Source organism: Diceros bicornis, chromosome 32 (assembly GCF_020826845.1).
Source record: "Diceros bicornis minor isolate mBicDic1 chromosome 32, mDicBic1.mat.cur, whole genome shotgun sequence".
NCBI lineage: Eukaryota > Metazoa > Chordata > Mammalia > Perissodactyla > Rhinocerotidae > Diceros > Diceros bicornis.
This window is the reverse complement of record NC_080771.1, coordinates 10,399,118-10,469,048: the sequence shown is the minus strand read 5'-3', so window position 1 is coordinate 10,469,048 and position 69,931 is coordinate 10,399,118. Positions and strand designations below refer to the sequence as shown.

At 52.0% G+C, this 69,931-nt stretch overlaps 2 protein-coding genes across 4 annotated transcripts; both read right to left on the bottom strand.

Moving 5' to 3' along the window:
* Positions 1-4,309: 4,309 nt before the first annotated feature.
* HERPUD1 (homocysteine inducible ER protein with ubiquitin like domain 1) lies at positions 4,310-15,256 on the bottom strand. Of its 3 annotated transcripts, none has more exons than XM_058527866.1 (8): positions 15,014-15,256; positions 12,022-12,099; positions 11,859-11,933; positions 10,747-10,877; positions 8,508-8,630; positions 7,606-7,956; positions 6,172-6,277; positions 4,310-5,070 (listed from the first exon to the last, which is right to left on the bottom strand). In XM_058527866.1, the coding sequence occupies exons 1-8, from the start codon at positions 15,158-15,160 to the stop codon at positions 4,906-4,908; spliced, it is 1,176 nt and encodes a 391-aa protein (XP_058383849.1). In that variant the 5' UTR covers positions 15,161-15,256; the 3' UTR covers positions 4,310-4,905. The 3 variants fall into 3 exon arrangements, with proteins under 3 accessions (XP_058383849.1, XP_058383850.1, XP_058383851.1); XM_058527867.1 differs by having other exon boundaries at positions 11,859-11,930; XM_058527868.1 differs by lacking the exon at positions 4,310-5,070 and having other exon boundaries at positions 6,198-6,277; positions 7,763-7,956.
* A 15,783-nt stretch (positions 15,257-31,039) lies between these two features.
* Positions 31,040-68,291, bottom strand: SLC12A3 (solute carrier family 12 member 3). The gene is made up of 26 exons (XM_058527865.1): positions 67,985-68,291; positions 67,422-67,565; positions 65,978-66,053; positions 65,202-65,297; positions 64,761-64,900; positions 64,407-64,517; positions 63,278-63,389; positions 62,945-63,075; positions 58,334-58,418; positions 56,656-56,810; positions 56,267-56,374; positions 55,667-55,790; positions 53,807-53,908; positions 52,753-52,908; positions 51,975-52,074; positions 50,873-50,981; positions 50,344-50,487; positions 48,920-49,026; positions 47,366-47,448; positions 46,159-46,236; positions 45,363-45,464; positions 44,360-44,471; positions 41,939-42,025; positions 38,547-38,682; positions 36,653-36,720; positions 31,040-32,111 (listed from the first exon to the last, which is right to left on the bottom strand). Exons 1-26 carry the CDS (start codon positions 68,255-68,257, stop codon positions 31,970-31,972), a joined length of 3,081 nt encoding a protein of 1,026 aa, XP_058383848.1. The 5' UTR covers positions 68,258-68,291; the 3' UTR covers positions 31,040-31,969.
* Between the last annotated feature and the right edge of the window lie 1,640 nt (positions 68,292-69,931).

The window sequence follows — 69,931 nt, the reverse complement described above, 5'->3', positions numbered from 1 at the left end:
TGATGAAAGGGAAAGGTCATCAAGGTCCCTGCAGACCAAATCATAATGGCACACGGCTGGGGAGACAATCCACCCCTGAGGCTGGACGGTGAGGGTGCGTGCTGGCCTCGCTGGCTGAAAGCAACTGCTTCTGGTGCTCTCTGCTAACAGTTATCAAGAAGAGCATTTGCCAGATCGGAGCCGCGTGCTGGGTCCAGGGGGTGCGCTGTGTTGCTCAAGCAGCGGCAGCACATCTGGAACAGCAGCTGCGGTGGGAGTCGCCACCTGGTTAGGTTGATGGCGATCCACCGTCGTTCTCCAGGACCCGCCTGCCTTCCGCACAGGCCTCGGAAGAGAGCTGAACAGAGATGCGGGCATCGCCACCCCTGCGTCTTTCGAGTCCTTCGTGGTGGCGCTCATCTCTGCAGTCCCTCCAGGGACGCGGGATGGCTTTCGGTTTACTGTTCTCCTGCTTAGAGGCAGTTTTAGTGGGTTCTGCTTGGCTTTTCCTCCCATAATAAATAGCTCTCCCTCCACAGGCGAGGGAACCAACGTGGGGATTCTGCCAGTTGCGGAGCACGTCTATTCCAATTATACATTCTGGAACTGGGGGCAACCCACAGGGTGGCTTCGAGGACCCACTGGATCCACTGTGAGATGGACCTGAGCTAAAGCTCCACTGAGCACCCGACCTCCATCAGTTTCTCCTCTGATTGGTGGACCACAGTCATGTTTTGGGTCTCCTAGAATTAATGTCAATTTAGAGCCATTGTCCAGTAATGCCCGAAAAGTCTGATTATTTCCTTTTTCCCAAGGCACAGTCATCCTGGTAAAAAGTTGTAGGTTCCTTTGGGGGAAGGCTGGGAGAAATATTAACAGTATAAATTGTTTCATGGTGCTGCAGGGTCTTTCCTCAAGGGTATCCAGCCCCCTGCATTCAAGGGATTCGGGGTCTGTAAACGGGCTCAAGTCTGGGAATTGATTGAGGAGCCGTAATTCTCTGTTTTGGTGATTCAACTGAGACGTCTGTTCACTTGACCTGGGACTCATCTGCTTATAGAGGTCAAGTAAGAATTTCGTAGACTGTCTATTTCTTTCTTTCCAAGGGATACCATGATCAACTAGCCAACACCATAGGTCTCTGCAAGTCAAAGTACCCTGATTTCTGCTTTGACTCTGCTGTCCACTATGGTAACCACAGCTACCTCATGTTTGGTGATTAAGCGCTGCCCCTTGGGCCCTGCCACCCTGAGACCCAGTGATCCCCATTGTACTTAGGGATATCAGTTCAGTGGCACCACTTCCCATGGGAATTTCTGACCTACAGAGATGAGTGACCGACCCAGAGCTCTCAGTGATGCTGGACTCCCCTCACAAATTTACTTCTCATAGTCAGGGTCAAAGTCGTGTCCTCTGGATCCTCCCAGGGTGGGTGAGAAGGTCCTACATGATAAACCCACTCTCACATTCCAGTCTCCCTGAGCCTTTGAATATCATCCTCTACAGTATACTGGGCAGTTCTGGCATGTCAACTTCATTTAGCGTAGGCCACCTTTTAGTCTGTATTTCAGCCAATCAGCCAACCAAATTGTTAGAGACATACTAAGACAATAAATCCAGAAGCTCTGCTTAGGGCCCAGATAACTAAATTCAGCCTGATCCAACTTTATGTTCCTTCCGCCATTATCCACACCCTTAATATCCATTGCCACACATGCCCCCAGATTTCTGTCTGTATAAATTGGAACAATCATGCTGTTCTCACAGTGCACCTCCTCGAGGATCACCCTTTGAGGCCTGCTGGGACTCAAGTCCAGTTACAGGTCTAGGAGCAAAGAGGGGTGGGCTGGGAGTAGGTCCTGAGAAGAATCAACAGTGTCCTTCAAGGTAACTTACCTTGGGGTAGGCCTTTACGGTTCCTTCAGGCAGAGGGTTAACTTCCTCAGGAATGGTGCAAGAGCTGCTGCTCTGGTGAAGACAACCTGGAACTTTTCCCTTGTCGGTCAGACTGTAGACAGGTATAGCTCCGCATCTCCCTCCTGGCTATATAGAGAATATTTATCTCCAGCGTTTATTATGCAAAATGTCACCTCTAACCAAGTATCTGTTTGCTACTTAGAATGCCAAATGAGGTGCTGATGAATATTAACTTAACTGCATTTCCCAACACTCGGCACACCGTTCAGTCCCAGGCATGTTCACAGGAAGGGAGAGGCTGCAGACCACGTGCCCCCACCTTCAGGCACATCAGCCTATTAAAGGCTCCAGAAGTCCCACAGCGAAGAAACCTAAGAACTTGGATCAACCTGAGGTTTCCAAATTTACTTGGCCAGGAACTCGTTTTTTGGAGTGTTTCTTCTATAGGACTAGGATTCAAAAAAACACACCTTGGAAAATGCAAACTTAAAAAGCCGCTAAAGCCTGAGCTGAAATTCGGGAAGGTTTTTTTTTTTTTTTTTCGTGAGGAAGATCAGCCCTAAGCTAACATCCATGCCAATCCTCCTTTTTTTTTGCTGAGGAAGACCGGCCCCGGGCTAACATCCGTGCCCATCTTCCTCCACTTTTTTATGTGGGACGCCGCCACAGCATGGTCAGACAAGTGGTGCGTCCGTGTGTGCCCGGGATCAAACCTGGGCCACCAGCAGCGGAGCGCGCACACTTAACTGTTACGCCACGGGGCCAGCCCCAGAAGTTTCTTGTTTTTAGCTATTTAATTGCTACTTAATAATGGAGATCCAGCCCAATATTTTGGAGATCCAGTCCAATAATTCCTAAATACTACAGTGGTACATAGTACTTTACTATATTTAGTAACTGTTGTGGCAGCATTGACGTGTCTGCCACTGCCCCCGCCTGTCAGCCCTCCTAAGCCTTATCTGTTGTCTGAAGGCCCCCCCTTTGCCCTAGTGGGGCTGGGGCCAACCCGAACACTTGTCAGCTGTCCTCAGGAGCCTCTTCCTGGAGCTATTTTGGGCCCATGGAATCTGGAATTGAGTCGTCACAACCCGACACCACGGGGAGAGCAGCCTCACTCCTTTAGAAACTGGAGACGGGCACCGCCAGCTGCTGGGGGCTCCACGCCCCTCGCCAAATGGTGATGGCCCCTCCTCTGAAAAGCAGTAAGCTTTTCCACCCAAGCCTTTAAACAGGCCTTAGTGTGAACACTGAATGGCCACTTTCATAAATCACCAAGGGCGCCCAGGATCCAGCTGTGGGCGGGAGGGGCAAGTCTCATCTCACCACTTCTGGTTTGGCTGTGACCTCTCTCTCCAGCTCCTCAGACCTACCACCACGTCAGACCCATGTCCTCACTTGCAAAACCTCCAGTCTCAAGTCATTTCTCCCTTCAAGCAAATATTGCCTTCGTAGCTTGTCAGTAACCACTGCCTTCTGATAGATCTTTTGTTCTGGAGATGTTTATTTGAAATTTTATGCATTTAACTCCCTATATAATTATCTTAGTTGGCTTTTTCTTTGGTGAGGAAGATTAGCCCTGAGCTAACATCCGTTGCCAATCCTCCTCTTTTTGCTGAGGAAGATTGGCCCTGGGCCAACATCTGTGCCCACCTTCCTTTACTTTATATGGGACGCTGCCACAGCATGCCTTGATACGTGGTGCATAGGTCCGTGCCTGGGATCCAAACTTGTGAACCCCGGGCCGCTGAAGCAGAGCACGCGAACTTAACCACTACACCACCAGGCCGGCCCCTAGTTGGCTTTTTAAAGCACAACTATACATAAAATACTGTTGTATCTACCCAGCATCTTGATATGAATTGTTCAATGAATGTTTGATATAAACAATGTTTCCTATAATGGATAATTTAAATGATCACAACTGCAATACAAGAAGCTGATTTACTTTGCCAAAAACAACACGCCCAGGCCTTTAGCATTCTACCTATAAGATTCTTCATGTGAAAAATACACAGAACTTTGCCTTTAAGATTAGTCTCAAAATTAATACTTAGAGGACTGAAACCACAAAAGCAACCTCATCTTACAAACCTGTCATTTGAGCAGGTAAAACTACTGTAGAATTGTCAAGGTGGAAGGTCCTTAATGCCACTAACTTTAAATTGGGGGAATTTAACTTTGATGTGTTACTACACAAGCCAGCACTGTTTAAATCAGGGAATGGGGACAAACACAAGTATATTCTTAGTAAATGAAAACTTTCATGGCCTTACCTTATCATTCATCATTAGCAGAGTTCTTTTATAAAAAGAAGCCAACATTCAGGTTACTCAAAAATCAGCAACTCAACTGTTGACCATCCAGTGACAGTGGACACAGAGTAAACTGCTAAGATGACACGAGTCTCTGCCAGCATCATTCATAGTAAAACTTTATTGAACAGAAAACCCAGCAAAGGTGTCCACCTGTGCAAAGTTCCCCTTGGTTTAAAGTAAAGCACTGCATTTAAAAAGCAATTATACATAAGTCTTTCCTAGAAAAGTCCTGCTAAAACACGTCTAGCAATTTCATTGATTATGTAAAGTAGTACACTTAGTGTAATTTAAACATTCCAACAGGAATCAGATCAAACCAGCAGAACCACTTCTGCATCTATGACATCTATGTACAAACACACATGCAGACACACACATCTGGAAAGTTCCTCAGGCATCAACATGCGACACTAATGCCTTCTACTTACAATGCCTATGAAACTACATACAGTATGTGTTAAAGCTCTTCAGAATCAAGACATGGGAAGCCTTGGCCGTCTTTTGTTCATCAATTTGTATCATGGCTTCCTGTCTTACTTTCTGCTTTTGCTTCGTCACAAAAGCATCTCATCCTCCTTGTTGGTTCTTTTACTAATTCTGTGCCATTGCCATGTCCAGGTGAGGAAGTCGAGCTGGAGTCAGGTGATCCAGTCCACGCCAGGAAAAGCCTCTAGCAGCCAGAGAGCAAACGCCATCAGTTTGCTATGGCTGGGGGCCCTTCTGGAAGAAGAGAGGCAAAGAAAGTCTTGAAGACGAGCCAGGCTGTGCTCATAAATGAAGGGCTGGTCTGCTCGCCATCCACAACGTCCCTGTCTGGAGGAAGGTGATTGGGATCTTCAATTTCAGGATCAGGGCCTTCCTACAGTTAATGAAACACAATGAGAAAACGATTAGGACCATGATAAACACTAAATAATGTTAGGAGAGGGCAGAGTAAATCCCCGGCCCCTTGCCCCGTACACGAAGCAGCCAGGCTGGCAGGATCCCCGGGAGTGACGTCCTAGGCTGGAGGAGCTCTTTCTCAGGCCTCTGTAACACAACCGTGCGGGCGACCCTCTCATAGTTTTGACTATTCCAGGCAGCAAGTACCAGAACAAATGAAGCAACCAAATCTTCAACTATTATTAAACTAGTAATTAAGTTAACCACTTCATTAAAGGTGGATCTTCTTCTAATTTTGGCAGTGTTCTGAGTTAAAAAAAACTAAAAATGGAAACCCAGAGGTTTTTTTTTGTGTGTATGTGAGGAAGATTAGCCCTGAGCTAACATCCAACGCCAATCCTCCTCTTTTTGCTGAGGAAGATTGGCCCTGGGCTAACATCCGTGCCCACCTTCCTCTGCTTTACATGGGACGCCGCCACAGCACGGCTTGACAAGCGGTGCGTTGGTCCTCGCCCAGGATCCGAACCTGCGAACCCCAGGCTGCCGAAGCGGAGCGTGCGAACTCAACCGCTACGCCACCAGGCCAGCCCCAAAACCCAGGGTCCTAAAAACAGATACTAGGATGACACTTTATATAATAAAGAATATCCTTTAGGATTATCCATTAAACTGACTTATAAAAATTCTATTTCTGTGTTATTTTCCAAGAAAATCTCCATTCTGTGAGACATGCTTATGTTCCTAATCCTTAATTAGAATAACTATCCATTAGCAGTCTCCAGGCTGTAACACATTGTTACAGGCCACTGAATGCTCAAAATAGTGAGCTTAAAAAAAACACTATTTATATATGCCAAAATGCAAACTGCCACAGGACAAAAATACCTGATGGATCTTACGGCACAATGTTTTAAAAAGAGCTATTGCTCTAAGAATAAATTTGAAAAAATCTCACAATACTTAGTCTAGTAAAATGGCTGGATATATAGGTATCTACGAGGCTGGATAACTAAAGGTTAAGGAGTTGAGAGCCTGGCATTTCACATCAGCTCGCCAGGCTCCATCGAAAGCTCCATACCTGTAAGTTATTGTTGGGGTCCTGATTCACAGCTTCATAAGGAGGCCCGCCATTCGGGAAGTTCTGAACCGGCCTCTGTCTAAATGGAAACCACCCAACGTGATGCCTTCAAAGGAAGCACACACAAGTCCGTCTTAGCTGACACCACAGTGAGATTTACCCAAGACTCAAGGGTCTTCTCGATTAGATGAGGCCCCACTCGCTCCCCTCCTCTAAGCAGAGCAGCACTCTGATCAGAAGCCCACAGCAAGGCCCACCTGCATTCACTCCATCACACCATCTCCCAGACTTCCCCACCAGCCCGGCAGGGTCTTGAAGGTCACTATGGGGACTACGTTTTATTCACCACTGTATACCCAGCAGCATAAACAGCACCTGGCACACAGCAGGTGCTCAATAAACATTTGCGAATCTGAACTAAACCTTGCACTTGACACCTGAACGGGGGAGGGAAGAAAACACACACACACACACACACACACACACACACACACACACACACAGAGCTGTGATTATAAGATTTGTAATAACATATAATAATAAGACGTAAATTTGGTCACCTACATATGCCATTCTAGATACAGGATTTAAAGAATTGACTAAAAGTTTCATTTGGAAAATCCAATAAAATCCAAATCTTGAAGCAAATATGACAAAATATTAGCAATGATTAATACTGGATATGTATTTGTTTTATTATTCTAAATCTTACTCTAAGATTTTTAAAAATGAAAACAAAAATCCATTTTTACTATAGAGGAAAAATTTCTTCTGTCAGTTTTAACCACAAACAAGGACATGTCCCTCCAGGCCAAGGTTTCTCACTCGACTTCGACACTGTTGACATACGGGCTGGACATGTACTGTGGGGGCTCTCCTGTGCACTGCAGGATGTTCAGCAGCAACTCTGGCTTCTACCAACTAGAGGCCAGTAGGGCCACCCCCTAGCTGTGACAGTGACAACGTCTCCCAACATTGCCAAATATCCTGGGGGCAGAGATGTGCAAAATGATCCCAGCTGAGAACCACTGCTCTGAGCCATGGATAAAGCCTGACCTTTATCCTGGAAGGCAGCTAGCTGGAGCCTGATCAAGATAAATATTTTCTCACTCTTAGGAAAACAAATGCAATTTTCCTCTCCATGCCTCAGAATGGCTGTATTATTATGGTTCACGAGCCTGGCATGTGCCTTATCTAGAGGGAAAGACGAGAATGTTCTTGCAGTAACACATGATTAACTGTATGCCTGGCAACGCACAACCACGCCATCCATTCCTTGAATCTAAAATGCCAGAATGACATACTATTTAAATAGGCCTCCTTAAATAATGATCAAGACTGCTCAAAAAAGAGCAAAATCTGTATTTGGTCTGAGTCACTGTGGAGTGTAATTTGTAGTAAAGGAAAAAAAGGAAAGCGAAATCGTTTGCTTACAGGTACATAACCATGGTGGCTCCCATGACCATGAGGAATCTGCTCAGGGAGGAGTAGAAGTAGAGGATACTGAGAAAAACAGAAAACGTAGCTGCTGAATAGGTCCAATCCAACCAATCTCGGTTTATCTCATCATCTTCCTCTACGATAGGGCCACCTTGTGCATTCATCCGCAAATTTTGATTGGCCCCAGGATTAACCACCACTTGAGGAGCAGCATTCTGATTGGCTGGCTGGTTTTCCGCTGGAAACTGGTTGTGAATGGGAGCTGGAGCAGGTGCAGAGACCACAGGTATCTCTTGCGCACTTGGCGGGGGAACAAAAGCCCCGGATGCAGCAGTGGCCGCTAAACTAGAAGACAAACGACAGAGGCAGATCCTGTTGAGAGCAAAGCACCGTGAAGATTGGGCTTCTCACAACCTTATTCACGCAGGGGTCTTTTCCTATTAAGAATTATAATACCTACAGACTTGATTTTTCTTAAACTTAGTGAAGAACTTCTTTACCAACAGGCATACCTATAAATGCCTCTTCTGCTCCTAAGAGAGGCCCATCGGCAAATTTCATCTGGAATTAAACATCAAGGCCACCATAAAAGTACGGTGCAGCAGCAAATTAAAATTTCCACAAAGCTCTCAAGATACCACAAATTGAAAAGGAAGTGACATATTCTCAATAAAGTCATCGAGCTGCGTGTCAGACACAAGCAGCCCTGCATCGACAGACGAGTCAGGTGCAGTTATCAGTTACACGCGGCTCCACTCTCAGACCCAGACAGCGCCGTTTCTGCAGAAACTGATGCAACACCCCCATCCCTCCTTTCCTAACCTGACAGGCAACAGGGGCGGGAGTTCCCTCAACCCCGGGAGCCTGGCCACGCCCAGCACGCAGGGAGGACTCACTACTGCATGTAGTACTGCCGCGCGTACATCTGCTGGAACCAGGAGAGCTGCAGCCACCCGTACGTCGTGTAGCCTGAGAAACCAGGCCCCAGGCCTTGGAACGCCAGCTGGGCAGCTTCAGGCCTACGAAGAGTTGAAAAAAATGCTCATTTGAGTCGGTTTAGTATGAATAAACGAAAACTAAGTTGAAATTACAATCAGGAATTCATACCAAAGAGACAGAAGAATGGGCCTTATCACGGCCACACGTAGATTACCGTGTGATACACCCGTGTGACACAAGCACAGAACGCGCTGACTGACAAAGCCCTCCAACCACGGTCTGGACTCCCCGGGAAAACAAGAGCCCTCGCCCAGCACTGGGCGCTCACCCTGCCACCACTGTACAAACCAGCTGGACCTCTTCAGGCTGAGTGGATTCCCCACTCCCAGTTTTGTCTCACTGCAGGTCTGAAGCCACTGTTCATGTTTTAGAGAGCAGCTCTAAAAAGCCACACTCTTCTCAAAGCCTTTCCTACAGGAAACTCCCCCCTCCCCCAGTACCCATTTCTCCCTCACCCTAGATCTGAACTTTACAGGAGGCAGAGTTGTGTGTGGCATCACCCACGCACGCTTACTGACCACCCGTGCCCTGTACAGGCTGCTGAGCTGTTATCTCACTGGATCCCAACAACCTTGAGGGGATGGAGCTCTCCCCCATCCTGCCATTTTACAGAGGGAGCCCGAGAGCAGCTCAGGGAAGACAAGGGATGCGTACAGGTCCCTGAGCTAGTAAGTAGCAGGGCTGGATTTGAGACCTGTTCTTTTGACACCAAACTCATGTTTCTTCTATCATGCAACATAGCCTGGGGCAGGGCGTGCAGGAGTCATCTTTGGCTTTGTGAGCCTCACACAACGATATCCTTTGGCGGCACTTCACAAAATTGAAGCTAATAGAATCATAGATCAGGAGTTGGCTAAGTGGTCATCTCTGCTGGTCAACTCATACCCTTAAAGTTATATGCACTGGCTGTTCAGTAAATATTTGCTGAATGAAATCAACAAGTCTTATTATGGCGAAATTTGCATAGTCAGAGAGGGGCCTCAATTCTCAAGTTGTATAGCCAGAATAAGGGAAGCCGTTTTAAGTGTTTCTATCCAATAATGAATCTAATCATCCAATTTATATGCTGACAGTCTTTTAACCAAATTCCACATCCAGAGTATTTCTAAAATACTATTCCAACACAAGTAGGTCTTGGCATGATACTGTTCATGATGATTTAAAAAAATTAAGGTGCATGGAAATGAGAGGATAACCAAGTGCTTTTGTTGGCTCTGATGGTGACGGCACTGCAGATGTGCAGGATAAGTAAAAGGCGTTTACAGGTATATCCTCAAGTATGTAGGGGTGAACTGACATGCTGTCTGGGAATTACTTTTAAACACTTCAGGAAAAAAAGGGAAGGGGGAATAGATGAAACAAGTAAGGCAAAACTTACATCATTATTGGGCCTGGGTGATGGTTATGTGAGATTCATTAAACACTTCCCTCTACTTGTGTATATTTGAAATTTCCATTAAGGAAAAAAACTCATTCCTCAAACACCTGACTTTATCAACAATCAAGTATTAAAAACTACTAGGAAAAGAGAGGCAGAGGAATTGGGGAGTCACAGAATTTCAACTCGTAGCATAACTTATTTTTCCCATAGGAAATTTCATAATAAGCTGTTCCAAGAGCTATGAAACCCAAATGTCTGAGCATTTGGTCACTTCTGGCTTTTGCTCTAAAGAAAAGCTCTGACTGCTCCAAAGAGACGGGCTTTTTTCCTAGCACCACCAACACAGGCCTTGGCAGAGCATTTCTTAAACAGCCTCTTCACCTTTGTCACCCATTGTTACGACGGACAAAGCACAAAGCCACTCGGCAAAACAGCTGCACGATGCTTACAGCAGCTGTTTTCTCTGCGGCAGCACTAACGCCCCATCATGAGGTCAGCACAATCAGGAGCACACCCCTGTAGGAGGGAAATGCCTTCGTTTTCAATGCGCGCATCTCCACTTTTTTATATGTTCCTAAAAGGTGGTGTATTAAGTTGAACGCATGACAGATCTTTAAAGTGAAGCCCTTATAAAGCAAAACTTTGTACATTTCGAAGTTCTACGACTATACAGTACAAACACACCGTATTCTTAAATTGATGCAAACGATGCTCATTCGTGCTGTATGAACCTGGTTCTTTATTGTAACACTCACCTCGAGATGTTCTCCCATCCAGAGGGAGAAGGGTTCCGAAGAACCTCCCTTTGCCTTAAACCATCACTTGAGGAATCCCCAGGATACTGTCCCTGATTAAGACCAGCGGGCTGCTCTGTGGATGCAGCAACCTACACAAGTGTAATACGAACATGAGAACAAAGGGTCTGATGCAATCACCTGAAATCAAGCTAAAACGTTATTTTGCTGTGAATGGCTTATGTTGCCCACCCCAACCTCTGAACTTGACAAAATTAAATGATGCAATGTTACGTAAAAAATATTCTGAAATTTGTTCAACACAATTTCAATATATAGACACCAAAAAAAATTCATATTTTTTCCTAGAGTAACTATGCTATAATTTCACTAAAGTCTTCCAATGTAGTTATCACTAGTGAGAAAGCTTCCTGATAATGTTCTATACATCTTATGGTATCAAATTTACTGAATCAAGAAATTAAATTTGACCTACAAGACTTATACATACAACCCGGCCAGCAACCTAAAGGAAAGAATTTCCTATGCTATGCTTAGATGTTTCAGGAAATAGTTGTAATGCAAATTTACAGAGCATCATCACATGAGAATTAACAGTGCACAATCGAATCAATGCTGTAAAGTGAAAAATAAATGATTTTGACTGTCAAACATAAATAAGTCTTTAGAGATTACCTGATAAAGACTGTGGCCTTTTCCTAACCAACTAAATAAATAATCACAATGAAAATTTCCAAAGGAAATACATTCACTTTTTTACTCTTTATAAAAATTAATGGTTCCTTAGAAGAAACTTATTACGTGCCAAATTCAAGAGTGCCAGGCTAGTTCAGGGATCTGGACACACAGCTACGGCAGGTCAAATCATATCCCAGAAGTAGTGTCCCAGAGAACTCTGTTTTCCCACTCCACTATTGCAAGTCTCCTACTATTATAGTAAATCCCCATTGCATCGATAACAGTTTCTAATGCCTGATTCTCACGGGGGAAGAAACAAAATACTACATGATAAAAAGGCTATAAAATCTTAAGAGTTGTATCCAACTTCCTTTATTTCTACCTTGAGGCTCTCAATGACACAGATTGTTACAATCATGAAAAAGCAGACAGACCTTTGTGCTGGTTTCTGGCGTCTTTGAAGGACTCTTCACACTGCACACCAGATGCAAAACATGCCGTTTTTCCTGCTAAAAGTGATAAGGAGGGACTGTAGGACCTGAATTAAACTTGGTAAGTGCTTCAAAACACTCAAAAGTTAATATGTAAGTGATGTACCTTGGGAAGCAAGTCCCCGAGACACTGGTGATCCAACAGCAGCTTCCCAGAGTGAATTAACCTCTGGTCCTCTGGGCACTGATGGAAAGAAAGAGGGGCAGAGGTAAGCATTCAGCCCCCACAGGTTCCCAAACAGAGGAAATTGCTTTAGACAAATAATTTGAATATGTGTGGTTTTTTCCAGCATCACAGGAAAACATTTTTTCAAAGGCCCCACAGACAACACTTTTATTTAGAAAGTGCTTAACTTTAAACTGATCTCTAACACGCAAATAAATTTAGGATGCAAATCATCTCCAGTCCACAGAACCTATGGCAACCTTGACTTCTTAACGCTCAGGGAAATTGCTTTCTGCCACTAAAAACACAGATTTTATTTGGGGCTCTTATAGTGACTAACTTCAAAACCTTGTATGGTCTCAGAGAAAACTCAAAGTCCTCCCAAGGTCAGCTTTCACCAAAACCACCCCGCACTGTCCCAAGACAACACGAAGCAATTCTAAACTTAAGGCCTCAAAGAGACTTTTCCTGACAAAGAAATGCAGTTAGAGAGGAAATGGCGTGTGGGTGACATTTCACACAACAACCCTGGGAGATTTCGTGTCCTTATTTTAAGGGGGGAAAGTCTGAAACTGACTTGTGCAAGGTCACCTGCTGCTAAGAGTCAAGATTCCAAGCCCTCTTCTCCCTCCGGTGATTTAACACCACAGGGGCACCACACGCCTTTATACAAATCTCACTTTTCAAATCCATTTATTTATTTATTTTGTGTGCGTGAGGAAGATTAGCCCTGAGCTAATCTTTTTGCGGAGGAAGATTGGCCCTGGGCTAACATCTGTGCCCATCTTCCTCTACTTTATACGGAATGCCACCACAGCATGGCTTGACAAGTGGTGTGTTGGTCTGAGCCCAGGATCTGAACCTGCGAACCCCGGGCCACAGAAGAGGAGTGTGTGAACTTAACCACTACACCACCAGGCCAGCCCCCTAAAATCTATTTTTAATTCCTTAAAAACTGTACTTAAAAATAATGGCCTCAAAGTCAGTGCACAAGAGATCACCACCAAGTTGTCAACCCACTCTTGCCAGAATAACCAATTCTGCAAAATTTAGAATAAAGCTGCTCCTTCCAAATAGCTTAAGTTTATAAAGAAAGCTATTTAAAAGAAACAAAACAATAACTGTGTCTATTTATCTGCATAAACCAGGATTTTTTGACACTGTGCAACTACAACAAACTACAGAAACATATTAGGTGCTGTGTTCAGCATTGTTCTCACTGACTTTATAGGTAAAGGGTCTACACATGAATTTGTGCATTGCTATTGCAGAGCTGGGGTCCTGCATGACATTCAAGATTCCATACCAGGAAAGGTTGGAAAACCACAGCTGCCTGTGATTTCAACTGTTTTCCCTGTTAAAGGCCTGAATTGACACTGTGTCTTTACCCACGGGGCTGATTTGAAAAAAATTAAGCATGTTAAGCAAACTACTATTATAAAGTAAGGCTTGTCACATCAGAAAACAAATGATGAGTGCGCTCCAGTCCTAACTTTCACACAAATTTACCTGACAGACCTTTTATTACAACTGTGAGTCTTCAGACCTAATAGGAGTGATGCTTCTCACCCAAGGAAGCCCTTAAGGAAAGCTCTCCTCCAAAACACTGCCTTTTACCAAATGATGCAACCAGACTACACCCGCCAACTTGTGTACCTAACAGCCATTCTCACCGCAACACGGCCACCTGGTTTCTTGGAAGCTGCTATGGTGAAACTGCAAATAACGCCCAGGAGAATGCTCAAGGAATGGAAGCTTATTAAATAAATAAGCAAATTTCCAAAGAACAACTCAGAAGGAAAACTGGCTTCTACACTCTTGACAGTATGGGAAAAAAACCCTGACCCATGAGCTACCACAAATAGCAACTCTTCAGATAAGAAGGGACAGTTTCACAATCTTTTCCTGCCCTGATGCCCTCTCCTGTTTGATGGAGAGAGACCCACACTTGCGGGCAGTAAAGAACACTGCTGACACTTACATAATATTAGAGTAGAAAGTAAATACAGGAAGGTCCAGCTCAGGCCTCCATCACGTGGTGGGGAGAGGGCGGTGCTAAGGGAGATGTTGACAGATGTGTCAACCAAAACAAAGCCAGGAGTCTCCGCAATTGAGGGAGCCAAGTCTTCAAGCCAGACTCAAGAAGACTCCTTCCGCCGGTTTCCCTTCTAAATCCGTCTTCACCAGAAAGTGCACCAGACTCTTCCCTGGGACTAAGCAAAGGCTGCGGAGTCCAGCGCGACGGGGAGGGGCCCAGGGCGGAAGGTGGACACGGAGGGGAAGAGCCACGTCTCGCTCCTGGGTGTGGGACCTTAAGTACACACTGCCTGGGCGTTCATCATGTTTCTCTAGCCACTGGCCCGGGGCTGGCACCTGCCCTCCCCTCTCCGCACTGAGACGCTACATTCGGAAAACTCATTTCACAGCATGCATGTTTTCTTAGCTCTGCCCACGGGATGCGATCCTAATGAGGAACACCCAGTCGCCCTGTCGTTTTGGGGAAACTGAGGCTTGGAAGGTGAAATGACTCACCCAAGGGCAAACTGCTGTTTCAGCGGCTGGGCTAAGGCTGGGAGCCAGATCGAGGGGACAGGCAGGGGTTTGGGGGAGGTGGGCAGGGGTGTGACAGCCCTAGGGGTTTGGCGACACGGGAGGCGAGGTGACAGGGGAAGGCAGCCCATCAGGAAGGCGCGGCGATGGCAGCCTAGGATGAGGAAGTGACAGCCCCTGGGCCAAGAGAGGAGGCGCCTAGGGCTGTAAGGCAGGAAGGCGATGACCACAGCCCTGGGGGAGGTGACCTGGGAAGTACCAGCGGTCGGGGGAAGGCCGGCGAAGGCAGAGGCTATAGGGTCTGGGAGGCGGACGCTGCATCCCTAGGGGAACGCGAGGAGGGCTGGAGGGATGACAGCGGGGCTCGGGGGGTCCCTCTCACCGGGCGCTCGGGGTAGACGCGGCTCAGATGAGCCTTGAGGCGGCCCACGCTCCAGCTGCGGTCGCCGCTCAGCTCCAAGTCGCGGTGGCGCTGGTTGGGGCTCTTGACCAGGAGCGTGACTGGCTCGGGCTCGGGCTCCAGCTCCATGTCTGCTGCGCTGTGCGCTCGGCTGCGCTCCCAGATGCCAGGCAGGCAGGCAGGCGGCGTCCCAGGCGCCAAAACCCCCACAACGACAGTTCACGTCTCTTGGGCGCGCACCCCCGCCTCGGGAGCCCTTTATAGGCACCCCGCGCCCGCCCCCTGAGGAGCGAACGCTCTGTGGCTGCCGCCCATTGGCTGAGGCTCAGGCCACTTCCCCAACGTGGCCCAATCGGCGCCCGGATCCGTGGGCGGAGGGGCGGGGCGAGCACGTGGGCGCGGGCTGATGCAACCCGCCGCCGGTGCGTCACCCGGGGTCGCGGCTGGTGCCCGGGAGCCCGGGTTCGGTAGCCATGTTGGGGTGTTCTGCGGCCCGCGCCGGAGGAAGGGGATCGCTTCCGACCTCGGCTTGCTCAAGGCGCCTTAGGGAAGGCCAGCTTGGCCCACTGCCTGTTTGGCAGCCTCTGAAAATTGTTTCCTCACAAAGCAGCACCCCCGCCCCTTTTGATCCCAGGCACCGAGGCCCACTTCCCCTTTCCCTCCCCCGGTGGCCCGGACGGCAGGGCCCACAGCCTGCCCTACAGGGGAGGCCTCCCCACGCTACCCCAGCTTCGGCTCACAGAATGGTTGGGCAGACCTCATTTGCAAGTCCACCTGGAAGGGCGTCCACGGTGCGCCTTGGAAGGGCCAAGAAGAAGCAGGGAGGCTTCTTCCGGGGCTGAGGACGGAGGCATCCGAACCACTGTTGCCAACATTTACGGCCTCGGACTTGAACGTCACATCCTCAAGTGTGAGACATCACCCTTGTGAATGGCGAGCACGCCACAGTCCGGCCTACTCTGGGAGACACTTGAAAAGAGCCTCACTGTGGGACACTGACAGGGATCCTTTACATTGGGGCTGAGACTGGGAGAGCAGGGTTCTCCGTGTTCTAAAATGTGACCACAAAGGCCTCTCTGATGTTGACACTCCCTTCCTCTCCTCTCTAGGAAGAAACTCTTGAAAAACAAAACTGCGTTGCGCCGGCCCCATCCTTGTTCCAGTCCCGTTGGGACATCTGCTTCTCCAGGTGTGTCGGCAGCTTGGCCAGGGCAGGAGGGTAACAGCAGGAGCGTGGTCTGGTTGGTGGGTGTATTAGTGTGCTAGGGCTGCCGTAACAGAGTGCCACAAACTGGGTGACTTAAAAGACAGAAATTTGTCTCCCAGTTCTAGACACTGGAAGTCTGAGATCAAAGTGTTGGGCGGGGTTGGTTCCTTCTGAGGGCTGTAAAGGCGAATCTGTTCCATGCCTCTCTCCCAGCTTCTGGTGGTTTGCTGGCAATCTTCGGCATTCCTTGGTGTGTAGCTGTATCACACCATCCTTGCCTTCATGGTCACGTGGCGTTCTCCCGGTGTTAGTGCCTTCACATCGTTTTCCCTCTATGCATGTCTGTCTCCGTGTCCCAATTTCCCCCCTTTTTATAAGGACACCAGTCATTTTGGATTAGGATCCACTCTAATGACCTCATCTTAGTTTCATCATCTGCAAAGACCCCACTTCCAAATAATGGTCACGTTCATAGACGCTGGGAGGTTAGGACTTCAGCAACATCTTTTTGGAGGACACATTTCAATCCATAACCGTCGGCCTTAACGTAACATAGAACATGGGGTGGTTTCCTTTTCAGCTGGCTTTATACTAAGAAAGGAGGTAGAAGGCTTTGCAGATAAATTGTCTCTGTGCTCAGCTTTCTGTGGTTGGTTTTTGTCTGCTGAGGAAGGCTCTGTCGCTTTTCATCAGGGTGGCTTCATGGGTGTGGGACCTGGGCAGTCACAGGGGGTCCCACTCTTGGTTTAATGCTCTGCTGTTACCGTCTGAAAATTCTTAGTAAATTTTGAACAAGAATCCTTGCATTTTCATTTTGAACTGGGTCCCACAAATTGTGTAGCTGGTCCTGCTTTTCATACACCAGGATGGAAGAAAATGACTGATTATGATCTGGTAGCCTTGCTACTAGCTAGAAGCTGATCAGTGGAGCCAGGCCAGATAAAAGCAGCAGAGGCCTTAGGGAGGCAGCCAGGCAGGAGATAACACCTTCACTGGGGAATTAAGTACGCCACATAGCATAGTTTTCTCCAGCCTGCAGTGACAAGCATTAGCGCCCTTTAAGACAGCACATCCATTTCCACTCAGTAGGAAGAAAGTATAGGGGTGTGGTTTTTTTTCCCTAGGGAAAAGGCAATCCCATTTCTGTGATTCCCTCTTGAGTTATTTCCCAATGAAATAGCTCTTTTTAAAAAAAAAAAAAAACAGATATGCATATATTTCAGAGTGGAATTCAACCTTCACATACATTTTTAAATCTCTATTGAGGTAACATGCATACAGATAAATACATATATCATAAGGGTACAGTTCAATGACTTTTAACTGAATACATCCATGGAACCAGCACCCAGATCAAGAAACAGAACATTACCAGGGGGTGGGGGCAAAAGGGGTAAAGGGGCACATACGTATGGTGATGGGTGAAAACTAGACTATTGGTGGTGATCTACACAGAAACTGAAATTTAATGATGTACTCTTGAAATTTACACAATGTTATAAGCCAATATGTTCTCAATAAAGTAATTAAAAAACAAAAAACAAAAAAACCAGAACATTACCAACATCCCAGAAGCCACTCTTGTGCCTTTTCCAGATGCTACCCTCCAAGGGTAACCAATATCCCTATATTTAACTTTATATAAATGAGTTATACTATGTGTTTATTGTCTGGCTTCTTTTGCTCAACATTATGTTTGTGAGATCCATCCATATTGTTGCATGTCGTTGAAGGTCGTTCATTCTTGTTGCTGTATGGTACCCCATTGTGTCAGATAGCTCCTTTTAAACGACTTTGGTGATTCTGCTTACAGCACATTTAGAAAAATTAAATGCAAGTCAACAACATGCCAGAAATAGAAAGATAAACACGGAGTGACCCTGCTTTCAGTGACCTTACAAATATAACGGGGGTGATAAGACAGCACAAAAATACAGAAATAAAAGACAACCCAACAGTCTCACACATTTCTGAAGGACTTCTGATTACACTGAGGGTTTACATAGAGGCAGGAGGAGAAGTGGGGGAGAGACAGAGAAAAGTTGATGGAAGAGGTGAATTTGAGCTGAACTTTGAAGGGTGGGTGGGATTTGAGTAAAAAGAGTAATGGCAGTAATTATGTATTAAGCCCAATAGGGCATCTGTACGCAGAATTTGCATGGGCAAGCATAGCTATGTGGTTGAACTCATGGGCCCAGAGCAAGACTGTGTTTCCAAACCCAGCTTTTGCAGCTTATGACCTGTGTGACCTGAGGCAAGTGACTTAACCTCTCTGTCTCTGATTTTCCTCATCTGTAAAAAAGGAATAATAGTAATAGTAGCTATTTGATAGGGTGGTTGTGAGGCTTAAATAACATAACATTGCTAATGGTCTTGGGACAGGCCCGGATACTTAATAAGTGCTAAATAAATTTTAGCCATTAATATTTAAGGAACTGCAATGAATCCCCTCCAGTGGTTTCCTAACCCGCCTGTGAAACAGAATCACCCAAGGAACTCTTTTATTTTTTAAAGTGAAGGTTCCTATGACACCAAGTATTGGTGAAGACATGGAGCAATTGGAACTCTCATATGTGGCTGGTAGGAGTGTAAAATGGTACAGCCCCTGTGAAAATCAGTCTGGCATTTTCTCATAAAGTTAAACACACATCTATCCTACAAGCCAGCCATTGTACTCTTAGAGATTTACCCAAAAGACATGAAAGACTTGCACAAGAATGTTCATGGCAGCTTTACTCATGATAGCGGCAAACACTGGGAACAGTCCAGGTGTCCATCACAAGAAGACTAGATAAACAAACGATAGTGTATCTGCACAATGGAATACTACTCAGTAATAAAAAGGAATGAACTACCGATACGCACAGCAACATGAATGCACCTCAGACACATGCTGAGTGAAAAAAAATCAGACAAAAGAAGTACATATTATATGATTCCATTCATATGAAACTCTAGAGTACACAAAACAAATCTATGCCTGTGGATGAAGGGCGCCTGACTTGAAAGAGGCATGGCAACGGTGTGCGGAAGTCAGCTGGTACTGGTTCACAGAACTGGTTGTGAGTTTCTCTTCCCAACTCTGCTATCAGTGACATCACATTGATAGCTTGAAACTGGCCATGGTGGGAACAATTACACCACAGAGATCAGCAAATGCTATAAAGCAGAGCTTTTTTCCTCCAGGAAGTCAGTAGTTAAATTTTTACCAACACACCACTGGGCATGAAGGAAATTTCTGGGGTGGTGAAGTGTTCTCTGTCTTGGTAGGATGTAGGTTACACAGGCATAGGCATTGTCAAAATGGATCAAGCAGTACACTTAAGATTTGTGCATTTCACTGCGTATAGATTATACCTCAACTAAATATGTAAAAAAAAATAGGATGGGTGTCTGGGTCCCGTTTCAGGCCTACTAAATGGCCTGATGCATCGAAGTGGGGACTAGTTCAAGGGTCCGGTCTGGGAACCACTGGCAAAATGTGACAGTAAGTACAGGGTTTATTTTTAAATAATAATGATAAGTGAGCAAGAGGTAAGATGGGAAAGAATTTTGGGGACCACCTGAGGAAGGACTTGGAGTGGTTACCCTTGGGAGTTTGTGAGCAGTGGAGGATTTTGAGCAGTAGAAGAGACATGATCCGCGTCAGTATGGATCCACATCGTTGTGGAGGCAGGTTTGATGGGGAGAAACTTGGAGCCAGGAGGCCCGACTGGTTCATTCAAGGGGAAATGTGGATTAGCACTAGGATGGGCCAAAAAAAGAAAAGTGAAAAAAAAAGGAAAAAAAAAAACACACTGCAGAAAGACAGCAGGAGGGAAAGGAGTTTCGTAACAAAGATTGTTCATGAATAGAGATAATGGCTAACACTGTGGGGTGCTTTCCACAGGCCAGCCACACAGCTTTAAGAACCTTCATGACTTTATTCATTTAATCCTCACAGCAACCTTATGAAGTAGAATGCTATTATTATTTCCATCTTACAGCTGGGGAAACTAAGGCACAGAGCGTTAAGTAACTTGCACCAGTCAAAGAGCTAGTAACTCTTTGAAATCATTATTTTTTAATTAACTGGTACTGAGGTTTAATTTACATACAGTAACATACATGGATCTCAAGTGTACAGTTCAAAGAGTTTTGGCAGGTAGCTTCGCCTGTGTAACGCACACCCCTAATAAGATGAAGAACATTCCCATCACCCCAAAAGGCTTCCTGGTGCCCCTTCCCAGTCAACCCGCATGCTCCCACCACTCCTGGTCCCAGGCGTTTCTGATCTGCTTTCTGTCACTCCAATTTGGTTGTGCCTGTTCTAGGAGTTCTTATGAATGAAATCATATAGTACATATTTTTTTGTGTCTCACAAAGATAGACATTCAAGCAGATCAGGGAAAGAAATATAGTGAGCTGAAGGGAAATCCATATTCTTAAGTGAGATTTCTGGAAATGTGGAAAGAACTAGGGAAATTTTTAGACCTGATGGTAGCAGCACCTCTGTGGTGCTATGTCTCTTTGTGACCTCATTCACATTTAAACTCTGAGACGGGGGAACGGAAGAAAAGCCAAGACCTGTCTTATTTTACAGTCGGGTTATGAGGGTCTGGAAGGGACCTTCGCAGAACCTGAAAAGGCAAAAGGTCACTGACAGGGCATATGCTTTATTTTAAACAACCTAGTGTCTTAGGCCCTGTTGAACTTACATACTTTGTTGTTGGAGCTCTTGTTTTTGTTGGGTTTCTAGAGATTCCTCCACATGATTTAAGCTCCAACCAGAAACCTTGCCTTTTGTGGTCATTTCTGAAGCTCTAATTTGGCCACACACGGGAGCCATCTTCTTCAGCCCAGGAAATGGACATCCTGTTCCGTATTCATGAAATCTGTCCCATGGTGACTCTCGTGCCCTGCTAACCAGAAGCAGCTTTCTTTCCTCACCAGAAGTAGCCCCCAAGGCAAATCCTCCTGTACAACGTGGCCAGTGATGGGAAGTGTTTCAGTTTGATAACAGAAGAGGGTATCTCAGACTGTGGTTCCCAACATTTGAGGACTGTGACATCCACTTCCCTGTTATTTCCTGACTCTGCTGCCGGTCTTTTTTTTGTTGTTTATTACAGTAACACTGGTTTATAACATTGTATAAATTTCAGGTGTACATCATTGTACTTCTATTTCTGCATAGATTACATCACGTTCACCACCCAAAGACTAGTTACAATCCATCACCACACACAAGTGCCTGATCATCCCTTTCGCCCTCCTCCCTCCCCCCTTCCCCTCTGGTAACCACCAATCCAATCTCTGTCTTTATGTGTTAGTTTGTTGTTGTTATTATCTACTACTTAATGAGTGAGATCATACGGTATTTGACCTTCTCCCTCTGACTTATTTCACTTAGTGTAATACCCTCAAGGTCCACCCATATTGCCACAAATGACTGGATTTCATCGTTTCTTATGGCTGAGTAGTATTCCATTGTGTGTATATACCACATCTTCTTCATCCATTCATCTCTTGATGGGTGCTTAGGTTGCTTCCAAGTCTTGGCTATTGTGAATCACACTGCAATGAACACAGGGGTGCATGTATCTTTACGCATTGGTGTTTTCATGTTCTTTGGACAAACACCCAGCAGTGGAATAGCTGGATTGTATGGTAGTTCTATCCTTAATTTTTTTTTTTTGTGAGGAAGATCGGCCCTGAGCTAACATCTGCCAATCCTCCTCTTTTTTGCTGAGGAAGACTGGCCCTGGGCTAACATCCATGCTCATCTTCCTCTACTTTATATGGGACGCCGCCACAGCATGGCTCGACAAGCGGTGCGTCGGTGCGCGCCCGGGATCCGAACCAGCGAACCCCGGGCTGCTGAGCGGAGCGCGCACACTTAACCGCTTGCGCCACCGGGCCGGCCCCCTTAATTTTTTAAGGAATCTCCGTACTGTTTTCCATAGTGGCTGCACCAGGTTGCACTCCCACCAGCAGTGTGTGAGAGCTCCCTTCTCTCCACATCCTCTCCAGCACTTGTTGTTTCCTGTCTTGTTAATTATCTGCTGCCAGTCTTAAAAGTGCTTGTTACATACATTTTTTTAATCAAAGAAAATTAAAACTGAGCTGGTTTTTAGAACCCAAATGTCTCTTAAAAGGAGACGTCAGGGGTATGGCCAGTCCATTGGAGGCAACAATGAGCCTGATGGTAAATTGCATGGTGCGTTTCTAAACTCAGCCATTACAAGATTTAAAAATGTACCCAGGGTTCATTTACTCAATAGGTTAAACATAGAGTTACCATATGACCCAGCAATTCCACTCTTAGGTATATGTCCAAAAGAATTGAAAATAGGAGTTTCCATGAATATTTATCCATGAATATTCATGGCAGCACTATTCACAATAACCAAAAGGTAGAAATAACTCAGATGTCCATCAACTGATGAATAGATAAACAAAATGTGGTATATTCATGCAATGGAATATTATTCAGCCATAAAAAGGAAGGAAGTACTGATACATACTATGACATGGATGAACCTTGAAAACATTATGCTAAGTGTAAGAAGGCACACACAAAATGCCACATCTGGTATGATTCCATTTACATGAAATGTCTAGAAAGACAAATCCATAGAAGCAGAACATAGATCAGTAGTTGCCTGGGGTTAGTGGGGAGTGACTGCTTAAAGAGTCTGGGATTTGCTTTTGGGATGATGAAAATGTTTTGGAGCCAGATAGTGGTGTTGGTCACACAACATTGTGAATGTATTAAATGTCACTGAATGATATAGTTTAAAATAGTTAAAATGGTGAATTTATGTTATGTATTTTACCACAATTGAAAAAAAAAAATGGACCTACTTGGTTGCCTCTGTTGAATGCTCTTTCCCAGACTTTCCTCCAATGGAGAGAAGAACTCAAAATAACCACTACCACACAACGAAAATCCTTCTGATTACCCCAAAAGGGGCTTAGACCCTGGACAGGGTATGTGGGTGGGTGGTGTCTACCTGATTTAATCTCTCTCACAGAGTAAATGCTTGACTTTGCTCTAGACTGCGGGTGCGGCCAGCTCCAGGTTTGTGGCTCTCCCTGGCTGCCTGGGTTTGGCTCCAGGGCAAACACGACTCAGGTGGGCCTTGCCCTCCAGGCCTGTGTCCTGAGCAGGGTCATGGCTGAACTCTGAGGCCCAGGTAACCTCAGAAGCCCACACTTCCCCATCATAGCCACCTGTCCTTCTAAATATTCTTCTAAATATTCTGATTGCAGTTCAGCATTTCACTTTAAAGAGAAAAGGAAAAAAAAAACATATTTATTTAAATTTTACAGTACCTTTTCGTGAACACAGAAACTTTCCTGTATTCAAGTGGAATTTTGATTGCTCGCTAGTTTCTTTTTTCTCTAGCAAAAACCCCAGCTTCCCCAAGCTGGTTTCAGATTAGACCTAGCACTTAGGCAAAGATGCATAAGGCTACAGAAATAGCTTATAGCAACATTCTTTTTAAAATGGTGGGATTTTGTAATCCACTCCATGAATTTAATCCTGCCTGCTCAACCCTTCCGTTCACCTCTGGGCTTTTGCTCCTGTCTTCACCAGCCTATGCCAAACACCTCCACCCATCTCTCTAACCCTCTTATAATCTCTGACCTGGTTGGGTCAGCCTTTCTCCCAGCAATCACTCAGGTCTGCAGGAATTCACCCCAGGTCTGGTTCTCTGTGAACAGCATCCAGCCCCTTCCCCCTGCACTTTGCCCTAATTCCCAAAACCTCAAGTGAGTCAACCCCACTTTCTCCAGGACAGGACCCGGGAACATGTCCCACTGAAGACAGGTCTTCCTCCCCTCTCCCCTCCCCACTGCTGCTTCTAGGCCAGTGTTGTGCATCTTAGCAGCGTGGGGGATCAGAATCGGCCACCCTAAAAGGTGTCTCCTTGGCTTGCTTATTTTTAAGGACAAAAGTCTCTGAAAGAAACTTTGACCTTCTCCCTAACTGCCTATAAGAATTTAAGATAGAAGGGCCAAGCCATCACCGTAAATAATTCCGGGTATGACAAACTGGGAGGATCCTTGCTGAGCCCGTTTTTATTAGAGTTCTCTCTCGGGTCACATTGTCTATAGACGGCCCAGCAAACATTTTCTTATGAAACTTTTGCTTTTCCGTCTCCATGTAAATTGTCTTCCTTCCCTTTGAAGGCCCGAACCACTAACCCCAACATCCTCCTTTGTCTTTAGCTAAAGATGGTATTTAAGGTGGTGGCTTCCACCATTTTGATGAGTTACTCAGTTTTCCTGGGTTTCTCCCATGAATACATGTTATTAAATTTTGTTTGATTTTCTCCTGTTATTCTGTCTCCTGTCAATTTAATTCTTAGACCACCAGAAGGACCTAGAGGATAGAGGAATAGTTCTTCATCCCCTACAGCAGCCTTTTCTGGCTGCAGGTACAATCTCTTGACCTCTAGGGCTCTCTCCCAAGATCTCAGCACCTTCGACAACTCACTCACAAGCTTCCTTTCCACACTTTGCCCATCCTAACGATTTCAGCCTCCAGCTCACACTCACTCAGCCCCATTTCCCTTCATCTCATCTCTGCTTTGCTCCCACTGCCCACTGGTATGATCCATTCCTTTGTCATTCATTCATTCGTTCATTCAACCAACATTTACTGAGTGCCTACTCTGTGCTAAGCCCTGTGCTGGGTGCTGGGGTGCAAAAATGTGTCAGTTGTGGTCACCATCAGGGTGCAGTCATTCAGCCATTTCAATAGTTAAGATATTGAAGTACCCCCGTGCCAGTTGGTAAACACCCACTGCCCTGTGTACCATCCTGCTGCCCAGCCCTGAGACTTCTAGGGCTCCCTACATCCAATAAGCAAGAGATTCAGCCAATTTACCACCTTAATGGAGCTCATGGTCAAATAGTGGATACTCTAGATTTTGCTCAAAAATCCTGCAGAATCTCAAACTTTGAAATACACACACACACTGACCACAAACTACCCTGTCTTCTTCTCCACCTGTCTCTCTCCCGCTCCCACTGAATGTCCTGTTTGTCCTCATGCTACAGCCCAAGTCTTCTCAACACTGCAGCTCACTTCCAGCCTCTCCATTCACCTGGGAGCTCATGGTCAGCCATTTCCAGGGACTTTAGTCATTCTCCTTGAATCCCTCGTGATTTGGCCTTCCATCCTTCTTGCTTGGCCAGCTCCGTCGCTGGAGAACATGTCACCTGCATTTTCTACATTTGCTTTCTGCCCTGCCAGGGACAGTCACAAGAGCAGGTGTCTTAAGAGTTTTGCACTCTTGAGCTCCCAGGCATCAGCTACACTTCCCTGCTGCTTGGCAAAATTTCCCCTACATTTTGTTGATTCACCGTTATTACCTCTTCGTCCGTTATTCTCTTCCTTGCCTCTTAAATCTCTCCCCTCTGACCTATAAATTCACTCAGGTCTCTATTACTCAGGCCCACTCTGTGACAGAGACATTTATTGCTCAATGAGTATTCATATGTTGCCCCCAATTTTCCAGCACTCTTGCAGTTAGGTGAAGCCATCTGACTTATTTGGCTAACGGGCTTCAAGAGGAAGTAACATGTCCCTTCTGAGCTGAAGCATTTGAAAACCAGTGCGTGACCCTTGAGGTCTCTTTTCTCTTCCTCAGTGATCTGGAAGCTACTGGCTGAGGTGGCAGCCTTACAAGATGGGAGCAGTTTTGATCACTGAGTCTTTTTTTTTTTTTTATAATTTTTTAAATTTATTTATTTTTCCCCCAAAGCCCCAGTAGATAGTTGTATGTCATAGTTGCACATCCTTCTAGTTACTGTATGTGGGACATGGCCTCAGCACGGCCGGAGAAGCGGTGCGTCGGTGCGCGCCTGGGATCCAATCCCGGGCCGCCAGCAGCGGAGCGCGCGCACTTAACCACTAAGCCACTGGGCCGGCCCTGATCACTGAGTCTTGATGTGGGGAAGGGCCTGAAGCGTGGCCTTACCAGCATAGGAATATTTGTAAAAGAAAAATGAGTCTTTGTCACGTAAGCCGCTAACATTTGAGGGTAACTTGTTACTGCAGCATAGCCTAGCATTACCCCGACGGATACGCCCCTAAGATATCAACAGTCAGAACACCTTCCCTGGGGTCTGCTGCTCCCTCGAGTTTCTATCTTATTTTTCCTCGCCTTATTTTTTCTCCCTTGCTGGGTTACTCAAATGTAAGGTCTACATGCATGTCTGCTATTTTCCTCTCCTCTCCACAAATTCATTCCTCAAGCCCTGGTCCCTGACCCACCACTTCACCAAATTATTCTCTGCAAGGCTCCCAGCGATGCTCAAATTCAGCAGTGCTCTCAGTGGCTTCAGCTCCCCTGCCGACATCTGCCAGGAGGGTTTACTCTGCTTCTTCGACCTCCTTCTCTGGTGCCTTCTGAGGCCCTTGTTTACCTCGTTTTTTTCCTGCCCTGCCAATGCTCTTTTTCAAGCTGCTTTGCTGGCTACCTCTTCTTCCTGCTGCCCGCTAAAGATAGCCCTGCCCAAGGCCTAGCCTCCAGCCCTCTCCTTCTCCACGCTTCCTCTCTTGGTGATCTCAACCAAGCTCTGGCTTCGACTTCCCTGTCCATGAGTGTGACTCCATGATCTACTTATGGTCTCTGCTCTCAGAGTGACAGGCTAACGGCGGATACCCTGAGCTTTTCCCGAGCTCCAGGACCACAGTTCTGATTGCCTGGACGCCCTCACACTTAATCTCTTCTCCCCTCCAGTAGTAAGGCTGTTACCTTGCCCTCCATATTACAGGGTTTCTTCATTCTTACAGCTGCCCAGGCTCAACTGCTGTAGCCCTATTTCCACCCACATACACATGCAGGAAATTCCCAGGTCTGGAAGATACTATTTCTTCATCCCCTCCTCTATCTCTTCCGTGGCCTTTTTCTCTGCCACTCTAAAGTATTGAGCCTTGCTGACTTGCCTTTGCAAGTCTGCACAGCCTCCTCCCTGGGCGCCCTGCCTTTCCTCTTCCAGCCTCCTCCATCTCCTGTCCAGCCAAGCTTCCTAAGGCTTGGATCTGCCCCTCACCTTCAGGGGCTCCCCAGTGCCTCTGAGTCAGTGATGAGCTCCCCAGCCTCATAGTTGGGGCCTTCCACATTACAACTTTCCCAATCTTATCTTCCCACATCCACGATCCTCGTACTCCAGGAAAACTGGTTTATTTCCTGTTCCCCAAACATACCTAGGAAGCTGTCTTTACTCTGGTACTTGCTCAAGCTCTCCTGCCATCTGGAAAACCTCCTCCCAACCCCAGCCCCCATTTCTGTCTGTAGAATCCTACCAATCGTTCAAACCTATTTCAAATACCGTTTTCTCTAGAGAGACTTGCTTAACTCCCTTGACCTGTGTGTTTGCTCTCTCTTCTGCTTCCTTAGAGCGCTTTATTTTGTGACTCTCTTATGAGCCGGAATGAAAAGCACTCGTCCTTCCTTGCTATGGTCTTTCGTCTGTATGACATTCTGACATTCTGCCGTCTGGCCTCTCAGCCAGGTGGTTCTTCTCGAGGCTCTATCCACGGGGTATTTTTAGAAACCGAGTTTGTTGTGGCTCCGTTTCAGGAAGGGGCATTCGTGTCATGCTTGTGCCGTCAGTCATACGATTAGCCCTCACTTCCAGTGGGGAAGTACCAGCCTAGCCAGTGGCTGGGCTTTCCCGAGCCCCGTTTCTGTGAACACTTTTGAAGTTAGCAGCATTTTTTTCTGACATCTTGAGCTATACACAGCTACAAGCGAAACCTGGCTGCTTTGCATGTGCTTGGGGGCCTCCCAGCCAGGTGGTTCTTCTGGAACATTCCAGCTGGTCTCCTCGCTGTGAAACCCACCTCTCCCTCGCCACACCAGAGAGGCCAGGCAGACGTGTAAAAGGGAATCCAGTCGAAACAGGCCTCTCCAGGCACTAATGAGGCCCACAGCTTTCTGCCTGGGAGGTGGAGCTCAACGAGCCTATTGGGTGAAAATCGGGCTATACTGTACTTCCTTCAAAGCCACAACAAGTCTGGACAGGAACTGAAGGAGGAGATGGAATCTGGAGGCTGAAATGCCAAGGGGAAAATTGGGAGCTAACTGGATAGTGGATCCCGGGGGAGATAAGGGAGGAATTCCTGCTGCCGTGGCCGCTGTGGCCGCTGGCTGGGCCCTGCCCTGCTGACCCACCTCTCTGTGGGTCAGGTGCTCCATGCACAGCACAAAGGAGGACTACAGGGAAAATACTCGCACCACTGAGAGTCATGAACGTGGAGCATTTTATCATCCAAAGGCAGAGAGAGAGACACACTGTGGACTGGCATCTCCCACCCTCCCAGTGTCCAATAGGCCCAACAATGGCTTGGAGGGCCTTCTAGAGCTCCTGATCACACAGCAGGGCAATAGGAAGTGGTCAGCCAAGGGGCGGCGGTGCTGAAGTGAAGTGTTTCCCCACCCCACCCCCAGCACCCACAATTTTGATCAACCACGCGTGAGCCAAACCACAGTCATCGGCAGACCAGCTGCCTAGGGACACCTGTTCTGGTCTAGTTCTCTCATTTCACAGACTGAAGCCCAGGGTAAGGGCCTCAGGGTAAGAGGGTAAGGGCCGCATCTGAGATCACACAGCCAGTTTTGTGAGGGAGACAGAAATTCAAATCCAGGTCTTCTGGTGGCCACGCTGTGGCCTCCCACTCAACCTCTCCACCTCTCGGCTTTCAGCGAGATTGAAAATACTGGGACACTTTTACAAGGACTCAAGAAAATGGGTTCCCCGTGAGTCTGCAAACACATGTAAGAGAAGCAAAGGGAAAATAAGTGGCTCCTGTAAACGTTCATGTGGAAAGCTGGCAAGGTGACCTACAGAACCAGTGGAAGCTTGAGAAAGTTCAATTCAGGGTTGAGAAAACAAAACAGTTAATTTTTTTGAAACACTCAGCAGAGTTAAAAAACAATATGTTCCAAAACAAATTCTGTTGACCGAGTGAACGTATTTTTTATTCATTCATTGTTTCTGACCTCACTATTAACTCAAGGCCTTTTTTTTTTTTTTAAAAAACAAAGCTATGGGCCGGCCCTGTGGCTTGGTGGTTAAGTGTGCGCGCTCTGGTACTGGCTGCCCGCGTTCGGATCCCAGGCACACACCGACGCACCGCTTCTCCGGCCATGCTGAGGCTGTGTCCCACATACAGCAACTAGAAGGATGTGCAACTATGACGTACAACTATCTACTGGGGCTTTGGGGAAAAAAAAAGGAGGAGGATTGGCAATGGATGTTAGCTCAGAGCCGGTCTTCCTCAGCAAAAAGAGGAGGATTAGCGCGGATGTTAGCTCAGGGCTGATCTTACTCACCAAAAAAAAAAAAAACAAAGCTATTATCATTGTTCAAAATTTGATTTCCAACATAGTGAAAATTCTTTTTTGGTTTTTTTAAATGCCCGAAGCCAAAGCATTCTCTGTTCTTGAATTATGGTCTGTTTGAAGTCTGAAGGAGCACCCATCTGCCAGGAAATGGTTTTCCGTGTGGCTCTAGGAAGGCAAGACTTCCCTGATTAAGGCTTTGCCTTATATGGAGTTGGGAGTTGGTCCCAGGTCCACTGAATGGCTCAGAGGCAGGCCCCCTCTCCGGTCCCTCAGGAGCAGAGGAGCCGTCCCTAATGAGCTCAGCCTGGTGCTCGGTCTCTCTCAACAAGCCCTGACTCAGGAAAGAACAGTGGGGCTTGAAACAGCCTGGGAGCCCAGAGCCTTAGGTCTCTGCAGCGGGATGACCTGAGAAACGCTCAAGTCCTCTGGGCTCTAACTGTGAAAGATGACATGAGTGGAGCCATATTAAAACAGAGCCAGAGCAGCCATTTCAGAGGAATTGCCTTGTATGTCTTGTTTTCTTTATCTTCCAGACTGGACCAAACCGCCAACATTCCAAGATGTCAGGATAAGAACATCCTGTCTGTGAGGACTGAGGGAAATGGACTTTGCTGATGACGAATCTCAACCAGTCAGTGGAGGACAAGTCTAGCCTGACCTCATCCAGCACCAGTGTACTCTAATTCAGCTCACCTCATCCTCCCTTTTTCCATAAAAACCCTAAGTCCCTCTCATGTAATCAGGACACGGACACTATTTGGGTTTCTACCTGAATCTGTGATCCACGAATTGCAATTCTTTGATCCCAAATAAACGCTTTGCCTCTTAAACTGGCTTCTGTTTTTACAGGTTGTCATAACCCAAGAACGAGATTTTGCCTTCAGGACTAAACGGGCACTACAGTGGGCCTGGAGGGGGCCGACCAAACCCAAAGATGCCTCGTTCCTTCAGCCACCCCAGTGCTACTGGAAGAAGGCCCAGCCCGTCGTATCCCCGACAACTCACCTTTATGCTGCTCGGGGGTGTGTCTAGCGCTGAAACGCGCTTTTAGGGAGCCTCACCCACCAGCTGGGACATCTCAACGTAATTCTGCCCTTGCATCCTCTTGGTTGGTGCAAACACTCTGGACTATTCAATCCATAGTAACCGGAACACCCTTACCCGAGTAGGGTTCATCCTCCCCAGGTTCTCTCTCATCTCTGACCCCCACCTTGCATTCCCCCACCGCAGTCCCCTCTGCCACTTGCTCTGTTTCCGTCTCTTTCCAGCAGCTCCTCCTCCCCTGTGCTGTCACCTGGCCTTGGGCTGGGTTTGGACCTTTCCGATCCTTTGCCCAATCTTGCCATCTTTACATCCCCACTTCCCCTTCGCCACCCGTGACCCACCAAACCTGCATCCCTGACCAACCTCCATCCTCCATCCCCAATCAAACCTGAAAGTTAATGCCCTCCCAGAGACTCTCTAAATCTTGCCCCTCCTCTGAAGCTCTTTCTTGACACGTCCACCCTCAATACCCTGCTCATGTGTTTTGTCAGTTCCCTTCCCTTCCCTGTGGGATGAGCAGGGGAAATGGCAGTGATGCTTAATATGGCCTTTCTCCAAATCAGCCAGGCTTTTCAAATCGTGGGTCACCTCCCCTTAGTGCGTCCCAGACTCATTTTAGTGGATTGCAACCAACGTTAAAACGAGAAAGAGAACTAGAACAGAAAATATCAGAGTGCATCACCCTTAGTAAGGATAAGTATTGTTTTGTGACACTTTCGTTTCACTGTGTGTCTGTTCCAAGGCTCAATGTAAAATATATTTCTGACTGTGGGTTGCAGCCCCCAAAAGTTTGAAAGTCCCTGGTCTACCAAAGAACCAACCAAAACACTGAAGACACATTATTATTGAAAGTGAAGGTAGTGAGAGGGGGTTAAAGAAATTTGCATTCTCATGGAGGCTCAAAGAGCCGTGCAGTCCTCCTGAAGGGCTACAGGTGGGCACCCATTCCCCTGACTGTGGAAGAGGGGGACATGGTTAGGGAGTCCCCCAGGGAAGGTCAGTAGGAACTGCCAGGACTCACACGCGGCACTCTGACTCAAACTTGTATATAAATCAAAGACTGAAATCTGATTAGTTGTAATTAAGATCAAAATAAAGCTTAAAAGGAATATGGATCCACCAAAATATTTTCCACGCAACTCCATCTGCTACTTCTCCAGCCAAAGCCCAGAGGACAAGTCCAATGGGAGGAGGGTCCGGCCAAAGTTTGGAATCTACCAGCTTCTTCAGTGGGATCATCAGACGCTACCGTTTAAAGTGCAACAGAACGTGAGTCTTGTCTCCGAGGAGAGGTAGACGTCCTGTGCCCTTGGCTTCAGGCAGGCAAGGCCAAGCATGGAGTTACTGGCAGTAAAAGGTGAGTACGTTCTCCTGGTTTCCTCGGATCAAGATGACCGGAGGTCTGAGGTCCTGGGACAGCGTCTCCAGCCAGGCCATGTACAGCGAGCTCGGGCACTTCCCCTTCCTCCCTATGGGCAAGGTGCTGCAAGGCAGGAAGAAGCGGCAGACGAGGAATTACCAAGGGGCCTTCCCCGCACAGCCCGTGGTTTGCTTTCTGAACAGCAGCTCTGTTTATTGACCCCTGCAGAGCTCTTCTTCCCAGCCACCCTAAGAACAACCTCCCACTCTCCTTAAAAGCATGACTTGAAATGTACCTTCAGCCATGAAGCATTTCTATATAAAGCCACGGCCTGTAAGGCCCCATGATCTGGTCCCCACCAGCATCCACAACCTCATTTCCTACCACCCTCAGCCTCGCTCACCTGCCTACAGACACAGTGGCTTTCTTTCCATTCTAGAAAGAAATGGCAAGCTTACTCCTGCCCCAGGGCCTTTGCACAAGATGTTGAAGGCAGTGCTCCCAGCTCATCACCTGGTTGGCTCCTTTGTATCACTCAGGTCTTAGCTCAAGTGGACCTCCGTCTCTGATCACCCCCTCCAAAGCCAGCCTCCCATCTCTATCATATCACCCTGTTTCATTGTCTTCTTAGCGCCTCACACTCTCAAGATCCTCTTTTCATTTATTTGTTTGTTGTCTATCTCCCCCACTAGACTGTATGTTCAGACCGGGTCTGTCTTGTTCACCATGCTTTCCCCTGTACCCAGAACACAGTCTGATACAGTGGGGCTGTTGTGGGTGATCCTGCCTCATCAGGACATGCGAATCCTGCCAGCCACACACCTGCCTGTGGCCACAGCAGTGTGATATGGTCACACCCTTCAGCTGAATGTCCTTGTCCTGCCGCCTGCTGTGTGGGTAAGGCCCTGGGGGCAGGACTCCGCCATTGCCTTTGGAGGGCCCCTTGTCGAACCGCAATGCTGTGCAAATTACCAGAAGCCATGGAATGCTGTTCCACCATATTTCCATGGCTATTTCAGGAAGGGACTTTTCCACCATCCTGAGATTCCAAAAATGCATTGGGAGGGCTGCAGCTGCCCTGCTCTTGGCTCTTGGAGAAGGCGGCATCTGCAGACCCAGCTGGTGTGACACGAAGTCGGGGATTCACCACCTTACGTGGGACTGCACTTTCTTTGTTTTCCCAAAGTACATCCACGGGTGTTATTTCATCAGAACTTCAAAACAACCCTGGGGAAAGGGCGGGGCTGGCCCCGCCCTCTCTCCCAGCGAAGGGAACCTCGGCAGACGGGAGGATGCTGTGCCAGGCCGCTGGGCTCAGAGCAGGGCTCTGGTGTCAGGGGAACTATGAGTCCCGGCTTTGCCACTCCTCAGCCACGTGGCGCCTGAGCCCGTTTTCTCTTCCCTAACGTGAGGACACACAAATCTCCCTCGGGGGGTGTTTGCGAGAGCTAAAGACGATGAAACACACGAAGGCGTCGCACGACGCCTGGCACAGAGCACGCCCTCCCAACGTCAGCAGCTCCTGTCATCACGTATCATTATTTACCAGCACGAGCTGACCCAGCGGGTGACCACGCTGAGCCGGGCTTGAACCAGGTCGTGGGCTCTCCCCGCCCCAGCTGCCTCTGCTCACTGCACGCCCCCCTCCGCTGCGAAGGCAAACTGGTGTCCCCAGACAGTGCCCCTTATTTAAAATTCCATCCTCAAAGCTTCACTTGGGACAACCACTCCCCTCCTTTATAAAGCAAGGTCCCCAGGATGGGGGAAGACAGGTGGGAACAGGACATTTCATTCAGCTAGTGTCACCTTTGTTAGAATGTGTTTGTGTTTGTCTGGTGACTTTCCGGGGAAAAGGAAAGTGGGAATATTGAAACCAAACTTTCCTGATTCAACAGTTATGCCAGAGGCTGAAAATGCCCTCTGGGATCTGCTGCATCATTTTCGGGGACTGAATTCAGCAACGTCAAAGGGCACGAGGGGACTGGTGGCTGCACTACCAGGGACAGGGGACTTGCATCACTCCTGCTGTGACCTTTCAAGCTTCAGCGTGAAGCTCCCTCCCCCAGCAGAGCCTGTCCTCCCGTCCGAGGGACAGGCTCCCTTACAGTCACGCCCACACCAGTCAATGGCGCTCTCTATTCCTGCTCACAGGACGTGCGCTCTAAGCTACTAATCTTTAGAAACAAAGCTGCTCCAGAACAAAGGAAGTTTTTGTTCAGCATTGCAGCTCTTAGCCACAAAGAAAGGCAGCCTTGGATCTAACCTAGAGGTGGAACGAGAATCCCGCGTCAGAACATCGTCACGGGTTTCAAAACCCAGCCCCCACTTCGCAGCTGTGAGGTCAGGGGCAAGATGATTAACTCCTCTGGGACTCGGTTTCCTCATCTCCAGAGTGTGTGTGGAGGAGAGATGAAATAGAACCACTTCATAGAGTTTTGAAAATTAATAAGGCCCAATGCCTTGAGTGTCACAGAGGCTCAATCCATAAAATGCAATGTCGATTATTATTATTTTGATTATTACTATTTGGCTTTGAGGAGGCAGTCTTTATGGAAAGAAGAGGTGTCTAGACTGGAAAGTTAGACCAGAGGTAGGTTGTCAGTCTAGTCAAAGGTTGTTGGACTGGTTACGAGGCTGGTTTATCAGCTGTGCAGCTTAAGCTGAGCTCAAACACGGCTGCTAATCAGATAAACCACTGATTGATTAGTAGACAATAAACAACCAAGATCTGCCTCAAATTTGCTCTAGAAAATGGTCCCGGTGTCCTCCCCGAAATGCTGTACAATGTGATTTTGTCATTTCCCTGAGGCTGAGAAGGATTTTTTTCTTCCTCAGAATTTCTGGGGAAGGCAGGTTCCTGGGCTCCACCCCAGACCCTGATCTGGAAGGATTTGAGGAATTTGCCATTTTCCACAAGCGCGTGGTGGTTCTGGTGAAGGTGACCCTCAGACTGAACTTTTAGAAGCAGGGCACGGCTCCGGGCTGGAGATTAGCAATGCAAAGACTCAGCTGCCATCCTCCCCCTGGAGTGGGCTGACAGCAGGGCCCCTTTGGGCAACAGCTGTAGCTGCCGCCACGGGTGCAGGCGTCTTCTCTAAGACGACTGGACTCACGATTATCTGTATCAGCTAATCCCACAAAGGCTCTTGGGCGGGGGATGGCTTTCCCCATGAGGTCCAGGGGTGGGGAAGTGGGAGGGCAGAGGCGCCAGCAGATGGAGACCTCCCGGGATGACATTCCTCATCTGATGGCCTGAGAGACTGACTCATTTTAGGGCAAATAAACTTAGAATCATAGTATGTTAGAGTGAAAGAAAATCTGGAAATAATTTAGTTTAACTCCTCTATAATCAGGGAAACTGAGGCTCAGAGAAGAAGGTTACTTGCCCAAGGCCACACTGTGGGCTAATAGCAGAGACAAAATGCAAACTTGCTTCTCTGAAGGGAGGTGGCACTCACGAAGAGGTGTTTGGCACGCCCAGATATCACACCCAGGAAAGGTCCGGGGAGCTGTCCCAGGATGAAGCCATTCCCACTGTCTTGCACTGTGACCCACTCCGCACCCAGGCCGACGCTGCAAGGTGTTGGCCAGAGGCTTGGAGATAAACCCAGCTCTTCTCTTTATCACAGTTTCCACATAAAGGAAACGTGGAGAAATTTCTTTGTACAAAAAATTGTCTTCCTAAAAGCCCCCGGAAGCACCGTTTCAGGCAGGGCCAGCTCCCCGGGTGTGCAATCTGTGCGCGCACACGGCCCTGCACTTAGGAGGATCCCCTGCCGGGTTTAATGCTCTGCTGTTACTATCCTGACATTCTTAATAATTTTAGAACAAGGGGCCCCGCGTTTTCATTTTGCACTAGGCCCTGCAAATTGTATGCTTGATCCTGGTTTCAGGGGATGGAAAAACAGGCTCGGCAGGCTTCTTAGCTACCCTGCGGAATTCCAGGAGGCTAGCCCCAGGAGACGTAAGATAGGCCAGTTACTCACCTTGTCAGATCCCCTGTTCCCTCTGAGCTGACCCCTCTTGGAGAGGGGACTCAGGTGGCGTGGGTACCATGTTCTTCCTCCTGGCCTCCAAGAGAGTAGAGCCACCCCGAGACTCTCTCTGTGCCACTGTCACCTTCCATCTCACCTTCCACTTACCTGGCCTTGGCCAATACCCACCAGAAGCGGCTCCTAACTGGACACAGGCAGCAGCAACGGCAGCCCGAGGGTCTGACCCACACAGAGTGTGGAACAGCCAGGGCCGGGGCAGGCCTCTGCTTCTACCGCCCAGGCTGGGTACCAACATCAGCTGGGGTGGCCAATGGCCAAAGGGGGCCGGCTGATTCTCAAACAACTAGGAATCGATTTCCTTCTGGAATGAGCTGGGTCCCCTTTGCCAAGCCGAGTTTGGCAGGAAAAGGCAACAGACAAGGGAAAAGCCGTGGTGGGGAGTCAGTGAGGCTGGGATGTGTGAGGCCCTTGACCTCTCCAGATGACACTCAGGCGAGGGGCATGGGGCAGACGCAGGCCTGGCCACACGCTGAGAAGCCACCTGGGCTGTGTTTAGGGACCTTTGGGCCCTTCTTCCTCACAGGGAAGGCTTGGGCCTCGGCCGGTGCCCACCCTTCCCAGAGCTGATGCCCCTGAGACCCGTGTCTCCTCCCGCCGGGGGCTACTTACATGACGACGAGAGCAGCGTCTCGGGAATAATCCAGCAGAATCTCATTCAGCCTCACCTGCCGAAGTGACTGGGACGAGGAAAAGCCACGTGGTCACTTCCCACCTCCTCCTAAGCAGTTCCCACCAAGCCAAGGGGCCTCTTTTTTTTTTTTTTTTTTGTGAGGAGATCAGCCCTGTGCTAATATCTGCCAATCCTTCTCTTTTTTTTGCTGAGGAAGACTGGCCCTGGGCTAACATCCGTGTCCATCTTCCTCCACTTTATGTCGGACGCCGCCACAGCATGGCCTGACAAGTGGTGCGTCGGTGCGCGCCCGGGATCCGAACCCGTGAACCCCGGGCCGCCACAGCGGAGCGCACGCACTTAACCACTCTGCCACCGGGCCGGCCCCCAAGGGGCCTCTTTTAACCGTTCAAACTGGATGCAGGAAGGATTCCTCCTACGTTATAATAGACTCTCCTGCCTCCAAGAAGGAAGGAGACCCTCACAGTAATTGAGTGCCAAGCTCACTTCTTTGAGAAGTCCTCCTTGGTTTCTCCTTGCCTGACCTTGTTACCACGACCAGCGGGATAGCGGGGAGAGAGCACTTGACGTGGTGTCGGGAGAGCTGGGTTCAAATCTCAGCCCTGATGGTTCACAGAAGAGAGAATCTGAGCAAGGACGGTTGCCTCCCCGAGCCTCACAGTCTTCATCTGTAAAATGGGTATGAGAGTACCCTGCCCAGGGGAATCTAGGGAGGATGGAGTGAGCTAACCTATGCAAAAGCACCAAGCAGAGGGCCAGGCACCGGAATGCACTTGATAAGGTGGACTCGGAGTGGGGGTGGAATGCTCCAGCTCCTCCAGAACAGAGTTGGCACAAGCCTTCTCTGGGCACTATGCCTTATTCAGCATTCTCCAAGGAGCCAGGCTTTGTGAGCCCTCTGGGGCAGGGCCTCAGGGCTGACGGATCAGGGAATTCCCCAAGCTTATGTGGGGTTGGTTATGGGGGAGACTCCCTCCCGTCCCAAGACCTGGCTCTAAATTGTTCAGAAGTGATTGACACTCCGAGTCTGATAGTGGATGGACACCCATTTGAGAGAATGACAACTGAGGGGGAGTGAGCTAACCTAGCCCAGGGATTCTCCATCTTGCTGGACACTTTGACTCTTTGGCTGGAATAGTTCTTCACTGTGGGAACTGCCCTGTGGGTTGTAGGATGTTTAGCAGCACCCCAGGCCTCTACTCACTAAGCGGCAGCAGCAATCCCACCCCCAACGGTGACGACCAAAAATGTCTCCAGAGGTTGCCGAACGTCCTCTGAGGGGCAAAATTGCCGCAGGGGAGAACCGGTGACCCAGAGCACATAGGGAGCAGAACGGTGACCCCGGGCCCCTAACTGCTCGCCCACCTTGAAACGGCCACAGCAGCCGCCCTTCTCCTTTAGCCCTTGTTAGAGTCCTGAAGATGCTGACTGGGAAGGGGTGGCCGTGGCTTTTTGCTGCATCTGGCGGGGGGTCTACAGGCTAGGGGAGAAGGTCAGCCAGCCTTGTTGGGCCACGGGACAAATTCTGCCTCTGCCTGCACCACTTGCCTCATGAATCCCTTCCGGCAGGCATGGAGGAATGGGGGAGGGGAGGGACAGGGACTCTGGACAGGCCATCACCACGGCGGGGTGTGACTCAAAATGGGCAGGAGGACCAGGCTCCCGTGCCAAGGATGGCTCTGCGTTCCACAACCAGGTTACCCGTCAGCCCGAGCATTTGTGGCTTCAGGATCCCTCAGAGGCTGGGAGTAGCAGGGTGGAGGGTCAGGGGAGGGGGTTAAGGAAGCTTAGGACAGATGGGGCACAGGGCCCTGACCCAGGGTGGCGCCCTGACCCCACCCCACCCCAGCAAGGCCCTTCTCTCTCCTGCACCTTGACTCTATTCTTGTTAACCTCCTCATCCGAGATCTTCCAGGGGCAGTCCCGCCTCATCTCGGTGACAGTGGCCTCGTCCTTGAAGCCATCATTCAGGCGGAAGGGTGCAATCATGTCCTCAAACCGCTTGGTGCTGGGGAGAGAGATAGCAGGTGAGACTGGGCAAGGAACGAGGTCGCCGGAGGGAGATGGAGGCAGTGCCACAGGGACATGTTTTCATTCTGACACTGCTGTTTACATGAGAGCAGCTCCCATGTTGACTTCAGCGCTGAGGGTTGGGTCTGGCTTTCAACAGAACCTCCACGAGCTGTCCACGACCACTGAGCGGGGACCCACCTCCACCCACAGGCTGTTCCAGAGGTGTTGACTGAGCACTATTCTGTGCCAGGCTCTGTGCTCACAACAGTGAACAAACCAGACAACCTCCCCCGTCCCACAGAGCTCAAGGTCTGCTGGGCGACAAACAGGCAAATAAACGTACATGGGAGGTTTTATGAAGGCACAAACCGAGTAGTGGGATGAGGAACAATAGGGGTGGGGAAGGCCTCTCTGGACCCGAAGGATGCCTGTCCTTCTGAAGACAGCTATGCCTAGGGCTGGGGGTGCTGGAGCAAACAGAGCTGAAGGTGCAAAGGCCCTGAGGCAGAAGTGTGTGTGGTCTGTCTGAAGAGCAGCAAAGGAGCCTGTGTGGCTGGAGCAAGGTGCATGCAGGGGAGAGTGGGAGGAGGCGAGGACAGACAGGTAGTGTGGGGCCAGATCAGGCAGGCCTTTGTATTTCCCCTGAGCAAGACAAGAAGCTGCTGGAGGGGTTTCTGTGTGATCGGACTTACATTATTTTATTTTATTTTTTTGTGAGGAAGATCAGCCCTGAGCTAACATCCATGCCAATCCTCCTCTTTTTGCTGAGGAAGACTGGCTCTGGGCTAACATCTGTACCTATCTTTCTCCACTTTATATGGGACGCCACCACAGCATGGCCGGAGAAGCGGTGCGTCGGTGCGCGCCCGGGATCTGAACCCAGGCCGCCAGCAGCGGAGCGCGCGCACTTCACGGCTACGCCACGGGGCCGGGCCCTGACTTACATAATTAAAGATAGAAATTCGGGCTGGTCGGCGTTGAGCGGAAGCCATGCGGATGGATGAGCTCACCTGGGGACAGAGTGAAGGGAAGAGGGTCCAGGGCCGAACCCCAAGGATGCCAACAAGTCAGGTAAAGGAGGAAGAGCCGGCAAAGGACACTGAAAGAAGGGCCCTGAGGCAGGAGGAAACCAGCAGGGGGTGGGCCTCAGGAGCCAAAAGCACTATTTCAAGAAGGATCACTGTCAAAGGGACGGAGAGGCAGAGAAAGATGAGATCAGGCGCGGGCCCTGTGGATCTGTCAGGGTGGAGGTCACTGACGATGCTGGCTGGAGTGACTTCAGCAGAGCAGTGGGGTGGAAGGCGGCCTGGAGAGAGCTGGAGAGGGAGGGTTGGGGAGGCAGTGGTGACAGTGTAACATCGCTTCGGAGAAGTCTGGCTGTGCAAGGGAGGAGAGAAATGGTCCAGGGAGGGGAGGCAGATGCGGGGCAGAGGAGGGGACTTTAAAGATACGAGATGCTGCATGGGGTCTGCACGCTGGCTCTTGCTGTCCTCTCCACCGGGAAGGTATCCCTGTCTCTCCCTGTTCAAGCTCTCTCTCTAGGCTTTGCTCCTCCACCAGCAGAGACGACCCTGTTCCCTTTCGCATTCTGGTCGTCTCTGCAGCCTTCTGATGGCTCCCAACGTCCTCCAGCCTGTACTGAAGCCGGAGTAAACCCTGGAGGGCAGGGCTGCAATGCATGCATCTCTGCCCCTGCAGCTCCAAGCACAGCCCCAAGCAAATGGTAGGAGGCAGTACATCCATCACTGTTAGATAGTTCCTTTCTCCTGTCTCGATTTCCTTCCCTCTCCAGGTAATGGGAGCTATAAGGGACAAGTAATGGCCAAGAGGTCAGACCGACCTTCCTTTATTGAAGACAGAGAGTCCCGGAAAACCTCATGTGGACTGATTTACATAGAGCAAATCCTACTGTAAACGTCTTGTCTTAAGAATATCAAATTGAATCACTGGGAAAGTAAATAATCCCTTCCGTCCCCACAATTGAGCCTTGCTACAAAGGCACACATGGCTTTGCTTCAAGTCTGTGCACTTGCCTTTGCATGAGGGGAGTTGTTGCCCAGACCATTCAACATTTTCCCCACCCCAAGCACCAATGTGCTAATGTAACATCAGGGGCTATAGCTGCCGTGCTTTCGCCTCAGGGCCTTTGCACCTTCTATTCTGTTTGTTCCAGCACCCCTCAGCCCCTGCAAAAGGAGCTGCCATCCAGCCACGTGTTTTGGGCCATATGACTATGCCACCCCTGCCCATGGCCAACTGGACCAAAGGTAGCCAAGAAATAGGCTTTCCAGTAACCTCTACCTTGGCCTGGCAGGAAGGGATGAGCTGGGCTAGGCACAGGCCCTTTCTCAGGAAGGTAAATGAGGCAACGCCTGGAGAACGAGGCAGTTCGCAGTGGAGCTGGGACTGCGAGGAGAGGGCAAGATGCAGAGAGAGCTCAGAAGCGCCAGTAGGCGGAAGCCACAAATCCAGCATTTACTGGGCACTGACGCTGGGCTGGGTGCTGCGTCAAGCCCTTTCCATGGACTGTCTCTCAGACAGTGGTTCTCGTAGTGGGGTGCCTGCACCAGCCCCTGAGAGCTTGTTAGAAACACATGTTCTCGGGCCCTCTCCCAGATCTATTGACTCAGACTCTTGGGGGTGAGACCCAGCAAGCTGTGTTTTCACCCGCCCTCCTGGTGATTCTGACACTTGCCAAGGTCTGAAAACCACTGTTTGATGATAACACTCAAGGTGCTGGGGAAAATTTAGAAAACCAGTCACTTTCAGAGGTAAAATCAGTCTTTTATGAGTAGCAAGCAACCTGGGCTTGTGAAGTGTGAAGCCAGACACTCCCTCGGCCCCCAGGTCTCTGGGGTGGGGGTGGGGGTGGGGGTTGGGGGGTCCCCGTGGATGAAACAGTGGGCTCTGCTCAAGAGGCAGAACAGCCATGACCTGCAATCATAAGAGCTTAAAAACCACTTTGCTCTAAGAAAAGCACAAATGTGAACATTCATCTGCCTCCAGCCCAGGTGTGTTTCTGAAAAAGCCCAGAGCTCTGATATGCAAAGAAAAAACTACAAGCATGAAAATAAACGGCTGCAAACGCTGACCCTTCCTCTTTCTTTCCGTGAGCATTGTCTAGGCGGTGGTGGCGAGGGCGGCCCCTCTGCCCTCAGCTCACCAGAGAGAAAGGGACGCTGGGCAGAGGGTCTGCGGGGCACACAGCTGGCCCTTCTGCCTGGAACCCCCAGTACAGAGAGAGAACTCACTGCTCAGCCCGCGGCTTCTGGTTGATGTCAGGAAGCACATGGACTTCGTGGAACCCCAGCCGGAACTTGCTCAGCAGAGAAATGATCCTGGAAGACGGAGATTTTTAAAATTGTATTTATTCATTCATTCAATGAATTTTTATTGAGCAAAACAGGTCCGATCTGCTCACTGCCCTCAGGGAGTTTATATTCTAACCTGGGGGGGGGGTGGACAATAAACGAACGTTGATAAAGTAGGTCAGATGGTGACAAGTGACACAGAAAAGTTATCGACCAGTACTTCCCAAGCACCTGGTGGCCCTCTCTGTCGTAGCACACCCACACACTAGCCGGGGAACTTGTTATAAAGCAGGTTCTGATTCAGCTGGCCTGAGATGGGGCCTGGGATTCTGCATTTCTGAGAAGTTCCCCAGTGATGCGAAGCTGCTGGTCCACGGACCACACTTTGAGAAGCAACGGTCTAAGGGATGGGAAGGTGCAGTACAGGAAATTACAGGATGGCTGAGGAAGCAAAGATAACACACGAACTAAGTACAGATGGGACCAGCAAGCCAGATGGTGCCAACTTTGCGTGCAACTGGGGAGGAGACGTCAACCGTGGTTTGCAGCCATCAGGGAAGGCTTCACAGAGGAGGTGGCGATCTGGCCGGATGATGCATGGTGGGTAAGACTGTTATAGGCCAAAGGGGGTGGAGTGGGGGGGTCCACATTGGAATCACCCAAGGAGACTTGTGAACAACATCCCTGCCTTGGCCCTAGCCCCCCACAGCGTCAGAATCCCTGGGCGAGACTTGGCTTTGGCGATATCCCAGGACTAGTTGGTGGGATGCGAGCACCCCAGTAGGGGAGTCCAAATGAGCAAAGGTATGGGGGTGCAGCGGGTGGAGCGGGAGCAGTGGGGGGCTGGGAGAGAGGAAGGAGGGGGAGATAAGCCCAAAAGACCAGGCTGGGGCCCAGCCATCAAACCACTGCCGGCCCTGGAGCTTGGGAGGGAAGTTAGGAAAGCAGAGCTGCGGGCAGAGCTCTTGGTGTGCAGTTCGGGCGTGGGGGTGGGGGTGGGCAGGGCCTGGGCCGGAGGCAGCGCAGGCCTGGCCAGGGTCACGAGGAGGGCAGAGGACGTGACCCAGTAGAGAGAGAGTTGGCAGGCTGAGGAGGTTTCACGAGCTTTGCTTGGAAGACATCCCGTGACCCCACGGTGCCCCGACCTTGAGCTGAGCGAACCCTGCTGAGCCCAACTTCCCCCGGGAGCTGGGACCGGAAGCTAAGGCGCAGAGCAGCCTTGTGGCTTCTTTACCCTTTGCAGATCACACAGAAGCCAGACACTATTTCCCCAAGCACTGCTGAGTAGGGTCTTCCGGTGGAGAAGTTCTCAGCGGGGGTGAGGACAATGAGATGGGCTGGCTGGGTTGTGCTTAACTCACGCAGGAGGTGACTGAGAAGGGGTTGTGGGGGTGTAGTCCTGGCACAGGACTAGGGTGGCACAGGCCACGGGCTCCTGACCCTGGAGCATCACGGCCGGGATCGCTGCCGAGGTCCCTAGAGGCTGAGCAGGGTTTCTTCTCTTGGGCTAGTTAATTGCACAACTTTGGGCAAGCCACCATCTTTCCCTGCCCACGCTCACCCTCCAGTGGTCCTCCATCCTACGACCTTTGACCTCGCGTGACCTGGCTCTAAAGCAGCAGTCGCCCAACTCTAAGCACACCTGTGCCACCTGCCCAACTCCTGCACCTCCCCACCTGTGTACCTGCCTTACTATTTACTTCCTTTTCAGCTTAAATCAACTCACGTTCTTACTCAGATACATCTTGTAAGGAAATTTCATATCACAATTTAAACAGAAAACCAGCACCTTATGCCAGAAAGAGGTGATCGATAAAACTCAAGTAAATAAACCAAGGTCACTAAATTCTGGCTGGACGCCACTGCCTGCCAAGCCCCTGGGCCAGGCCTGCCCTCTCTTGCTCAGACAGGAGATCAGCACGGGTTCCCCAGCACAGAATCAGCTGCAGGATTGGAGGAGGATTAAGTCACTTCTCACCAAGAGATTCTGTGGGACTTGCTACCCCTTCTCCTGGTCACTCACGTCACCTCTGGCCTCACCAGGGACGCAACCCAAGCTTGAGGGGACATTGCCCCCAAGGACTGTAAGCTCCACCTCCTTCTCAGGAGGAGGGGCCTTCTCCATCCTACACTCCACACACGTTTCTCCTTGAGGAGGTTCGTGGTTTTAAAACTGAACACCCCTCCCTGTCACGGCCGGGACTAGGGCGTCTGCATCTTATTAAAGGGGGACGGGACGCCACAACTTCTGAAATGGAGAGGAACCCGCTCCTGCCCAGAGCTCCCTCGCACTGCTGCGGCCGAGGGTGGGGGAGCAGGAAGGGGCACACCGGGGGGTCCCCTGCCCGTGCTCCCACTTACGCCTTTCTCTCCTGGTCCATCCTGCTGATCTGGCCCCCCACGAACACGCGGGTCTTGCATTTGCTCCACCTCTTCTTGCGGCCCAGGAGATAGGGGACGAGGAGGGTGAGGCCTGGCGACGAGGGCCCCGTGAGCGGAGAGGAACACGCTCTCAGGATAGAGCGCTCTCTGGGGTCCCGCCCCGCCCTGCCACCAGCAAACCCGTCCCCTCTCTGGACCTCCGTTCACCCACCTGTATAATGGGCATGCCGGACTAGACCAGAGGGAGCTGTGGCCGGGGTTTAAATGGCCTGCACGATGTTTGGAATAAGTGAGCTGGCATTTAATAATTGGGGGATTTCACATGAAAATTGAGATGCTGTCACTTATCCCTGTGCCATCCACAAATTACTTCACCGCTCTGTGCCTCAGTTTCCCTATTTGTGAAGGGGGGCTAACAACACTTCCTGCCCGGGGATTGCATTAGGTTAACCCGTGTAAAGTACTCAGTGTCAAGCATATAGTAAGTGCTCAATCTATATCAGCTGTCAGTCATAGGATGTATCCTATTGGAGCAGAAACATTTTCCCTCTATCTGGGGCTCTATCAAAGGTGGGAATAATAAAGCTGAGAGTCACATGTTTTAGGAAAAATGGAAGAGAGTATATTTCTTTGGGAAGTGAAGAATATTCCTACAGATTTCCTGTGCACCAGCCCATCTCTCCCATTTGTGTCATGTGCTGTGAGCCCTAAGGCCTGTCCAGTCTGAAGGTTCCATCTCATACTGACCTCAGTTCCTCCCATAGAGTCCTCATTTTACAGCTGAAAAATTGGGTCTGAGAGAGGGGCCCAGCCAGGCTCCCCCGAGCCCAGTGGTAGGCCCGGGGATCCCTAGGGCCCTTTGCTGGGCTCTGAGGTCCCACCAGAGGCGTTGTTGAGAGCAGCCAAGAAGGGCAGGCCAAGAGACATAGAGTCACGGAGGGAAGATGGCCTGAGGGAGAGCTAGTGTCTGAGGGGCGCTGACCTCCATCGTCGAATAGCCAGTAGATGTCGATGGTCTTCTTGCCCTGCTCTGACTGGAAGATGGTGCTGGCCTGCTCCTCCCGTGCCAGGGCCTCGGGGTCCACTGCAGGAGCAGAGGGCAGGTCACATGGGAGCAGAGCACATTCAAATGCCTGAGTCTAAAAACAGAGCCAGCTGCCCTGTAAGGTGGGCTCGCTGTCACCTGGGCTGTGCACGCAGTGGCTGGAGGCACCCTGCAGTGGGTGTGCATCGAGGGACTAGCCCAGAGCACTGCCAGGGACCCTTCTAACACTGAGTCTCTGAGGCTCTGGCGGGTGGACCAGGAGCAGGGGTCCGGGATGCACCCCTCCCTTGCTCCCAGCTTCTGTCTCCCAGGATTCTGGTGGGCATTAGGGGTGGGGTCCATTCTCTTAAAGACTCCTCTCTGCCCCTCACAGATGGCCACAGGATGCCCCCAGCTCCTGCACTGTAGGTCCACTGCCTCCCAGAGCATCAGTGGGAAAGGACTGAAGGAGAACCCTGCCTCTGCCCTCCCTGCCCGTAACATTTGAGCATGAGGGGCCTTAGAGGGGGCGGGACATGGGCCCAGAGCCCAGCGAGTGGGTTCCCATAATGTCTGGACACTGAACTCCCCAGCAGGGTGGCAATCTTTAACACTGCCCAAGCCCTCTCCCCCTCAGTTACCGGACCCCAGGGGTCCTGGATGTCCCTTGCCCGTGACCAAGTTCCCGTGTGGCCCACCACTAGCTGCCCCACAGGGTGAGTGCCCTGAGCCGCTGCGTGGGGTGGGGACTGACGTGTGCAGGAGACAGACGGCCTGGTCCCACTGGCGCTGGCTCCCTTGCCGTCCTCCACTGGGTCAAACACAGGGTTAACTGCAAGAGAGAAGGCAGCTTTGTCCCCAGGCTCCCCTGCCTGGGGCACGTCCTTGTTCCTCCTCCTCCAGGAAGAGAGCCCTGGCTCCTCACCTTCCAATTGATCCGCCCCGCCTCCCTCTGGACCTGGCCCTTCATGCTCCAGCCCCACCCGGCTTCCTTGTGCTCCTCAAACAGCCCTCACTCATTCCCCTGCAGGCCTCAGTGGTGGGTGTTCCCTGAGCCAGGAGCATTCTCTCCCCAGCCCCCCGTCTAGCACAAGGCCCTCTCCTCAAGGAGGCCTTCCTGACCACGTGCCCCATGTCGGAGTCATTGTCTGAAACGTCTTATAACCACCGCGTTTCCCCCTGATCGTCAGCTCCCCAGGGACAGACTCAGGTTTGTCCCCGGCTGCACCCCCAGCGCCTAGAACAGCGTCATCAGGAGCGTGGCTGCTGCTCTGCAAATACTGGTTGCATAAATATTCGCCGAGCAACTGCTCTGTGCCAGGCGTGCCCTCGGCACTCGGTGACACGGACGAACAAGACCAGCCCTGCCCGCAGGAGACCCAGCGTCCACACCTCTCAGCTCCCCCACCACCCCCCTGTTTGTTTTTATATATTCGATTTCTTTCACATCTCTAAATATTACTAATTCAGAGTCTGCATATTCACATGTGACTTTACATGTAAAACACTTCCGCACTCCGGGCCCCAGCGATGGTCTCAGAGACCAAAACGTCCAGTTTTCGTGGCCTTATGTGTGTGGGTTCACGTTCCGGTGTCTTCACGTGGGCGTTCTCCTCTCTTCCTTTTTCCTCTCTTCTAGATCCTCTTTATCCCATCTGGTTACAAAAGCTCTCATCGTGATTGGGGAATCCCTGAGTTCTGGTTCCCGTTCTGCCCACAGCTGGAAGCATGACCTTGAACTGGTCACTTCCCCTTTCTGGGCCTCAGTTTCTCCATTTGGAAACCCAATGAGCTCAAAGGGACCATCAAAAGCTGACTTTCTAGGAGTCTGTGACCTTTTATTCCTTACTAATTTTCCCCTCTCTTCCCTCCACCACTTAAAAAAAATTGGGTTCTAGAACTTTCTGGGATCCTGTTCCGGTTTTTGACAGGGGTGCCGAGCAGGTGGGGTGTGTACTCACTGTGTGCCTGCATCATCTTCGAGATGTTGAGACCCTCCCGCATCCTCACGACACACACCCCGTAGTTGAAATCAAAAGCATCGCTGGAGAGAGAGGAGGTGGGGTCAGGCTCATCCTGGACCTGGCCCCAGCCCCCAGGAGACCAGATGTCCAGAGCTGGCTCTGCCTCCCACCACACCCTTTCTGCTCTCTGGGCCTCAGTCTCCCCATCTGTACAATGTGCAGGCAGAACTGGAGAGTCCCCAGGACCCCACTAGCTCTACAGTCTGTGGCCCTGGGGACCCTGTACTCAGGGAGAAACCAAGTCAGGCCAGTCTTGGAGCCAGGCCCTGTCCCCCTGATACATTTGGATAATCCTCACAGCTCTGCCAACAGAGGTGGGGATGGGAATTATTATCCCCGTTTTACAGATGCAAAAACTGAGTTTTGTGGAGTCACTTTTCCATGATCAGACAACCAAGGAAGTGGCCAGCTGGGATTAGAATTAAATAGCCAAGAGTGTAGACCCGAGGGCACACATCCACACAGGAAGGGTCTCACTCGTGAAGGCAGCAATAGGTCGTCTATTGGCAACGGGCTCCAGAAGACTCCTGCCCCAGACGGGTATTGACTGCCTGGTTGACACAGAGACCGAGAGCCCAGCATTCGGGTGTGACTAATAGCTCCAGCATCGCCCTCCTGGACTCCTTCCGTTACATGTCCCTGGGACAGGGACCTTTCAGGACCCAGAATTTTGGAGTCTTGCAATGTTGGAGCTGGGGAGGGGGCCTGAGAGCAAGGATTGCTGTGGTTTTGTTAGGGGCAGCTGAGACGCCCTGCTCAGAGTCACACAGCTGGTTCACAGCAGACCTGGAGGCAGGCCCCAGGTCCCTAACCCTCAGCCTCGCCTCCTTTAAATGCCATTGCACACTTCCTCTCTGTACCACATCAATGCAGAAAGCAACTCAGGCAGGCATTTTCTGAGCCTTGCACTCAAGAGCTGAAGGAGAAAGGGTTTGGAGTTAACCCTGAAATCCCCAGGGAGTTCATCCCCTGGTCCCATTCCCCAAGCTTGTCTTGTCGCCTCCTCGGAGGCCTGGTTTGACTTCTCACTCAATGGTACCACCTCACAGCTCGAGAGCTGGCTATCTGTAGGTCTTCTGCAGCCCATAGGTGGGCACAAGGTTTTCACCTAGAAATCCACATTTTCAACTTCTCTGAAAAACTAGATCTGGCAACCCTGGGTCCACATTTCTGCCTGGGCACAACTGGCTGGAGCCAAGTAATAGCTGCTCTATCCAGTTCACCACAGTCCTCATTGCTCTGTATTGTCCCACACCGGGCCCATTTCACTGTGTTACCTGCCTGTTCCCTGCCGATCTTGGTATCCCACAGATCACCAAGACCCACAGGTCAGAGTGGGGAACCCCCAGTCTGTCTGTTTCTTCCTCAGCTTTGAACCAGCGGATGCAGCTTCTTCATAGCACTGCTTCCCTTCACTTGCCCAGGCTCAGGAAACTCCAAAGGCCCAAATAGACAGACGCCAGGCCCTGCCTCCCTCGTGCCCTCACTCACTGCAGGATGCCGACGTAGTCTTCCACCGTGGCAGGGTGAGCCGACTGCCAGTTCTTCTTGAACCCCACCACCAGGATGTTGGGCTTCATTCTCCCGAGACCTGCAGCCTGGTGGGGGGAGGGGGTGTGGCCGAGGGTGGGGGGTGAGGTGAGGGGTCAGGCCTCATGCCCAGCAGGGGCTCTGCTCTGTGACTAGGGTGGAGCTCTGTCTCGGCCCAGCTGCCCCATCCACCACGTGGGGAGGGCTCAGGAAACATCCCCCAGTCCAGGGTCCTGTCTGCCTGGATGCACCACGAGAAAGGTGAAGCTACCTACAGCCGAAGTTATCCCCTGTGGCCTCTCCGAGCCTGGCCCCATGACCAGACTGTCCCACTAGTTCTGGGTTATCCCAGCTCCTGCTTCTCTATCGAACTATTTCTCATAACAAGGGACTTGAATTCGGATGTCAAGCTTGGAGTATTCCTAGGTCATCTAATCCACACATCTTTTATATTTCTCTTTTTTTAGTACTTAAAATTTTTAAAAAAAATTTTTAAGGTCAAATTCACATAACATTAACACATAAAATTAACCATTTTAAAAGGTATAATTCAGTGGCATTTAGTATACTCACAATGTTGTGCAACCATCACCTCTATCTACTCCCAAAATATTTTCATGACCCCAAAAGGAGACTGTCTATGCTCTTTTTTTAATTTTGAGAAATATTTAAAACTATTGAAAAGGATTCCCATATGTTGACCTAGAATTAACAACTGTATCCCTCTTCACAGATGAGAAAACTGAGCAGTAAAATTAACTGCCCAGTAGAATGTTCTAGATCTTTATATGAGTGGTGGTTTCATGCCACTGAGTGGTGTCTGGGTATGTAAACATTTATCAAACCATACACTTAGTATTTTTTGATTTTACTCTCTGTAAATTATATCTTAAAAAAACAACAACAACAACAAAAGGGGCCAGCCCGCTGGGGTAGTGGTTAAGTTCATGTGCTCTGCTTCGGCGGCCTGGGGTTCGAAGGTTCAGATCCCGGGTGTGGACCTATGCACCACTTATCAAGCCATGCTGTAGTGGGGTCCCACATATAAAGTAGAGGAAGATGGGCATGGATGTTAGCCCAGGGCCAATCTTCCTCAGCAAAAAGAGGAGGCTTGGCAATGGATGTTAGCTCAGGGCTAATCTTCCTCACCAAAAAAAAAGAAAACAAGATCCATCCAAGGTCACATGGCCCCCAAAGCTTCCAAGTTAGTTTCCCCAGGTCCTGGGCACTTGAGAAAGTGCCCTGAATGGGCATGTCTGGAGATGCAGGAGATGTGGGACTCTCGTTGCAGAAAAAGGGCTTCAACTAGCCCCTCAGGATGTCCCACCTTCCAGGTTGTCACACTGATTAGTAAGTCCTATCAGGGAGCTCCGAACCCATGGCACCTGCATGAGAATCTGGACGCCGCTGCGGAGGTCCTCGGCGATAACGTCCGAGTAGAAGGCCTTGATCTTCCTCTTGTTCAGCCACTTGGTGTGCCCGTCGGCGATGAGCCGGAGCTCAGGCATCCTCTGTTTGCGGGGGTCCCTGTGGGTGGTGGGGTCAGGTGACGTCAGGGGCTGCCTTTGGCTTCTGGCCTGAGACTCAGTCCCTCTTCTGCCCTGGAGGCTGCCCCTTGGGCTCAGCAGCACCCAGAGGTACCTGTTTTCCCTTATGGAATTAGGGGAGGGAAAGAAGAGGGTGGAGGCAGGGAGGAAGATGGAGGGAGCAGGGGAGAGGCAGAGCAGTGGGGAGAAGCCAATGAGAGGGACAGGGAAGGAGAGAGAACCAGGCCTGCAGGGGGCCTGGCCCAGCTCTGCTGGTTCCACAGCCCCTCCGCCCCCATCCCCAACCCGCACCCCTGTGGGTGGACATTGCGCCCTGAGGCTCCTCTAGGAGTACAGCCCCGCCCTGCCTGCAGGGGGCACTCACGATGAGCACGTGGCCACAGATCATCAGGCTGAGGTTCCGGGTGAAGGTGCCCACAAAGTCCACCAGGGCTGGGCGGAAGTTGGGGGGCCCCGTGAGTACCAGGCACTGGGGTCTGAGGGGGGGAAGGGAAAAGGGCATGAGCCAACAGGACAGAGCCCAGGGTCTGGATGCCAAACACAGGTGCCCCAGGATTTCCGCCACCTCCGGGTCTCCCTTCCTAGACAAGTGAACCACTCCGTGGCCTCATCTTCACGTCTGTGACCCAAGGGCGACTTTGGGGCCCTTCCAGCTCTCTTGGTGGCCTCCACACTGGGTGTCCCCTTGTCCTTCCTGCTCAGGCCACCAGCTCAGGCTCCACTTGGGCAAACCACCTTCTCCCTGCCCTGCCCAGCCCGGCATGGTGATGGGAACATAAAGACTGGGAATGGGGAGGCCCGTCACTTAGGAGCTCACTGTGTCACCTAGGTGGGTGACTCAGCCTCTGTGTCAAGAGGCAGCTGAGGATCGAGGTCAAGGGCCACTACTCGACTGAGTCAGAGCCAGAAGAAATTGGCCACTCACCAGCTGTGTGACCTGGGGCCAGTTACTTAACCTCTCTGTGCCTCAGTGTCTTTATCCGTGAATGGGGTTAGTGATTTCATGTGTCTCAGAGGGTTGTCATGAGGCTCTATAAGGACTTTGTGCAGCATCTGGCTCATAGTAAATGCAACATAGATAGATACAGCCGATTATTAGCATTGCGATCTGGTGGGAAGGGGTCCTGGGCACACGATTCTCCTCGCCAAGGAGCGGGATCAGCTTTGAAGCGTGCGCAGGAGAGGCTCATCGCAGTCGGCCTCACGAATGGTTGTGATGGGAATTACAACACCAGATGGCCCTCTGCAGTCAGAAGAGCATGTTCCACTGTGGAAACTGAGGTACAGAGAGGTCACTCGACTTGCTTGGTCCCCATCAGGCAATGTCAACCCCGGTCCCCTGACTGCTGGTGGTCCACCTCCACCTCTGTTCCCTGCTCGGGTCAGGTGACAGGTCTTGGCGTGGAGCCTTGCAGAGCAGGGCCATGGCCCTCCCTGGGCCCCAGCGGGGTCCCGGAGGCTGCGCTCACCGGTAGTTCTTGATGTGATCCTCCACCTCGTTGAGGCCCACCGAGGAGCTCAGGGCCAGGTTGTAGGAGCCAGCCTGGACCGAGGAGCCCCAGTTCACCTCTGAGCGTGGGGGGTGAGGGCAAGATCAGAAATCACCAGGAGAAACCAGACACGCAGAGGGAGGGGGTGTCGACCTTTAGGAACCTAGCACCCACGGGAGCAGAGCCTCCTGGTGGGTGGACGGCCTCGAGGTCTGCTCCTAACCTTTGCACATACCATATGGCTACATATTTGAAAGTTACATCAAGGTATTAAACGCAACAAAATATTCACCTCCCTTGACAAACAGACCTTCACAATGACCTGGAAGGCCAGGTTCAAATGCAGAATTCTAGGCTTTCCTGGAGTTCTGCATCCCACTCCCAGATCTCATGCAGACCCTGCGTGCACGTAGACACTCCTGCCCCTGAGTCCACGCTTTGTCCACCTGCCCTTCAATCACTGGCCACCCCTCGAGCCTAGGTGTGTACACCAGTGGGCTGGCCACTCTCAGGAGGAGGGACCTGGGCAGGCAATCCAGGGTCCTGGGTGCCCGGGGGTGGTCCAGAAGTAGAGTTCTGGGCTCTGAGTGGGCACATTCCCTGGACGCCTTGTCCCACGGAGGGGAACAAGGTCGGAGGGCCAGAGCGGGGCCTCGAGGGCACGGAGCCCGATGCAGGCCCTCTAGCTGGGCTGAAGGGCAGGATGCCCTCAGGGGGAGAAGGGGCCCTGAGCCCCCTGCAGCCTGAGACCACACACCTGGCTTCTTGTAGATGACATAGAGCAGGAGGAAGAGGACGACGCCGATGGCGATGAGGGCTGCCCACCAGGTGAGAAGGAACATGATGACCACGGAGATGACCGCCCCGAACAGCGCCGCCCACTTGCTGTAGTATCGGAATGAGGGTCTCCAGCCTGGGCGGGGCACAAGTCAGTGGCACGTTCAGCAATCTGGAGCTTCCTCCTGGGCCAGCGCTGCTGGGCAGGGCCTGGGTGGCAATGCCCGCAGTGCCCAGGGCCGGAGTCCAGCCTGTGCCCACCCACCCACCCACCCTGCCTCCTGGGGCTGGGCCTAGAGGCTCTAGGGAGGACCACACGCCCGCCTCGGCTGGCAACGGGGATCCACCATGTTGACAGGCTACACCGAGGAGGAGGGGTCCAGCTCCGGCCCCAAATGGACACTGGTTCCCATGGCTCACGCAGAGCCAAGGGGGTGAGATGGAGGGGAAGGACGTGATTCTGCTGGCTCCACACCTGCAGGCCATGCCAGGGCCGCCACTAGGAGCAGCTGCCCCTTGGCACACCTTGGGGGCACCACGGTCCATGGTCTACAGAAATGGCAGCCCGGCGACTGGCCCATTGGCGATTTGGGGCTAATTAGACAAAGTCGCCCTCAAGACTCTTTACTGCCATCTGCCAGAAAATCTTCGTAATAAACATACACTCTATGACATCTAGGAGCGGCACCCTCTCGAGTTGTCCAATGTGCAACCTGCACAACCCGTCTGTGCCTTTGGGCAAATCTCTTCTCTCTGGGGAGCCAGACTCCTGACTCTGATAAAATAGGTGGGGGAAGGCACTAGAAAAATCGCTGCACACTGTAAACAGTGTGTGAATCCATGTACAGTATACGTTGCAGGTACTTGATAAAGGAGAGCTGCTATTATTATTATTATGATATAAATGGTCCCTTTAATTGGTTTTGATTTGAGAGGTGACCTTGGTCTGCCCACTTCCATCCACGCCTTCCTCTCCCCTCGCCATACCCCAGCCCCAGGTGCCTCCTCCCGTGAGCGGGGAGGGGGCTGCTTACCCGGGGAGTTGGTGATGGAGGCGTGGAAGCAGCTGAAGTTGATGAGGGCGTAGGAGCACAGGAAGAAGTTGGAGATGATGGGGGCGATGGTGTTGAGCTCAGCTTCAGGGACCCGAGGGAGAAAGAGGACAGTCTTTTGGGCAACCCCCCAAGGAGCCACCTGGCACCTCCCTTGAAGGGTAGGGGACCCCAGACAGGCCACCGAGGCTCAACGAGTCTCAACCTTCTCATCTATGAAATGGGTCCGTCATGTTGTGAAGCTCAAAGGGCTGATGTTCTGTAAACTGTCAACTGCCGGCTTTTAAGAGAATGGAGAGCAGTGTGAGAGCAGACCCCGTCAGGCTACAGGATGGCCAAGGGCAACGGCTGTCACCCTCTTTTATGTGACCACAAATTACAGGAAGAAATATATTTTACAGTGTGACCTAGGACATGCGTCATCTTTTATCTGAAACCCTGAGCCCATAGCACACTTCCACCCACAGTGGAAACCCACTCAAGACTGGCTCCTTCCCTTCCCTGTCTCACTGCCCTCCTCCCCTGCCACAGCCCCTGTACCCCCAGACAAACTTCTGCACAGGAATCCTTGCCTCGGGGCCTACTTCTGGGGGATCCCCAAACAAGACGAGCCCCTCTTATGTGCTGGGCCTTCTGGACATGATGCCACTGAATCGCCACCAGAACCTTGCCCCAGAGCATCAGCCTGAAGTCCAGTCAGAACCACCCAGATAGAAGGATGTCAAATCCGAATGGGGAGAGGGGTGAGCAGGAAGTGGAGACGAGTCGGGGAACACCAGGCCTGACTAGACATTTCCATCCCCTGGGGGTGGCCCTGCTGGGAGTATCCAGGGTCTGGAAAGGTTCCCTTGAGTGGAGGCGACTAGACCACTAGGGTAGGTGTCATGGATTGGTGATGCCGGCCTGAGTAGCAGGGATTCAGCTGGGGCAGGAAGGTGCCACCCAGCCTGGGGAGGTTTGCCAGCAGGCGACCCCCGCCCCACTCCTGCATACAGAGCAGGGCCTGGGGGACCTCATGCCGTGGCATGGCCACTGCCCGTGCTTGGTGTGGCCACCTCTCTTCTAGTGGGTTCTATCTTGCTGGCTTAGTAAATCAGGACGTTTTGGGGTGTGTGCACACATGAGTGTGTGCATATATGAATACATATGTGTGTGCAAGTGTGTGTGTGCATACACACATGGTTTCTTCCTGCCCATCTGTGACACACCTGCTCTGCACTATTGCTCCCCTTCTGCAGATGAGGAAACTGAGGCTCAGGGAGGTGAAGTGATTTGTTCAAGGTCACACAGCTGGCACATGGCAAAGCCAGGACAGAAAGTCAGTCTCACTAACTGATTCCCTGGGCTCTTTCTCCAAGGGCATCCCCTGCCTTGATGCCCAAGGGGCCTAGCAGCTGAAGGGCTGAGAAATGAGGTTTGCCTTGTTTATGCACCTACAGAGATATTGACCCAGCTGTTTGTATCAGCTCCCAAGGAGGGACCAGTCAGCTTGTCCTGTGCTCCCAAAGTGTCCTGGGGGCTAATTCAGACCTGGTGGGGAGGGGTCCCAGCTGCGAGGACACGGGAGAACAAAACCAGGAAAAGCAGGTAGGGTCCCTTCTAACAAAACAGAATGTCCCCCTGCCTGGCCTGGAGGTGGGGAAGGAGGAGGGACCAATGATTTCCCAAAGTCTCCTTCCGGCCGGGGCCTCGCCCACTCGAGTTATTCACCGAGCGCCCAGCACTGGTCAGGCCTGGCTGGGCACTGGGTGCCGAGGTGAGCAGAACAGAGAGGAGCCCCGTCCCCGCGGCCCCACGGCTGCCCGCCAGGAGAGGAGGCCTCCGCGCCCCGGCAGCCCTCACCAATGATGATGAAGGCCACGGCGATGGCATAGGCCAGCAGGTAGCCGCGCACGGGCTCGCTGTTCTTGCCGTAGCCCTTGCCAAAGAAGCCGATCAGCGGGTACAGCTTGTCCTCACACAGGCACTGTGGGCACAGGACACCCGCTCACCCACTGGCTGGGACCTGCCCCCTCCTCTGCCCGCCCCTGTGGCCAGCTGGCCCCCAACCCCTGCTTGCTCCCTGGTGACCTCAGCAGGGCGCTTCCCCATCTGGGGCCCGGCTTCTGTCTCTGTTAAACGGGAGTGATCGCCCCGTCCTCCTCACCCTCCCCACGGAGACGGTGAAAGGGCAAAGCGAGAGTGTCCGACGGCACGGGGTGAGGCTGGGACGGTGGAATTGCAGGCGGGTGCAGGCTGCACAGGGGAGGGTCCAGGGTGGGACACGCAGGTGCTCTCCACTGCAGGAGGGGGCTGCTTCCTGCCAGAGTTTGCTCCCCTGCCCTTCTTCCTCCCGTCTAGAGCCCCCTGTCAGATGACACCGCCGGGCCTCTGTGGCAGTCACCTGGGGACCCTGCCCCTGGGCCTCCTAGACTGCTACCTGCCCCCCACCCGCAGCCTCACCTGGAAGACTTTGGCGGCAGAGACAAGGCAGGCCAGGGCAGAGGAGAGGGTGGCCCCAAAGATGCCAGCCGTGATCAGGGGTGCAAAGCCGGATACCATGCTCATGCTCTGCAGGGACATGGGGTTCAGGGCTCCCACGGTGGGGGGCTGGTCCCGGCACCCCAATCCCCACTGTGGGCAAGGGCTGGGTCCTGATGCCTCCATCTGGATCAACCTTCCCCCAGGTATCCCAGTACCCACTGAGGCAGGGACTGGGCCCAGGGCTCCCACCTGAGCCCCAACCTCTCTCCTCCAGCCCCCCAAACCATGTCTATCCCAGCCTGTTCCAGCCTCCACCTGGTCCCTCCCTGCCTCTGGCGGGGCAGACTTCCCGGCAGAGGCCGTGTGACCTGGTAGTAGTTGATGAGGCCATAGTGGCAGCTGTGCTGCTGGGAGCACTCGGTGAAGTTCCAGCCGTAGCCGCAGGCCAGCCCCTCACAGGCACCTGAGCCGGGGGTCACCGTGTCGTTCAGGTCCCCGGAGGCGTCTCGAACCACACAGGAGCCTGAAGAGGAAGGAGGGCATGGGGAGGTCTCCCTCCTCCCCTGCTCTCTCCTCCCCTCTCACTCCCAAAATGCTGGCCACTCTGCAGAGGGCGAGATGCTGCTGATGGGCCAGCTCTTCCTTTGCTGTGCAATAATAGTAATGCATGCCGGGCCGGCCCCGTGGCTTAGCGGTTAAGTGCGTGCGCTCCGCTGCTGGCGGCCTGGGTTCGGATCCCGGGCGCGCACCGACGCACCGCTTCTCTGGCCATGCTGAGGCCGTGTCCCACATACAGCAACTAGAAGGATGTGCAGCTATGACATACAACTATCTACGGGGGCTTTGGGGGAAAATAAATAAATAAATAAAATTATAAAAAAAAATAATAATGTATGCAATAACAAGAATGTATGCAATAATAATCATGACAATGATGTAGCTAACATGCAGGAGCACTTAGAACGTGCCACGCAGTGTGCTAAGTTCTTTAAACAATCTGGGAAGCAGGGATTACTATTACTCTTGTGGTCATTGCTGTTCTACAGAGGCGCAGTGAGCTCAAGTGACCTGTCTATGGCCACAATGTCCTCTTTAAAGCAGACACCTGGGTCTCAGGCCTGACTGGCTGTGACCCGGATCACATACCTTGGCCATCTGTGAGCAGCTTACCTCCCAAGGGAGTTCCTGGGAGCAAGAGCACCTATGAGGGTCTCAGTGAGAGGCAAGTGTCAACAGCCCAGGCTGTGTTCAAAGCCTGGCTCCACCACACAGCGGCTGTGTGACCTTGGGCAGGTCGCCTAACCTCTCTGAGCCCTCGTTTTCTCCTCTGTAAAGTGGTAGAAATGACCGGTAGAAGTGCCCAGATTAAATGTGATAAGACAGGCCAGCCCCGTGGCTTAGCGGTTAAGTGCGCGCACTCCGCTACTGGCGGCCCAGGTTCGGATCCTGGGCGTGCACTGATGCACCGCTTCTCCGGCCATGCTGAGGCCATGTCCCACAGACAGCAACCAGAAGGATGTGTAACTATGACATACAACTATCTACTGGGGCTTTAGGAGGAAAAAAAAAAAAAGAAGGAGGATTGGCAATAGATGTTAGCTCAGAGCTGGTCTTCCTCAGCAAAAAGAGGAGGATTAGCATGGATGTTAGCTCAGGGCTGATCTTCCTCACACACACACACAAAAAATGTGATAAGGCACATCAAGAGCTGGGCACATGGCACCTCAGTTGCTAGAAGCATCTTTGTCACCATCATTATTGTTATTATTATTCCTAGAGTTCAAGCACCATCTGTCCTGTAGGACTTTCACATCCATGAATCTGGAACTTCAGATTTGAAGGGATCAGAGGAGCCTGGTCTGACCCCCCGTCCCCACCACAAACTACCCCCCAAGAAGATGTTCTGGTCACCACCAAGTTGCCCCCCAAAGGTGAGGTTCGAGGCTCCACTTCCTGGGTTGCCATGTCCTCCTGGTCCAGCTCTCCCTGTTAGAGAGCCACACCCCACCCTGTGCTCCCCTTCAGTGGTCTGGGCCGGCTACTTACCGATGGTGGCTGAGATGGCCAGGTAGGAGACAGTGGTCCAGAAAATGGCCATGAGTGTTCCCTTGGGGATGGCTACAGCAGGGTCCTGCAGGAGGGAGGGGGCGTCAGGCAGCCTCTGCGCCTCCTTCCAGGCCCCGCCCTTGTCTGAGGCTGGGGGTGGGGCAGCCAGCCCTGACCTTGGCCCCCTTCCCGGGGAAACAGAGGTGAAGGGGCCTCGTGATTGAGGACCCACAGGGGAGGATGGGACACGACCAAGGTCACAGGGCTGAGACCACACCCTGGGAGCCTGAGGCAGGGAGAGAACTCCAACCAGCTGCACGCCTGCCCCTAGGACACTTGGCCCAGGCTTGCTCCAGCGTGGTGAGGGATGGGGTGTGGGCGGAGGGCTCTGGAGTCAGCCTGCCTGAGGTCAATTCCAGGTGACCAGCTGGGCTTCGAGCTTGTGCTCCCACGCCTCAGCCCCTGCAGCCCCACAGGGATGCTGGCAAAACAAATTAACCTGCATCAAGCTCCTAGACCAGGGCCCGGCTCCCCAGCAGTTCTCGCTGCGTGTTAATCCCCATTATGCACCAATCGATCTGTCTGGTTCCACTGCAATAAATATATAGACAAGCCCCAAACTCTCTCCCTCTCCTCCGAGAAAGAACTCCCTGCTGGCATTTTCCCGACAGTAACAGCAAACCTTTACATATGCACCATCTGTTCCCTCTTCTAGACACTTCCTTAAATGTAACTTCCCGAGAAGTGGCCAGAAGTGGCCAGGGCGTCCCCACTTGGCTGGTGGGAAAACTGAGGCCAGGATGCTGTGAGGAGGGCCCGGCTCGCAGAGCCGCAGCCGCTTGGTCCGCACCAAGTCCACAGCCTCAGGCTTGGGGGCTGATCCTGGGTGAAGTAACACAGGCTGGGATTTTCACAAGGCCCCCCTCCAGGCATAGATCCCAGGCAGGAGGGGCAGCCACGGTGGCCACAGGAAGTAGAATTCGTAAACCTCTTCCGCCTTCCCTGGGCCACTCTGCTCACCACTCAGCCGGCAGGTGGAACCACAGATGACAGAGCTTAGAGGGCCTGTGACATCGTTCAGCTTCACAGGCAGGTCAGAACAAAGCTGGCAATGATCCAGTTCTCTACCTCAAACACTCAGGGGCCTGGGTTGGAACCCACAGTTACTCAGCAATGACCAGGTCCCAAACTCTGCTCTTGAGGACCCCCGGCCCAAAGGGAGGAGGCAAGGGTGGGATCCTGCCAACATAGGGCAGCTGGCACCTGCCATGAGGAGGACCACAGTGCACTGGGGAACTAAGGGCGGGAGACGCCCTGCCAGGAACCCCAGAAGGCCTCATGGTGGAGGGGACAATCGAGATGGCTCTGAAGGCACTAGGGTAGGAGGAAGGACGTGCCAGGCCAGAGAAAAGTGGAAACAGAGGTGTAGAGCTGGCGGGAGGCTGGAGGCTCCGGAGCGCCTAGGTCTGCTGAGGTCTCTGCTTTGGGGACCCTGCAGCCATGGTCCAGCCAGCTCTGCCCTGTGAACCGGGACGGCCTGACTAGGTCAAGCACGCAGAGTCTTTGGTCTCCAGGCCAACAGACCAGGTCAACCTCCCATCCCACCTCCAGTGGGTTGAATAGTGTCTCCAAAAATTCATGTTCACCCAGAACTTCAGAATATGACCTTATTTGGAAATAGGGTCTTTGCAAATGTAACTAGTTAGGATGAGGTCATACTGGATAGGGTGGGCCTTAAATCCAATGACTGGTGTCCTTGTAAGAAGAGGAAGGGACACATAGAGGAAAGAAAGCCATGTGAAGACAGAGGCAGAGATTGCAGTGATGCGGCTACAGCCAAGGAACACCAAGAATTGTCAGGAGCCACCAGAAGCCGGAAGAGGCAAGGAAGTATTTTTCCCTAGAGCCTTCGGAGGGAGCGTGGCCCCACTGACACCTTTGTTTTGGACTTTTGGCTTCCAGAACTGTGCGAGAATAAATTTCTGTTGTCCTAAGCCACGAAGTTTGTGGTAATTTGTTACAGCAGCCACAGGAAATGAATCCCCCTGACCTCCATCCTACCCTCACATCTTGGTCTGAAATCTCAGAGCCCAGCTCACAAGTCAGGCATATCTGGGTCCACATCCCAGCCCATCTCTTCCTAGCTGTGTGCCCTGGGACAAAGCCCTTAACCTCTCTGAGCCTCAGTGCCTTCTCCATTTGTGAAATAAGAAACTAACATGGCACATAGCGAGTACCCATAAACGTGAGCAGTTAGGGGTGGGGACTGTGTTGGGCTGAGGGAGACAACCTGGGACAACACCAGGCCTGGTACGGATCCCACGTCAGTCACTAGGAAGTCCCTTGTCTCCAAGCCTCTGTCTCTCAGTCGGAATATTGAGCTGATAATGTTTCCACAGCCACATCACAGGGTGACTGTAACGATTAAAACCAATGTGAGATCGTGGTCACGAGATTGCTCCGTAAGCACTAACGGGTTGGGGAAATGTAATGGATTCACAGTAACAAGGACAACTTTGTCATTGCCCCTTCCAGTCTCGGCTCAAATGCCACCTTCTCAGAGGTCTCTGGCTGCCTTGCCTCAGTTTGCGCTGTGCTCCTCGGCCCCCATGCCCGGGGATGCCCTGCCCCCTTCTCTGCCTTATTTTTCTCCCCATCACTCACCACTATCAGGCAAACTACACATTTTCCTTATTTATTTGTTGATTGTCTCTGATCGTCTTGTTTACTGCTGCATCCACAAGACACTGGCATAAAGCAGATGCTCAAAAAATATTTCTTGAATGATAAAGTTGTTGTGATAAAGTTGAGGCCTCTTTGTTCTAGAAACTTGCATTCCAGCTCCTCTGCCCGCTGGGTGTGCTGCCGTGGGCAGGCCCTGACCCTCTCTGAGCTCTGCTGGCTCCCCTGTAACTCGGGGCCGATGACGGCGTGAGCCGGTACTGCTGCTCTGGGTGATGCTGTAAGAAGGCCGTGCTGGCGACACAGTAAAAATGACGACCTTGACCACTAGCCCTCAGCACCTCCTCTGTGCAGGGCGCTGTTCTAAGCACTTTATGTAAAGGAGCTCCTCGAATCCGCACTGCCTGCCCTGGGAAGTGGGAGCTGCGTTTGTCCCATTTTCCAGTTGGGTAAGCTGAGGCCCAGAGAAGTTTTAAGGGACTTGCTTAAAGTCTCCATGAGCGGGAGCTGCTCTTCTGCTGAGGACACACTGTCCCACGGGATGGCAGAGGGCCGCATCCAGGGGGAAGGACCCCTTTAGGGCTTGGGCGTTTAGGACAGAGCAAAGGTGCCCTCCCATCCCCCTAGCTCCGGGACAGCCGCCCGGCGCCGACGCCGGCACACTGGGCTGGTCAGGAACTGAAGAAGCTTGATGAAGCATCTAGATAAATCCCCAGGCTGCAATGGTCTATTATGGGGCTGGGAGGGGACCCAGGCTGTCTGAGCACTAGCCTGGCCTCTGCAGGGACCTCAGGGCGGGCCATCCAGGCCTCTGCTGGCCGCTCCCAGAGAGGGGAGAGGAGCTGGCTAACACGCCGCTCTTCGATTTCCAGGCTCTGCTGGGCACCACCCGGGCATATCCAGTTAGAGCCAGGCCAGGGTTCAAGATTGTCTCCAATGCACAATTCTTAATTCATTTAAGAAGATGCACCAGGGGCACCTGTGGCGTGGGACTGGAGATTGAGGGTAGAGGTTCCCCGCACAGAGCCAGGCTCCTCGCCACTCACCCCCACTTGCACACCACTGATCTGATCTCCCGCCGGCGAAGACTCCACCGGCTTTCTTCTCTCTCAAAGCCGACCTCAGCCCCACATTTGCTGCAGCCCCTGCCCGCGTCAGTCTCTCCTTTTCTCCCACTTTACAGCACTTTGTAGTTCTGCGTCTCCCCATTTGCTACGTTTCACCACTATTCACTCAACAAACATGCACTGATCACCCAGTGCGAGTCAGACTCTTAGCTGGGAATGGGACATAGAGGGCCTCAGTTCTCCAGATGGAGAGGAGACAGGGACATAACCGGCCTGACGTCATTGTGCCAGGGGAAGCAGGGCTCTGACGGAAGGGCTGGGAGAGATGTAAGGATGGAGGTGGGCTCTGAAAGAGGAACAGAACTTTGCGAGGTAAAGAAACAAGGGTAGGGAGTCCTGGGTAAAGAACAGAGCAGAGGCAGAGGCGTGGAGGAGGGACAGAGCAACATGGGCAAAGCAGTAGATCCTCGGGGCCAGGGCGGGGGTCATGGGAACGGGGACAGTGGGCTGGGGCCTCGAATGCCGAGCCGAGGAGCCTGCCTGTATCAAGGCAGTGGAGGGCCCCAGGAGGATGTCAGGATGTGCAGGATCCGGTCTGAGGTTTGGGAGGTCAGGCTGGGTCAATCTTCCCCTTAAGCTGAGAGGGCCAGGAACGAGGGAGGGGACTAGCCCATGTTGGGGTGGCCCTCAAGGCATAGGGTGCGGCCAATCCACAATCTCAGAGTTGAGCGGAATGGCTGGGACCGATTTGGATTGAGCGGAGTTGGACTGGACTGGATTTTAGAAGCTCTGGTCTCAGTGCCCGGTGGGAGACCCCGGTGGGACAGGGCCAGGAAGCGGGTAGGGTGGGCGTCCTGCTCACCTTGAGGTCCCCGGAGATGTTGGCCCCTGCCAGGATGCCGGTGGCCGAGGGGAAGAAGATGGAGAACATCCCGAAGAAGGTGCCGTCCCCGCCCCGCCAGTCAGGAACCAGGTTCTGGACAAAAATGTCAGCTGGAAAGCCCAGGCCTGAGTCAGGGCCATCTGGAGGGCGTGGCTCCCCTCGTCGGCCCAGCCGGGCAGGCTGGAGCCTCCGCTGGCAGCTCACGGCCATGGGAGTCGGGGGTCCCCTCCTCCCGACCCAGAATGGGCCGGGTTAGTGGGCAGGCTGTCCCTGTCCCCAGAGCCCTGGGCAGGGGCCCCCACCGGCACGTACCCCGGTAGCTGAAGAAGCCTTTGGAGGCCTTGTCCTCAGACGGGGGGATCAGCGTCCCCACCAAGTAGTTGGCAAAAGAGACCATGATGACGAGGAAGAAGAGTACCTGGGCCTGGGGGTGAGGGACACTAGAGGTCAAATGATCGGGCTGCCCATTCAGGGGCCCCGGCAGGTCCCTCACTCCCCCATTCATTCATTCACTCATGAGGGAAAATCCTGCCCAGGTCCCTCACTCCCCCATTTGCTCATTCATTCACTCCCCCATTCATTGATTCACTCATTCATTCAACACCCATTATGCCACAGGCTCTGTGCTAGGAGTTGGCAATAGAGCAAAGCTCTGGTCTTGCTGATAAATGAGGAAGATGAATCCAGAGTAAGAACAGGTGGTGTGACGGGGACTCAGTTGGGGGCTACTTTAGCAGGGTGTCCTGGGAAGGTGTCTTCAAGGGTCCTAGAGGAGGAGGATCGTTGCAGAACAAGAGGGGCATAAGATGGGTGCACGCAAGGAACAGTGAGGGGGCCGGCGTAGCTGGAGGTCAGAGCGAGGGGGAGAGAGGAGAGGTGGCGGGGCCGGGTCTGGCCAGGCCTGCCAGCTGCAGCCCATCTCTTCTTCCCTTAGTTCACGGTGCTAAGCCTCTGACTTTCGGCTGGATACAGGTTCAGATGAAGACCACGTTTCCCCAGCCTCCTTGCAGCTGGGCGCGGCCACGGCCAGGTTCTGGCGGATGGGACGTGAGCAGACGGGCTATGAGGAACTTCCGGGCTGTGCCGTGACAGGAGAGGGAAAGAGAATTCCCTCCTTTCCACACTTTCCCCCTCCTGCTGACTGGACTGTGGACACAGTGGTGGTGGCCGTCACAGACCAGGTGCTTGAGGGATGGAGAGGCCACAGGATGGAGAGGGTCCGGGTATCTGACCCTCCAGAGCCGCGTCCGCCTGGACTGGTACACGGAAGGGTAACAAGCGTCTCCCGGTGAAGGCCGCCTTCCTTAGGGCTCTTTGTCACGGCACCAGTGCTTGAGCCTCGCTAACACACACACCGGCAGGGCCAGGACCCAGATCACGCAGCTCCCGCCTCTCCACTGCCACCGTGACCGCGCCCACGTCCCCTCCCCGACATCCTCACCTTGGACTCCCACTCCATGCCAGCCAGGGAGATGCCCAGCAGCACGGTGATGGTGACCACGCCGATGATGCGGATGTCGTTGATGGGGTCCACGATGGGCGTGCCGTACTCCTGGGGGCGGGGAACAGCCAGGCTGCGTGCTGCCCTCTGAACAGCACCGCCCCAGACGCCTCCACCGTGATGCACCTCATCTACGCGTGCCCTCTCACAGGAAAACGCAAACTCAACACCTTCCCTGCCGACAGATCCTCCGAAGCAGCTGCTGTGTGGGCCTGGGCAGTTTGGCCCTGGGTCAACATGCCGCCCCAAGAGGACTTCTGGGAACCGTCTTATTTGGTCCAACCCCAGCCTCACCTGGAGCAGGTCCCGCACCGTCTCGGCAAAGCCCACGGTGTGCATGGCCACACCCACAGCGTTGGCAAAAGCAAAGATGAGGCCGATGGAGCCCCCTAGCTCTGGGCCAAGACTCCGGGAGATGAGGAAGTAGGTGCCACCTACGGGGACAGAGCCAGAGCCGTGAAACCAGAGGAGGCAGCTGGCTGGGGTGGACCTGGGGCGGGCAGAAGCTGAGGCTGGGAGAGGATGACCATGGGCCCCACGGGGTCCACGGCGCAGGAGAGGCCAACCGTGGGTGTGAGAGCCTGCCCAAAGGAGAGGACCTCACCTGGACCCAGAAGGAGCAGCCTGGGGTGTCCCATCCTGGGTGGGGGGTAGGGGGTGGTTCAGAGACCCGCGCCCAGGGTGAAGACTAGGGGACCTACAGGAGGAGGACCTTGGGGGTGGGGTGGGACCCACCTGACTTGACTTTGCCGTTGGTGGAGATGGCCGAGATGGAGAGGCCTGTGATGGAGGTCACCGTGACAGACAGCAGGATGATGATCCAGGTCAAGACTGTGGGGTGGGTGGGGATGAGATCACCCCAAAACTCAGTCGGTGCTTTTCCCAGGTGAGGAGGCATGCAAGGAACCCGAGTCAGCCCACTGATTCACTGTGTGACCTAAGTCACATCCCTCCTCTGGGCCTCAGTTTTCTCATCTGAAAAATGAGTCTCTGTCTACCACCTGGTATATTCTGAATAGCCAGGGAGCTGATGAGCCAACATGTAAAGGATTACCAAGTATGGAAGGGAGTGATGATAAGCACCTCTGGGTGCCAAATCCTGTGCTGTTGCACGTGCATCATAGAAACTCCACAATAGGTCTGTGAGGTAGGGACAGTTATTACCCCCATTTTAGAAAACTAAGGCTCAGAGAGGTTAATGAACTTGTCCAAGGTGGCACAGCATGGCACAGAGCTAGCATCTGAACCCTGGTCCGTGCAGAGAGCGAGTTCCTAACCCGATGCTCTGCAGTAGGAGTTGGCTCCAAGAGGTTCAGTGACTTACTGAGGGCGAACAGAGCCAGGGAGAGCCCTCAGGCCTGCTGACTCTATGCCCAGTGCTGCTCTGCCACTCCACCCTATGCTCTGCGGGGGCCCGTGATCTCTGCAACCCAAGCTCAAGACTGCTCCGTGGGGCTTTGGAGGACCAGGACTCAGCACCCCTTCTCGCTCCCCCTAGAGGCAGCACTCACCAATGCCTGCCTGGGCTGTAATCCAGGGGAGCCGCAGGTAGAGGATCACGCCCCAGATATTGAGCATGCAACGAATCTGGGAGGAGAGGGGGGTCAGAGGCCCCTGGGTGAGCCAGATACCCCAAGGCCGAACACACAAGTCCCTCTCCCCCGTCATGGCGTGGCATCGGGCACCTAGGCCTAGGGGACACCTGAGTCCCTTCTTTGCTTTACCCACTTCAGTGTGTTCCCACCTCAATGCCCCTCTGGTTCTGTGGGGCAAGGAGGGGAGGTGACTCAGAGACCCACCTGCCCCTCCCACACCCCTCCTGACCTCCCACCGAGGCCTGAGGATGGGCTGCAAACGTTATCTCCCCTCACCGCCCCCAAGCCCAGGGTCCCATGTCTGCCAGCTCCAGCCACGGCCCCAGTGGCCATCTTGGCCCAGGGCCTGGCATTTAGCGGGAGGTCAGCAAATGCCGTCCGAGCCAATGCCCCACATACAAGCAGAAACAGGGCTCGAGTTGCTGTGACTTCAGCTTCTACATTTAAAGCAAAATCAGAGGCCGCAGCTGAGGCCGAAAGTCCTGGGTGGGAGGGGCTGGTGTGGTCTCTGGCCCCAGCCAAGTCTTGGGGTGGGGCAGGGGCCTGCGGCCTTTACAAACCGGGGAGGTTTCCAAAGGCCCCCATATGCTCTGAGATACTGAACGGGGCCACACCAGGCTCTGGTCACCACAACTGGGGTGGGAGATCCAGACTCTGCATGTGAGCCTCTGGGGGTGCAGGGGGGTTCACGACTCAGACGGAGAAGCGGAGGCACGGCCAGCATGCAGTTGACAGGGTTAGGGTCAGAACCCAGGCTCCCTGCCTCCCAGAGCAGGGCTAAAGCTTTCTCCTAGATCCCATGTGATTTCCTCTGTAAAGTCTCCTGATGTCTTTCAAAGCCAAGTTCACTTAATTCTTTACTGTCTGGGGCCATTTTCCTGCTCTGCGCCACAGCAAACCTTCCCCTTCCCATCATGGAGAAGGAGAAAAACACCAGTTCATGGAATTGTGGGTTTGTGCTGCCCCCTGGTGGCCTTTTGGGGGAAATACTGCTTCTTCTAATTCCAAGGCAGGCATTGATCCAAGTACTTTTCATCTATTGACTCATTTAATGCTCATCATTTCAGAGATGAGGAAACTAAGGCACAGACAGGTTAAGAAACTTTCCCAAGGAAATAGGACAAGTGTGTAGCCAAAAAGACGTCTTCCCCAGGGCTAGGTCTCAGTCTGGGGGATAAATGGGGGTCAGGAAGCACAAAACCACAGAAAATTTGAGGTCACTATGCAGATGGGGAAACTGAGGCCCAGGCTGGGCCATCGGTCTGCCCCGGCCACTAGCGCTTGAGAATGAGAGCTGAGCCTGAATGGAGCTCTGTCTCCCCATTCCCACTGCTGGACCTTCCCTCCACACCCCACTCACCATCACGCCCTTGACCCAGCCAAAGCGCACGGGCTCCCCAGAGATCTTCTCGCCGTTGTTGCCCGCCTCATCCTCTACCAGCCCATCGGTCATCTCATGGCTGGGCCGGCTGTCAAAGGCCAGGGCGTGCAGGTGGCTGCCTTCCTGCAGGGACCCCAGTGGCCGCGGGTCAGGCAGGCAAGTGTCATGACAATCCGGCTCCCAGCCCTCCACCCTCCATGGTCCAGGATCCCAGGCAGCAAGCCCAGCAAGCCCCGACTCGGAGGCAGACCTTCCTTACTCTCCCCGTCTCTTTCAGGTGTGTGCACCCTGTTTGCACACTTCCATTGATGGGGAGCTCATTACCTCTCTAGGCAGCCCTAGACTGCTTGATGGGGCTGCCGGTGACTGGACAATAAACATTACCACAGGTGTCCAGAACTTTACAGCATCCATGCCCACATTTCATGAGGAAGACACTCATCCCCAGGGCAGAGACGACAGAGCCGAGGCTCAGAGAGGTTAGGAAACTGAATCGAGGTCACACAGCAGGGAAGTGGCCAGTGTTCTGAGATGGTGCTTACCTTGAGGAAGGAGTGCAGGTCTGCCAGCGTGGGCCGGACCTTCCGGGCCTCGCCGGGCAGGGCGCTGTTGGCATAGTGTTCATAGGCAGGCACCACATCCAGAGTGTTGTAGCCAAAGGTGCGCATGTAGAAGGTGCTGCCGTGGGTCAGGTGGCTGCTGTCATAGGCAGCTGGTGGGGGCGGATCATCGCCCCCCAGCAGCGTGCTGATGGTGAAGCGCCCACTGCACAGAGCAGGGTTCCCCGGAGTCTCTGACACCGGCAGCTCCGCCATTGTGGCTCCGGTGTCAGGGGAGGGGGCCAGGGTCGGCGGGGACACACAGGGCGGCTTTATAGGCTGGGCCCGCAGCAGGGAGGAGGCAGGGAGGTTGGCCCAAACCGCCCAAAGCTGGTGAGCGGGGTCCTTGGGCAGGGTGGGAGGCGGAGCACGTGCCCTCTGCTGTCCTGACCACCATTTGATCGCTGAGATAGCGGCCTTCCCGCAAGCCACAGGGGGCACCACCCCAGCCCCTGGGGCCCGGAGAGGCTCTTCTGAATCTGGGGGCAGCGGACACCTGCAGCCAGGACCCCAGGAGGGAGTACTCGCCAGAGGGGACCTGAGGGATCCTATAAGGGACCCTAGAGACGGCCTGATGACCTGAGGACGCACCCTGTGCAGGTCCAAAAACCTCCCATTTTAGTATATAGTAGTTTTATTTTTCACTTGTTTAGTATTTTTGAATAGATGAATGATATGACATTTTAAAAGATATGCATATGTAGATAAAAGGTTAGTCTCTCTTACTCAGACCTCTGACCCCTAGTCTTGCATGTCCTTCCAGAGACGTCTCAGTAAGTATAAGCTGCTATGCACAAGTCCCTCCAAACCAAGGTTCAGCAGGCACCAGGTGTGATCTGCAGGGCAACTGGGTATCCACCCCACACTCAGCCCAGAGATTCCCCAGGCTCTGCCTACAGGGCCATGAGGTCATAGAGACCAAGGAGCCAGCACCTCCCCCCCGGGGCCAGCCCAGGCAGAGTGTCCCCAGCTCCCACGGCGGGCAGGGGCAAGGGCCCCTTTCCAGTGTGGGGACAGGTTGGCCTCCAGTTTTGCCAGCAGCCCTGAGGCCACGCTTTGAATGCACAGCGGCCCTGGGAGCAGCACTCTGGTCACCAGAGGCACCTAAGCGATTGCAGGGGTAGGGGTTGAAATTTGAGGTGTAGGAGATGACCCAGAAGTGGGGCAGGGTTTGGAGAGGTGAGTTAGTGTGGTGGACGCCTGACGTGCCCCCAGAAATGAAGGACATTCTGCCAGCTGCTGGGAGGGCTCTCAGCGTCGGCCCTGTGGTAACAGCCTTGCCTTTGGCCACCATTCCCCCAGGGGGCTCACCTCCAGTGACTGATGGATGTGGGGTGTAAAGGCCTGGTGCCCGGCCCCCAGCTCTGAAGGGCCACCCCAGCTCCAGAGCTCCCCGGGGGTGGCTGAGGCTTTGTGTCTACACAGCAGCCCACTCCTCCTCTGCTCAGTCCTGCTTCCTTCCCTTCTCCCCAGGGTACGCACCCGAGAGCCCTCTGGTATGTCCTGCTCGTTCACCTTTGTCTCAGGGTCTGCTTTCTGGGGGGAATGGGGGGGTGGCCTAGCAGCTTACAAGGAAACCACCGATCTCTTTGTCACCCTGCTGGGTTTTGCATCTTTCGGCCATTCACCCAACAAATCTTTATCGACCATTCGCCATGCTGTGGGTGCCACAGGAGTCAGGAACGTGGCGGTGGGCCCCGTGACTTCACTCACGGTGCTGCTGAGTTCTGGGGGAAACGGACAGGGAAACAGACAGGCGAGCTGTGTGGTGAGCGCGGCGATGAGAGAGATGCCCCTGGAGGAGGGTCAGGGTGAGGACAGCCAGGAACGGGACAGACCTCTGACCAAAGGCTTGGAGGACGAGTTGCCCCTCTGGAGGCAGGGGACAGA

Bases quoted from the DNA above. Each gene is read 5' to 3' on its own strand.
- HERPUD1 (XM_058527866.1), bottom strand. From the start codon at position 15,160: ATGGAGCTGGAGCCCGAGCCCGAGCCAGTCACGCTCCTGGTCAAGAGC. The intron at 10,878-11,858 runs GTCTGTCTGCTT...ACACTTGTGTAG, and splicing joins CGCCAGAAACCAGCACAAAG to GTTGCTGCATCCACAGAGCA. The intron at 6,278-7,605 runs GTAAGCAAACGA...CTTCCTTTGAAG, and splicing joins GCCACCATGGTTATGTACCT to GCATCACGTTGGGTGGTTTC.
- SLC12A3 (XM_058527865.1), bottom strand. From the start codon at position 68,257: ATGGCGGAGCTGCCGGTGTCAGAGACTCCGGGGAACCCTGCTCTGTGC. The intron at 63,076-63,277 runs GTACGTGCCGGT...TGGGCTTTCCAG, and splicing joins AGGCTTCTTCAGCTACCGGG to CTGACATTTTTGTCCAGAAC. The intron at 38,683-41,938 runs GTGAGTTCTCTC...CTCTCTCCCCAG, and splicing joins CAGAAGCCGCGGGCTGAGCA to CACCAAGCGGTTTGAGGACA.